Raw genomic sequence first — 72,089 nt, forward strand, 5'->3', positions numbered from 1 at the left:
GACATGAGCACAGGCCAGCGGGAGATGTCCTGGATTGCTGACACCCATGCTAGCACTATAGGGCACTCTGGTGTTAATGCCCATGCCTGTGTTACCCATCAGTCAGTGTGGAATTCACAGACGGATCTCTGCTACTGGTCAGGGAGTTTTCCATGGGATTGAAAACATCAATGAATCTTCTTATGTGAGTATTTTAGGAATGACACCAGGATTTGGAGATAAAACAATTGCCGTTCAGGGATTTGGTAATGTGGGCCTGTACTCTATGAGATATTTGCATCGTTTTGGTGCTAAATGTGTTGCTGTTGGTGAGTCAGATGGCAGCATATGAAATCCAGGTGGTATTGACCCAAAGGAGCTGGAAGACTCCAAATTGCAACATGAAACAATTCTGGGCTTCCCCAAAGCAAAAACTTACAAAAGGAGAGTCTTTGGAGGTTGACTGTGACATCCCTGCTGCCAGCGAATAGCAGCTGACCAAGTCCAGTGCACCAAGAGTCAAAGCCAAGATCATTGCTGAAGGTGCCAAAGGACCAACAACTCCAGAATCTGATAATATTTTCCTAGAGAGGAACATCATGGTTATTCCAGATCTCTACTTGAATGCTGGAGTAGTGACAGTATCTTACTTTGAGTAGCTAAAGAATCCAAATCATGTCAGCTATGGCTGTTTGACCTTCAAATATGAAAGGGATTCTAACTACCACTTGCTCATGTCTGTTCAAGAGGGTTTGGAAAGGAAATTTGGAAAATATGGTGGAACTATTCCCATTGTACCCACAGCAGAGTTCCAAGACAGGATATCTGACAAAGACATTGTGCACTCTGACTTAGCTACACCATGGAGCACTCTGCCAGGCAAAGCATGCACATAGCCATGAAGTGTAACCTGGAATTGGACCTGAGAACAGCTGCTTATGTCAACACCATCGAGAAAGTCTTCAAGGTGTACAATGAAGCTGGTATGACCTTCACATAGACCAGACTGTGGCTGACTTCTTCACTACCCTCTTCATCTCTTCCTCTGCAGACCTATCAAAAGTTTACATGTAACCACAGAAATCTCTTTCTCATGACTTAATAGATAATAGACACCATTCTCAACAAGCCAATCCAAATCAGCCCCTTAAGGAAAAATAAATAATAAGGTTAGGGAATCATATATAAGCTAATAAGTAATAGTAGAAATTAGCTATGCCAGAAATTCATTTGGGCATTTTGCCTTTAAATAAAAGATTGTTTTCCATCTTCTTATGCTCTCTTTCTCCATGGCTGCTTCCCAGCACATTCAGCTATGGCCCTAGAAAGGCATCTGTTGTCCAAGACCAGTCAATTACTTGCCCCTTCAGCTCTGAACAAGTCTATCAGGTGCTTTGACACATTTGAGAAGCAGGTAAATGGCATTTTCAGTGGTAGCATGGTCCTCAAGTGAGTTATTGGTATTTTACATCAGCAAAACAATTCAATTTTACAGGTTACAAGCAACAACAACAAGAAAAACTGTATGTATTTCTTCTTTTAGAATAAAGTAAGTACATGCTGCTGTAAGAAAATTGCTTTAATCACTTAACAAGCCTAACCTTGACTCAAGCAGTGAATGCCTATAAACATAATAAGTGAAAAAAACTAGTATTTTTATAACATAAAACAATATCAATTATAGCTTGTCAATTGCGTACTGTCAGTTCACAAACTATCAAAGTAATGCTCAAAGTTATCCAAGTTAGGCTTCAACAGTACATGAACTGTGAACTTCCAGATGTTCAAGCTGGTTTTAGAAAAGGCAGAAGAACCAGAGATAAAATTGCCATTATCCGTTGGATCATCAAAAAAGTGAGAGAGTTCGAGAAAAACATCTACTTCTGTTTTATTGTCTATGCCAAAGCCTTTGACTGTGTGGATCACAATAAACTGTGCAAAATTCTTAAAGAGATGGGAATACCAGACCACCTGACCTGCCTCATGAGAAATCTGTATGCAGGTCAAGAAGCAACAGTTATAAATGGGCATGAAACAACAGACTGATTCCAAATCGGGGAAGGAGTGTGTCAAGGCTGGATATTGTCACCCTGCTTATTTAATTTATATACAGAGTAAATCATGAGAAACACTGGGCTGTCTGAAGCACAAGCTGGAGTCAAGACTGCCAGGAGAAATATCAATAATCTCAGATATGCAGATGACCACCCTTATGGCAGAAAGCAAAGAAGAACTAAACTGCCTGTTGATGAAAGTGAAAGAGGTGAGTGAAAAAGTTGGCTTAAAGCTCAACATTCAGAAAACTAAGATCATGGCATCTGTTCCATCATTTCATGGCAAATAGATGGGGAAACAATGGAAACAGTGGCAGACTTTATTCTGGGGGGCTCCAAAATCACTGCAGATGGTGACTGCAGTCATGAAATAGGAAGACATTTGCTCCTTGGAAAAAAAGTTATGACCAACATAGACAGCATATTAGAAAGCAGAGATATTACTTTGCCTACAAAGGCCCATCTAGTCAAACCTCTGGTTTTTCCAGTAGTCATGTATGGAGGTGAGAGTTGAACCATAAAGGAAGCTGAATGCCAAAGAACTGATGCTTTTGAGCTGTGGTGTTGGAGAAGACTCTTGAGAGTCCCTTGGACTGCAAGGAGATCAAACCAATCAATCCTAAAAGAAATCCATCCTGAATATTCATTGGAAGGACTGATGCTGAAGCTGATGCTTCAAACCTTTGGCCACCTAATGTAAAAAACTAACTCATTAGAAAAGACCCTGATGCTGGGAAAGATTGAAGGCAGGAGAAGGGGATGACAGAGGATGAGATTGTTGGATTGCATCACCGACTCGATGGACAAGAGTTTGAGCAGGCTCTGGAAGCTGGTGATGGACAGGGAAGCCTGGCATGCTGCAGTCTATGTGGTCGCAAATAGTCAGAGAAAACTAAATGACTGAACTGAGCTGAACACAGGAGTGACACCTGGGTAGCCAAGCTAGCAGATAAACATAAGAAAGAAGTTTTGAACAGGAGTATCAGAGTCACCACCCTGTGAGGAAAACAGACTTCACAGAATTACTTCAAAGAATAAAATAAACAAATGACTAATCAAGCAATAGCAACAACACTCCTCTAATGGGAGCTAGGAGGTATTGTTATCCATGTTGCTTCCATATGTTATCTAAAATATCTATTACCCAACAAAAAATTATGAAGCATGAAAATGAAATAGAAAAGTATAACCCTACACAGGGACGTGGGGAAGAAGTTAATAGAAATTGACCCCAATAAGCCTAGACATTGTAGACAAAGACAAATATCACCTGTCATAAATATGTTCCCAAAATTACAGGAAACAATGTTTAAAGAAGTAAAATATGAGAACAAAGTCTCAATAGAGAATATAAATAAAGACTCAGAAAATATTAAAAGGAAACAAATAGAAACTCTTCAGTTGAAAAACTGAAATGAAAAGTTCACTAGAGGGGCTCAACAGCATATATAAGCAGACAGAAGAATCAGTTAGCTTGGTAGAGTAATACAGATTTGAATACAGATAAAGAAAAAAGTATCAAGAAGAATGAAAAGATATCACTGTCAAACTTCTGAAAACTAAAGGCAAAGAGAGAAGAAAAAAGCGACAAAATTAAAAATGAGTTGTTATGTACAGGGAACCTAATAAGTTTTACAGCTGGCATCTCATCAGAGACAATAGAGACCAAATGCAGTGGCATGGTATATTCAAAGTACTATAAAAAAAATGTCAACTAAGAATATTATATCAAGCAAAATTGCATTCTAAAATAAAGACAAAATAGAGACATCCCAGATAGACAAAAACTTAGAAAAGTTTTGCCAGCAGACCTAGCTTAAAAAAATACTGAGGGGAATTTTTCAGGCTCAATGCAAGTGACACCAGTCATCTATTCAAATCTACGCAAATATACAAGAAACAACAGTAAATGTAAGTATGTAGGTAGTTATACAAGATGGCATGACTGCCTATTTACCCCACTGTCTTCTCTTAAATTATTTAAAAATTGCCCAAAACAATATGTATAAAATTGTTTTAGAAGATCAAGAACATATAAATGGGTTGCCATGTTCTCCTCTAGGGGAGCTTCTCACCCAAGGATCAAACCTGCATCTCTTATGTCTCCTGCATTAGCAGATGGGTTCTTTACCACCAGCACAACCTGAGAAGTCCCAAATAAGAGGGTTAGTATAACAAACTCTATAAGCATACTTGTTCTCCTTTCTTGACAAAGCTTATTCAAACTTATATAAAGAAATTATGTAAAGTAATAATTATAGCAAGATATTGGCTTTGTAACATGTATATGCACAAAAATAATGGACTTCCCTGGTGGCTCAGCAGTAAAGAACCCACCGGCCAAGCTGGAGTGAGATCACTGGGTCAGGAAGATCCCCTGGGGGAGGAAATGGCTACTCACTCCAGTATTCTTGCCTGGGAAATCCCATGGACAGCAGAGCCTGGCAGCTCCAGTCCATGGGGTCTCAAAGAGTTGGACATGACTGAGTGACTAAACAACAATGATAACATAAAAATGACAGCAAATAGAGTTATATTCTATGAAAGTTTCACTATTTTGCTGGAACTTAATAAGCATTTTAAATACGTTTTGATAAGTTGATGTTCACATTGTGAGTTCTAGAGAAATCACTAGTAAATAATTTTTAAATATACTACTAAAACTCTTAAACAGATTAAAGTGACATGCTAAAACTGTATACATGAAACCAAACAAGGCAATAAAGATGGAAAAAAGATGTAAGATATACAGATAAAAATGACAGATATGAATTCAATAATAACATTAAGTATGAATATTTTAAATAATGATGGAAGTGTGAAGTTTACCACTGTTATTTAAAACTAGTCTAATTATATAATATCATAACATATTTAAAAGTAATGTTAACACCCTCTGACATAAATCACATCAAGATCCTCTATGACTCACCTCACAGAGTAATGGAAATGAAAACAAAAATAAACAAAAGGGTCCTATTTAAACTTAAAACGTTTTGCACAATGAAGCAATAAGCAAGGTGAAAAGACAGCCTTCAGAATGGGAGAAAATAATAGCAAATGAAACAACTGACAAAGACTTACTCTCCAAAATACACAAGCAGCTCATGCAGCTCAATACCTGAAAAATTAACAACCCAATCAAAAAGTGGCCAAAGAACTAAACAGACATTTCTCCAAAGAAGACACAAACAGATGGCTAATAGACACATGAAAAGATGTTCAACATCACTCATTACTCAGTTCAGTTCAGTTGCTCAGTCGTGTCCCACTCTTTGCGACCCCATGAATCACAGCACGCCAGGCCTCCCTGTCCATCACAAACTCCCAGAGCTTACTCAAACTCATGCCCATTGAGTCGTTGATGCCATCCAGCCATCTCATCCTCTGTCGTCCCCTTCTCCTCCTGTCCCCAATCCCTCCCAGCATCAGTGTCTTGTCCAATGAGTCAACTCTTCACATGAGGTGGCCAAAGTATTGGAGCTTCAGCTTCAGCATCAGTCCTTCCAATGAACACCCAGGATTTATCTCCTTGAGGATGGACTGGTTGGATCTCCTTGCAGTCCAAGGGACTCTCAAGAGTCTTCTCCAACACCACAGTTCAAAAACATCAATTTTTCGGCGCTCAGCTGTCTTCACAGTCCAACTCTCACATTAATACATGACAACTGGAAAAACCATAGCCTTGACTAGATGGACCTTTGTTGGTAAAGTAATGTCTCTGCTTTTTAATATGCTATCTAGGTTGGTCATAACTTTCCTTCCAAGGAGTAAGCGTCTTTTAATTTCATGGCTGCAGTCACAATCTGCAGTGATTTTGCAGCCCAAAAAATAAAGTCTGACACTGTTTCCACTGTCTCCCCATCTATTTCCCATGAGGTGATGGGACCAGATGCCATGATCTTAGTTTTCTGAATGTTGAGCTTTTAGCCAACTTTTTCACTCTCCTCTTTCACTTTCATCAAGAGAATCTTTAGTTCTTCACTTTCTGCCATAACGGTGGTGTCATCTGCATATCATCATCAAAATCAATTTCCCAACTTGAATTAAAAACCTATCAAATAGCTGACGGGCTTGGATGTTCATCCCTTTGTATCCAATGTATTTTTAAAACGTCTTCTTGCTAAAATGCTACTCTACAGTATTTTGCTTTAAAATTAATATTAAAAATGCAATGTAAATGCACTCTGTTAAAAAGACAGAATAAAAATTATTACAAATAACTACATCAGAAACTTCATTTGTCAGCTATTAAAATGAAGAAATAAGACTCCTAAAATGACCAAAATATTTAATTGCTATTTTATTTCCTAACTTTATTATTTGATGTTATTTGAGTATGATAGACTTACAATGTATTAACTAAAATTAACAAGTTTATATGTTTTTAGAAACGTTTCAAGAAATACAATCATGTAATATATGGTCACACAAGCTTTATTCAGCATTCACATTAAGTTGTGCTAATTTAAACATCAGATAAGTACAACTAGGAAAAACAAACCACACTTACAAAGACTTAACACATAATAGCTGGTATAATTTTTAATTTCGCTGTATATATTATCAGAGTTTTCATAGGATTTCTAAAATTTTGTTTTACAGGTACCCTCCAGTCCATTCTAAAGGAGATCAGTCCTGGGTGTTCATTGGAAGGACTGATGCTGAAGCTGAAACCCCAATACTTTGGCCACCTCATGCGAAGAGTTGACTCATTGGAAAATATCCTAATTCTGGGAAGGATTGGGAGCAGAAGGAGAAGGGGACGACAGAGGATGAGATGGCTGGATGGCACCACTGGCTCGATGGACATGAGTATGGGTAAATTACGGGAGTTGGTGGTGGACAGGGAGGCCTGGCGTGCTGTGATTCACGGGGTCGCAAAGAGTCAGACATGACTGAACGACTGAACTGAACTGAGTATAATCAGATTCCTTTCATCAGTTGCTTCTAAGAGACTGGGTCAAGGTCTAGGGGCACAAAGGAAGAACTCTTCCAGAGATGGTCTGAGAAGGAGCCTGACAAAATTTTTCTGTCAACTTACACATTACAGGACATTACAGGGCAAAACTTACATACCTCCCTGGTGTAAATCACCTACGCCAGACAACAGCTGAAGAGCTGAACTTCTGAAAATCAAGCGGACATAATAAGGCCAACAGCTAAGATGAGTGTATAGATCCTTCTGTGAGATTTCTTTAGCATCTGAATTTATATAAAATTGCCCTGGTCAGACAGAATTCATCTCATCTTGGAGGATGAATATTCCAAGTCTGTGAACTGTGCCACTGGAAAGTGAAAAGCTCCTCCCTGTACTGAACTGGTTCCTAAGAACTAAGAGTGCTCTTAGAGGTGAGAGAAAAAGAGACATGGGTTCTCAACAAATTTCACTGAGAATAGTAGAACTCTTTCCAGTGTGGGATAGACTAGTATCAGTTCAGTCAGTTCAGCTCAGTCATTCAGTCGTGTCCGACTCTTTGCGACCCCATGAATTGCAGCTCGCCAGGCCTCCCTGTCCATCACCAACTGCTAGAGTTTAAACAAACCCATCTCCATCGAGTCGGTGATGCCATCCAACCATCTCATCCTGTAATCCTCTTCTCCTGCCCCCAATCCTTCCCAGAATTAGGATATTTTCCAATGAGTCAACACTTCACATGAGGTGGCCAAAGTATTGGAGTTTCAACTTCAACATCAGTCCTACCAATGAACATCCAGGATGATCTCCTTTAGGATGGACTGGTTGGATGTCCTTGAAGTCCAAGGGACTCTCAAGGTCTTCTCCAACACCACAGTTGGAAAGCATCAATTCTTCGGTGTTCAGCTTTCTTCACCATCCAACTCTCACATCCATACGTGATTACTGGAAAAACCATTGCCTTGACTAGATGGACCTTTGTTGGCAAAGTAATGTCTCTGCTTTTAAATATGCTATCTAGGTTGGTCATAACTTTCCTTCCAAGGAATAAGTGTCTTTTAATTTCATGGCTGCAATCATCATCTGCAGTGATTTTTGAGCCCCCAAAAATAAAGTCAGATACTGTTTCCACTGTTTCTTTGTCTATTTCCCATGAAGTGATGGGACCAGATGCCACGATCTTAGTTTTCTGAATGTTGAGCTTTAAGCCAACTTTTTCACTCACCTCTTTCACTTCCATCAACAGGCATTTTAGTTCCTCTTCACCTTCTGCCATAAGGGTGGTGTCATCTGCATATCTGAGGTTATTGATATTTCTCCCTGCAATCTTAATTCCAGCTTGTGCTTCTTCCATCCCATCATTTATCATGATGTACTCTGTATAGAAGTTAAATAAGCAGGGTGACAATATACAGACTTGACATACTCCTTTTCCTAATTGGAACCAGTCTGTTGCTCCATATCCAGTTCTAACTGTTGCTTCCTGTCCTACATACAGGTTTCTCAAGAGGCAGGTCAGGTGGTCTGGTATGCCCATCTCCTTCAGACTTTTCCACAGTTTATTGTGATCCACACAGTAGAAGGCTTTGACATACTCAATAAAGCAAAAATAGATGTTTTTCTGGAACTCTCATGCTTTTTCGATGATCCAGCAGATATTGGCAATTTGATTTCTTGTTCCTCTGTCTTTTCTAAAACCAGTTTGAACATCTGGAAGTTCTCGGTCTACATATTGCTGAAGCCTGGCTTGGAGAATTTTGAGCATTACTTTACTAGTGTCTGAGATGAGTACAGTTGTGCGGTAGTTTGATCATTCTTTGGTATTGCCGTTCTTAGGGATTGAAATGAAAACGGACCTTACCCAGTCCTGTAGCCACTGCTGAGTTTTCCAAATTTGTTGGCATATTGAGTGCAGCACTTTCACAGCATCATCTTTCAGGATTTGAAATAACTCAACTGGAATTCCATCACATTCATTAGCTTTGTTCGTAGTGATGCTTCCTAAGGCCCACTTGACTTCACATTCCAGGATGTCTGGCTCTAGGTGAGTGATCACACCATTGTGATTATCTGGGCCATGAAGATCTTTTTTGTACAGTTCTTCTGTGTATTCTTGCCACCTCTTAATATCTTCTGTTTCTGTTAGGTCCATACCATTTCTGTCCTTTACTGAGCCCATTTTTGCATGAAATGTTCCCTTGGTATCTCTGATTTCTTGAAGAGGTCTCTAGTCTTTCCCATTCTGTTTTTTTCCTCTATTTCTTTGCATTTATCACTGAGGAAGGCTTTCTTATCTCTCCTTGCTATTCTTTGGAACTCTGCATTCAAATGGGAATATCTTTCCTTTTCTCCTTTGCTTTTTGCCTCTCTTCTTTTCACAGATATGTGGAAGGCCTCCTCAGACAACCATTTTGCCTTTCTGCAGTTCACTTATTATTAGAGAAATGCAAATCAAAACCACAGTGTGGTATCATCTCACACCAGTCAGAATGGCTGCCATCAAAAACCCCAGAAACAATAAATACTGGAGAGGGTGTGTAAAAAAAGGAATTCTCTTACACTGATGGTGGGAATGCAAACTGGTACAGCCACTATGGTGAACAGTGTGGAGATTCCTTTAAAAACTTAAAATAGAACTGCCATACGACCCAGGAATCCCACTGCTGGACATACACCCAAGGAAACCCGAGTTGTAGGAGACACATGTACCCCAATGTTCACTGTAGCACTGTTTACAATAGGTAGTACATGGAAGCAACCTAGATGTCCATCAGCAAATGAATGGATAAGGAAGTTGTGGTACATATACACAACAGAATATTACTCAGCTATAAAAAGGAATGCATTTGAGTCAGTCCTAGTGAGGTGAATGAAACCAGAGCCTATTATACAGAGTGAAGTAAGTCAGATAGAAAAACACCAATATTGCGTATTAAAGCATATACATGGAATTTAGAAAGATGGTAACAATTATCCTATATGCAAGACCACAAAGAGACACAGATATAAAGAAGAGAGTTTTAGACCCTGTGGGAGAAAGCAAGGGTGGGATGATTTGAGGGAATAGCATTAAAACATGTATATTACCATATGTAAAATGCATATTTTACAGTGCAAGTTTGATACACGAAGCAGGGCAATCAAAGCTGGTGCTCTGGAACAACCCAGAGGGATAGGGTGAGGAGGGAGTTGGGAGGGGTTTCAGAATGGGGGGAACACATGTACACCTGCAACTAATTCATGTTGATATATGGAAAAACTACCACAATATTGTAAAGTAATTAGCCTCCAATTAAAATAAATAAATTGATTTTAAAAATAACTAATGGTAAAACTTGACTCACTTACCATTATTTAAAATTGTCATACTTAATGTTATTATTGATATACTGAAATTCAAATAATGGTGAGAGAGTCAAGGGGCTTCCCTGGTGGCTCAGATGGTAAAGAATCTGCCTGCAATGTGGGAGACCTGGGTTCAATCCCTGGGTTGGGAAGATCTCCTGGAGGAGGGCATGGCAATCCACTCCAGTATGCTTGCCTGGAGAATCCTATGTACAGAAAAGCCTGGAAGGCTGAAGTCTATGGGGTTGCAAACAGTCAGGCATGACTGAGCACAGCCCAGCACAGGAGATTCAAGAGACTTGAGGATCGATTAAATTAAAAAAAAAAAAAATATGACCTTGAGATTTCAGTAGCATATGCAAGCTTTACTGGGTGATATTTGATCTGTTTGTATGTGACGGAAGTACTACAAAGGAGAGGACTATCAGAATCTATGTGCAGTGGCCTAAAAAAAGGTAGCAAAATGAACCCTTAGAGGAGAGGAAAATCACTATCCATGAATGTGGAATATCACTTCATTTATTAGCTCTTTGATTTCATCACAGTTTTGCATTTTTTCATATAGATCTAGTACATATTTTGTTAAGTTTATACCTAAGTATTTGATTTTTAGGGTGATCATGTAAATTGTAATATTATCTTAATTTCAAATCCCACTTGTTCATTTCCAGTATACAGTAAAGTGACAGACTTTTGTATATTGATCTATCCTGCAGGAAGAATCCCTGGAGTAGGAAATGGCAACCCACTCCAGTATTCTTGCCTGGGAAATCCCATGGACAGAGGAGCCTGGCTGGCCACAGTCCATGGGGTCGCAGAGAGTCAGATACAACTGAGTGACTAAGCACACAAGACTTTTGGTATGATGCACAAAAGCAATAGTGAGAGGGAGCATCCTTGCCTTGTTCCTGACCAATAGCAGAAGTTTCAAGTTTTTTACCACTAAGTATGATGTTAGCTTGCAGGATTTAAATAGCTGTTCTTTATCAAGTTGAGGAGGATCCTCTCTGATCCTAGTTTACTGTGATTTATTTAAATCAAGATTCAATATTAGATTATATGAAATGCTTTTTTGCATCTATTAATATCATATGATTTTTATTCTTTAGCTTTTGACATGATGAATTACATTAGTTGATTTTTGAATATTGAACCAGACTTGCACACGTGGAATAAATCCCACTGATCACGGCACATAATTCCTTTTATATTTTTATTTAATTTTCTAATATTTTATTGTAGATTTTTGCATCTATGTTTATGAGAGCTATTGTTCAGTATTTTTATTTTTTAATAGTATCTTTGTTTAGTTTTGGCATTAAAATAATGCTGGCCTCACAGATTGAACTAGAAAGTATTCTCTCTGATTCTATCTTCTGAAAGAGATTGTTGAGAAATTGTGTATTTTTTTCCTTAAATGTTTGGTAAATTTCACCAGAGAACCCATCTGAGCCCAGTGCTTTCTCTTTTGGCAGGTAGTTATTTATTCAATTTCTTTAATAGACACAGGCCTATTATGATTATCTATTTCTTCTCTCTGAAAGATTATATCTTTCTTGGAATTCCTAAATTTCATTTAGGTTATCAAATTTGTAGGCACGGAGTTCAAAGTGTTATTTATTTTATAATCCTTTTAATGCCCATGGGGATCTCAAGTGATATTCTTTCATTTCTGATATTGGTAATATGTGCCTTGTCTCTCTTTTTTCTTAGCCTGGCTAGAAGCTTATTGATTTATTGATCTTTTCAAAGAGCCAGTTCGAGATTTTGTTAATTTTCTCTTGATTTTCTGTTTTTAATTTCATTGACATCTGCTCTAATCTTTGTTGTTTATTCTGCTCACTATGGATTTTGTTTGTGGGTTTTTACTTGTTTCCTAAGCTAGAAGTTTTGATGATGGATTTTAGATATTTTTTTCTCATACATTAATTCAAAGCAATTAATTTCCCTCTAAGCATTGCTTCACTGAATGTCATAAATTTTGATTAAGTTGTTTTCATTTTAATTTAGTTCAAAATAATTTAAATTTCTCTTGAGATTTCTTCTTTGACCCATGCCTTACTTAGACATGTTTTGCTTAATGTCTAAATATCTGGGGGTTTCCAAGTTATCTTTCTGTTATTGGTTACTAATTTAATTTCATTGTGTTCTGAGAGCAGACATTGCATGATTTCTATTAAAAAAAAAAAAAGTAAAGTTTTCATTTATAGCCCAGAATGTGGTGTATTTTGGTGACTGTTCCATGTGAGCTTGAGAAGAACTGCTGTTGTTAGATTAAGTAGTCTATATAGGCATACTTCAATATCCTTTCTGGTGGCTCAGAGGTAAAAAATCCACCTACAATGAGGGAGACCTGGGTTTGATCCCTGGGTTGGGAAGATCCCCTTGAGAAGGGAATGGCTACTCATTCCAGTATTCTGGCCTGGAGAATTCCATGGAAAGAGGAGCTTGTCAGGCTACAGTCCATGGAGTTTCAAAGAGTTGGACACGACTGAGCGACTTTCACTTCCTTTCAGTATCTGCATGAAATTAGTTCTAGGACCCCTAACTAAAGCCATGGATGATCAAGTTCCTTACATAAAATGGTGTAGAATTTGCATTTAACCTATGCACATCCTCCCATATACTTTAAATAATCTCCAGATTATTTATACCTAATATAATGCAAATGCTGTGTGTGTGTGATATCAATCGTGTCCGACTCTTTGAGATCCTGTGGACTGTAGCCCACCAGGCTCCCCTGTCCATGGGATTCTCCAGGCCAGAATACTGGACTGAGTAGCTATTTTCTACTTTAGGGTATCTTCCCAACCCAGAGATCGAACCCAGATGTCTAGCTTCTCCTGCATTGGCAGGTGAACTCTTTACCACTAGCACTGCCTGGGAAGCCCAAATGCTATATAAATAGTTGTAAATCCAGTGTAACGCTATGTAAATAGTTGCTGGCACACAGCAAATTCAAGTATTTCTTTTTGGAACATTCTGAAGTTTGCAAAAAAATATTTTCAATTCTTGATTGGTTGAATTAGATGCACAACTCATTGATATGAAGGGCTGACTGTACATGTCAATTATATGCAGTTGATTAATTGTGCCCTTGGGCTCATTTTGCTGATTATCTGCCTGATGGATCTATCCATTTTTTATAGAGTGATATTGAAGTCTCCAACTATTATAGTGGATTCATCTATTTCTTCATGCTGTTTTATTTTTGCCTTACTTAATTTAATACTCTGTTGTTAGGCACATACCCATTAAGGAATATTATATCCTCTTGGAATAGTTATGCTTTTATCATTATGCTATTCTCCAGTTTACCCCTAAAGATTTCCATATTCTGAAGTATCTTCTGTCTGAAATTAATATAGATACTCTGGTTTATTTGATTTAGTATTAGGATGGCAATTTCTTTCTATCCCTTTAATAAACAAGTGTCTTTATATTTAAAGTGAGTTTCTTAAAGACAGCTTAGACTTGCATCTTATATTTTTCATCTACTCCAGCAATCTCTGTATTTTAATTGATGTATTTAGACCAATGATGTTAAAGTAATTCTTTTTTTTAATTTATTTTTTATTGAAGGGTAATATTGTTTTCTGTCAAACCTCAACATGAATCAGTCATCAGTATACATATATCCCCTCCCTTTTGAACCTCCCTCCCATCTCCTGCCCATCCCACCCTTCTAGGTTGATACAGAGTCCCTGTTTGAGTTTCCTGAGCCATACAGTAAATTACCATTGTTTAAATTACCATTGTCTATCTCTTTTACATATGGTAATGCAAGTTTCCGTGTTACTCTTTCCATACATCTCGCTCTCTCCCCATGTCCATAAGTCTATTCTCAATGTCTGTTTCTCCATTGTTGCCCTGCACATAAATTCTTCAGTACCATCTTTCTAGATCCCATATATATGTGTTAGTATACGATATTTATCTTTCTCTTTCTGACTCACTTCACTCTGTATAATAGGTTCTAAGTTCATCCACCTCATCAGAACTGACTCAAATGCATTCCTTTTTATGGATGAGTAACATCCATTATGTATATGTACCACAACTTCTTTATCCATTCATCTGTCAATGGACATCTAGGTTGCTTCCATGTTCTAGCTATTATAAATAGTACTGCAATGAACAATGGGATAAATGTGTATTTTTCAATTTTGTATTCTCAGGGTATATGACTAGGGGTGAGATTTCTGGGTCATACGGTGGTCTTATTCCTAGTTTTTTTTCAAGGAATCCCTGTACCATCTTCCATAGTGGCTGTATCAAATTACATTCCCGCCAAAAGTACAAGAGTGTTCCCTTTTCTCCACACCTTCTCCAGCATTGATCGCTTGTAGACTTTTTGATGATGGCCATTCTGACCAGAGAGAGGCGATATCTCATTGAACTTTTGATTTGCCTTTCTCTAATAAAGAGCAATGCTGAACATTTTTTCATGTGTTTGTTATCATCTGTATGTCTTCTTTGGAGAAATGTCTATTTAGGTCTTTTCCCCAATTTTTGATTGGGTTGTTTGTTTTTCTGGCATTGAGCTGTATGAACTGCTTGTGTATTTTAGAAATTAAGTCTTTGTCAGTGGTTTCATTTGCTACTATTTTCTCCCATTCTGAGGACTGTCTTCTTGCCTTGCTTATAGTTTCCTTTCCTATGAAAAGCTTTTACATTTAATCAGTTTCCACCTGTTTACTTTTGTTTTTATTTCTATTAATTTAGGAGGTGGATCAGAGAGGATCTTGTGTTGATTTATGTCATTCAGTGTTCTGCCAATGTTTTCCTCTAAGAATTTTATAGGTTTTGGTCTTATATTTAGGTCTTTAATCCATTTTGACTTTATCTTTGTCTATAGTGTTAGGAAGCATTCTAATTTCTTTCTTTTACTTGTAGTTGTCCAGTTTTCCCAGCACCATTTATTGAAGAGGCTGTCTTTGCCCCAATGTATATTCTTGCCTCCTTGTCAAAAATAAGGTACCAATAGGTGCATGGGTTTATTTCTGGGCTTTCTGTCTTGTTCCATTGGTCTATATTTCTGTTTTTGTTCCAGTACCATACTGTCTTGATGACTGTAGCTTTGTAGTATAACCTGAATTCAGGAAGGTTGATTCCTCCAGCTCCATTCTTCTTTCTCAGGACTGCTTTGGCTATTTGGAGTCTTTTGGGTTTTCATATGAATTGTGATTTTTTTTGTTCTAGTTTTGTGAAAAATGCCATTGGTAATTTGATAGGGATCACATTGAATCTGTAGATTGCATTTGGTAGTATAGTCATTTTCACAATATTGATTCTTCCTACCCAGGAACATGGAATATCTCTCCATCTGTTTATGTCATCTTTGATTTCTTTCATTAGTGTCTTATAATTTTCTGTGTACAGTTCTTTTGTCTCCTTAGGTAAGTTTATTCCTAGATATTTAATTCTTTTTGTTGTAATGGTGAATGTGATTGATTCCTTAATTGCTCTTTCTGATTTTTCATTGTTAGTATATAGAAATGAAAGTGGTTTCTGTGTATTGATTTTGTATCCTGCAACTTTGCTAAATTCACTGATTAGCTCTAGCAACTTTCTGATACTATCTTTAGGGTTTTCTGTGTACAATATCATGTCATCTGCAAACAGTGAGAGATGTACTTCTTCTTTTCTGATCTGGATTCCTTTTATTTCTTTTTCTTCTCTGATTGCTGTATTTATCAGAACTATGTTGAATAATAGTGGTGAATGTGGACACCTTTGTCTTGTTCCTGATCTTAGGGGGATGTTTTCAGGTTTTCACCATTGAGAATAATGTTTGCTGTAGGCTTACCATATATGGCCTTTACTATGCTGAGTTATGTTCCTTCTATGCCCATTTTTTCAAGAGTTTTAATCATAGATGGTTGCAGAATTTTTTCAAAGGCTTTTTCTGCATCTATTGAGATGATAATATGATTTTATCTTTCAATTTGTTAATATAGTCTATTGCATTGATTGATTTGCTTATCCTGAAGAATCCTTGCATTCCTGGAATAAACCTAACTTGATCATGGTGTATGAGCTTTTTGATGTGTCACTGAATTCTGTTTGCTAAAATATTGTTGAGGATTTTTACATCTATATCAGCAATGATATTGGCCTGTACTTTTCTTTTGTGTGTGTTGTTTTTATCTGTTTTGGTATCAGGGTGATGGTGGACTCATAGAATGAGTTTGGAAGTGTTCCTTCCTCTGCAATTTTTTGAAAGAGTTTTAGAAGGATATGCATTGGCTGTGGTTTTCAGGCTCTCTGCCCCACTGATGAAGAATGGTAAGAGGCTTAGGAAGCTTCCTGATGGGAGAGACTGACTGAGGGGAAAACTGGGTTTTGTTCTGATGGGCAAGGCCATGCTCAGTAAAGCTTTAATCCAATTTTCTGTTGATGGGTGGACATGTGTTCCCTCCCCATTACTTACCTGGGGCCAAACTATTGTGGAGGTAATGAAGATAATGGTGACCTCCTTCAAAAGGTCCCGTGCACACACCCTCAGAGCCCCCAACCCTGCAGCAAGACAGCACCAACCCACACCTCTGCCAGAGACTCCTGGACACTCATGGGAAAGTCTGAATCAGTCTCTTCTAGGGTCACTACTCCTTTTTCCTGGGTCCTGGTGCCCACAACATTCTGTTTGTGCCCTCCAAGAGTCTGTTTCACCAGTCCTGGGTAATTTCTGGTGACTCTATGGTGGGCTTAACAGCGACCTTCTCCAAGAGGGCTTATGCCATACACAGGTCTGCTGCACCCAGAGACCCTGCCCTTGTGGCACTCCAATGCTGACACAAACAGAGTTCTGTCTCAGTCTCTGTGGGGTCTCTGGGTCCTGGTGCACAAAAGGTTTGTTAGAGCCCTCAGCATCTCTGGTGGGTATGGATTTTGATTGTAAATGGAATTTTGCCCCTCCTACCACTTGCTGGGGCTTCTCCTTTGCCCTTGGACGTGGGGTATCTCCTTACAGCCTCTCCAGCGCCATGCAGCAGCTGGGCCAGCACCATACCTGAAACAGTATGTGAACCGTGAACATCCAGATGTTCAAGCTGGATTTAGAAAAGGCAGAGGAACCAGAGATCAAATTGCCAGCATCCATTGGATCATCAAAAAGCAAGAGAGTTCCAGAAAAACATCTATTCCTGCTTTATCGACTATGGCAAAGCCTTTGAATGTGCAGATCATAAAAAACTGGGAAAATCTTAAAGAGATGGGAATACCAGACCACCTGACCTGCCTCCTGAGAAATCTGTATGAAGGTCAAGAAGCAACAGTTAGAACTGGACATGGAACAACACAGTGGTTCCAAATCGGGAAAGGAGTACATCAAGGCTTTATATTGTCACCCTGCTTATTTAACTTGTATGCAGAGTACATCATGAGAAATGCTGAGCTGGATGAAGCACAAGCTAGAATCAAGATTGCCAGTAGACATATCAATAACCTCAGATATACAAACGGCACCACCCTTATGGCAGAAAGTGAAGCAGAACTAAAGAGCCTCTTGATGAAAGTAAAAGAGGAGATTGAAAAAGTTGGCTTAAAACTCAACATTCCAAAAACTAATATCATGATATTTGGGCCTGTCACTTCATGCCAAATAGATAGGGATACAATGGAGAGAGTGACAGACTTTATATTTTGGGCTTCAGAATCACTGCAGATGGTGATTGCAGCCATGAACTTAAAAGATGCTTGCTCCTTGAAAGGAAAGTTATTACCAAACTAGACAGCATATTAACAAGCAGAGACATTATGTTGCCAACAAAAGTCCTTCTAGTCAAGGCTATGGTTTTTCCAGTAGTCATGTATGGATGTGAGAGTTGGACTGTAAAGAAAGCTGAGTGCCAAAGAATTGATGCTTTTGAACTGTGGTGTTGGAGAAGACTCTTGAGAGTCCCTTGGACTGCAAGATCAAACCAGTCAATCCAAAGGAAATCAGTCCTGAATATTCATTGGAAGGATTGATGCTGAAGCTGAAGCTCCAATACTTTGGCCTCCTGATGTGAAGAACTGACTCACTGGAAAAGACCCTGATGCTAAGAAAGATTGAAGGCAGGAGAAGGGGATGACAGAGTATGAGATGGTTGGATGGTATCACCGACTCAATTGACATGACTTTGAGTAAACTCCTGGAGTTGGTGATGGACAGGGAAGCCTGGTGTGCTACAGTCCATGTGGTCACAAAGAGTCGGACACAACTGAGTGACTGAACTGAGGCGTTAGCTCTTCTCCAAATGTTTGATGGAATTCTCCTGTGAAGCCATCTGGCCCTGGGCTTTTGTTTTTTGGGAGATTTTTGATCACAGCTTCAGTTTCAGTGCTTGTAATTGGGTTGTTCATAATTTCTATTTCTTCCTGGTTCAGTCTTGAAAGATTGAACATTTCTAAGAATCTTTCCACTTCTTCCAGGCTATCCATTTTATTGCCATATAGTTGTTCATAATAGTCTCTTATAATCCTTTGTATTTCTGCATTGTCTGTTGTATCCTCTCCTTTTTCTTTTCTAATTTTGCTGATTTGATTCTTCTTTTTTTCTTGATGAGTCTGGCTAATGGCTTGTCAATTTTCTTTATATTCTCTAAGGACCAGCTTTTAGTTTTATTAATCTTTATTATTGTTTCTTTTATTTCTTTTCATTTATATCTGATCGGATCTTCATGATGTCTTTCCTTCTACTAATTTTGAGGGTTTTTTTTTGTTCTTCTTTTTCCAGTTGTTTGACATGTAAATTCAGGTTGTCTACTCGATGTTTTTCTTGTTTCTTGAGGTAGGATTGTATTGCTATAAACTTCCCTCTTAGAACTGCCTTTGCTGCATCCCATAGGTTTAGAGTTCTCGTGTTTTCATTGTCATTTGTTTTTAGATTTTTTTTTTATTTCCCTTTGGATTTCTTCAGCAACGTGTTGGCTACTTGTTTAATAGCCATGTAGTTTATTCTCCATGTGTTTGTGTTTCTTACAGACTTTTTTTCTTGTAATTGATATCTATTCTCATAGCGTTATGGTCTGACAAGACGCTTGACATGACTTCAATTCTCTTAAATTTACTGAGGTTTGATTTGTGACCCAAGTTGTGGTCTATCTTGAAGAATATTCTTTGTGCACTTGAGAAGAAGGTGTATTCTTCTGCACTTGGATGGAATGTCCTGACGATATCAATGAGAACCATCTCATCTAATGTATCATTTAACACTTGTGTTTCCTTAACTTTCTATTTTGATGATCTGTCCATTGGGGTGAGTGTGGTGTTAAAGTCTCCTATTATTATTGTGTTACTGTCAATTTTTCCTTTTATGTCTGTTAGTGTTTGTCTTATGTATTGAGGTGCTCCTATGTTGGATGCATAGATATTTTACAATTGTTATATCTTCCTTTTGTGTTGATCCCTTGAACATTATGTAGTGTCCTTTCTTATCTCTTGTAATCTTCTTTATTTTAAGGTCTGTTTGTGTGATATGATGATTGCTAATCCAGCTTTCTTTTGCTTCCCATTTGCATGGAACATCTTTTTCCATCCTCTCGCTTTCAGTCTGTATGTGTCTTGAGATCTGAAGTGGATTTCTTGTAGACAGCATATAAATGGGTCTTGTTTTTGTATCCTTTCATCCATCTGTGTCTTTTGGTTGGACCATTTAATCCGTTTACATTTAAAGTAATTACTGACATATATGTTCCTATTGCCATTTTCTTAATTGTTTGGGGTTGATTTTTTTATATCTTTTTTTCTTCTGTTATATTTCTTGACTGTAGAAGTCCATTTAACATTTGTTGTAAAGCTGGTTTGGTGGTACTGAATTCTGTTAACTTTTGCTTGTTTCAAAACCTTTTTATTTCTGCATCAGTTTTGAATGAAATCCTTGCCAGGTACTGTAATTTTGGTTGTAGATTTTTCCCTTTCAATACTTTAAATATATATGCCATTCCCCTTTGGCCTGCAGAGTTTCTGCTGAAAGATCAGCTGTTAAGTGCATGGGATTTCCCCTGTATATTACTTGTTGCTTCTCCCTTGCTGCTTTTAATATTCTTTCTTTGTGTTTATTCTTTGTTAGTTTGATTAATATGTGTGTTGGCATGTTTCTCCTCGGGTTTATCCTGTATGGGACTCTTTGTGCCTCTTAGGCTTGATTCACTATTTCCTTTCCCATTTTGGGGAAATTTTCAACTATAATCTCTTCAAAACTTTTCTTCATATCCTTTCTTTTTCTCGTCTTCTTCTGGGACTCCTATTATTCGAATGTTGGTGTGTTTGATATTGTCCCAGAGAGGTCTCTGAGACCATCCTCTGTTCTTTTCATTAGTTTTACTTTATTATGCTCTTCAGAAGTTATTTCCACCATTTTATCTTCCAGTTCACTGATTCGTTCTTCTGCTTCAGATATTCTGCTATTGCTTCCTTATAGAGGTATTTTTAATTTCAGTAATTGTGTCATTTGTGTCTTTATTTTTATTCTTTAATTCTTCTAGGTCATTTTTAATTGATTCTTGCATTTTCTCCATTTTGTTTTCAAGGTTTTGATCATCCTTACTGTCATTTTTCTGAATTTTTTCTCAGGGATTTTGCCTATTTCCTCCATTTACTTGGGTTTCTGTGTTTCTAGTTTGTTCCTTCATTCGCGTAGCATTTCTCTGCCTTTTCGTTTCTTTTTTAACTTATTGTGTTTGAGGTCTCCTTTTCCCAGACTTCAAGGTTGAATTCTTTCTTCCTTTTTGTTTCTGCCCTCCTAAGGTTGGTCCAGTGGTTTATGTAAGCTTCCTCTAGGGTGACATTTGTGATGAGTTTCTGTTTGTTTGTTTTTCCTATGATGGGCAAGGCTGAGTGATGTGGTAATCCTGTCTGCTGATGATCGGGTTTGTATTTTTGTGTTGATTGTTGTTTAGATGAGGCATCCTGCACAGAGTGCTCCTGGTGGTTGGGTGATGCTGGGTCTTGATTTCCAGTGGTTTATTTTGTGTGAGTTCTCACTGTTTGATACTCCCTAGGGTTGGTTCTCTGGTAGTCTAGGGTCTTGGAGTCAGTGCTCCCACTCCAAAGGCTCAGGGCTTGATCTCCCTGCATCTCTCAACCTGCACTCCAAATGAGGGAAACTCAACAGTAGGTGTGGGTTTGGGGGTGTCAGAGCCCGTGCCAGGGCTGGGCTCACAATGTTGATCAGCCAAGGGAGCCCCCAGGCCAGCAGGAGACTTCAGAGCAAAAACTAAAGTGATTCTCAATATACTTGGATTAATAGCAGATTTGTTGCTATCTTTATTGATTGCCTGTCTTCTTTCTCTGTTCCTATTTGTTTTCCACACTTTTGTACCTTTTGTACCATTAACGGAATTTTCTTTGTGATTGCATTTTCTCTCCTTGCTAAGCATATCAATTATACTTAAAAAAAATTTTTAGTGATTTTCTTTCAGTTGCAATATCCATTTGCAAATAACAAAAATTTGCTTCTAAATTATGCTATAATACTTCAAAGGTGGTGAAAGTACAAAGTATTCCTATTTCCTCCATCTTGTTCTTTGTATTATTGTTATCATTCATTTCACTCATACATAGGAATACTCAATCATATATATGTGTGTGTATATAAAATCAAATACATTGTTGCTGTTGTTATTTTGGATAAATCATTATCTGTTAGATCAATAAAGAATTAAAAGTAAATGTTTTTGTTTTATCTTAATTTATTCCTTCTTTGTGGGTCTTCCTTTCTTATGTAGATCCAAGTTTTGTACCTATATTGTTTTCTTTCTCTCTGAGTAACTTCTTTTAATATTTCTTTCAAAGCAGGTATTTTGTCAGTGTGTGCATGTGTGCTGTCACTTCAGTGTGTCCAACTCCTTGTGACCCTATGAACTGTATCCTCTGTCCATGGGACTCTCCAGGCAAGAATACTGGAGTGAGTTGCCATGCCCTTCTCCAGGGGGTCTTCCCAACCTAAGGATTGAATCCACATCTCCTGAATCTCCTGCATTGCCATGTGAGTTCTTACCACTAGCACCATCTGAGAAGTCTCATTTTGTCAATAAATTCCCTCATTTGTTTCTCTAAGAAAGTTTTTGTTTATCTGAGAAATTTTCTCACTGAATATAGGTTTCTAAGTTGGTAATGTTTTATCTCAACTCTTTTAATATTCCACTCCACTCCCTTCTTGCTTCCATGGTTTCTGAAAAGTTCATTGTAATTCTTATATTTTCTCCTCTACAAGGAAGGTATTTTTACCGTGTTGATTCTTTCAGTATTTTCTATCTTTGGTTTTTATTTTTTTGAAATTTGTATATGATATGCCTAATTATATATGATTTTTGGAGTTTATCCTGTGGGACTTTCTCTAAGCTTCCTATATCTGTGGTTTGGTGTCTGACATTAATTTCGGGAAAATTCTCAGTCATAATTGTTTTGAATATTTATTTTGTTCCTTTGCTTTTTTCTTCTGGTATTTCCATTATGCATATGTTACACCTTTAGTAGTTATCCCACAAACCCTGGACATTTTTTTTTTCAGTCTTTATTTTCATTGCCGTTCAGTTTGGGAGTTCTTTTTCTTTTTTTCTTTTTTTTTTTTTTTTTTTTTAATTTTTATTAGTTGGAGGCTAGTTACTTTACATCATTACAGTAGTTTTTGTTATACATTGATATGAATTAGCCATGGATTTTCATGTATTCCCCATCCCAGTCCCCCCTCCCACCTCCCTCTCCACCCGATCCCTCTGGGTCTTCCCAGTGCACCAGGCCCGAGCACTTGTCTCATGTACCCAACCTGAGCTGGTTATCCGTTTCACCCTAGATAATATACATGTTTCAATGCTGTTCTCCTGAAACATCCCACCCTCTCCTTCTCCCAGAGTCCACAAGTCTGTTCCATACGTCTGAGTCTCTTTTTCTGTTTTGCATATAGGGTTATCGTTACCATCTTTCTAAAGTCCATATATATGTGTTAGTATACTGTAATGGTCTTTATCTTTCTGGCTTACTTCGCTCTGTATAATGGGCTCCAGTTTCATCCATCTCATTAGAACTGATTCAAATGAATTCTTTTTAATGGCTGAGTAGTATTCCATGGTGTATATGTACCACAGCTTCCTCATCCATTCGTCTGCTGATGGGCATCTGGGTTGCTTCCATGTCCTGGCTATTATAAACAGTGCTGCGATGAACATTGGGGTGCATGTGGCTCTTTCAGATCTGGTTTCCTTGGTGTGTATGCCCAGAAGTGGGATTGCTGGGTCATATGGCAGTTCTATTTCCAGATTTTTAAGAAATCTCCACACTGTTTTCCATAGTGGCTGTACTAATTTGCATTCCCACCAACAGTGTAAGAGAGTTCCCTTTTCTCCACACCCTCTCCAGCATTTATTGCTTGTAGATTTTTGGATAGCAGCCATCCTGACTGGCGTGTAATGGTACCTCATTGTGGTTTTGATTTGCATTTCTCTGATAATGAGTGATGTTGAGCATCTTTTCATGTGTTTGTTAGCCATCTGTATGTCTTCCTTGGAGAAATGTCTGTTGAGTTCTTTGGCCCATTTTTTTATTGGGTCATTTATTTTTCTGGAGTTGAGCTGGAGGAGTTGCTTGTATATTTTTGAGATTAATCCTTTGTCTGTTGCTTCATTTGCTATTATTTTCTCCCAATATGAGGGCTGTCTTTTCACCTTGCTTATAGTTTCCTTTGTTGTGCAAAAGCTTTTAAGTTTCATTAGGTCCCATTTGTTTATTTTTGCTTTTATTTCTGAAATTCTGGGATGTGGGTCATAGAGGATCCTGCTGTGATTTATGTCGGAGAGTGTTTTGCCTATGTTCTCCTCTAGGAGTCTTATAGTTTCTGGTCTTACATTTAGATCTTTAATCCATTTTGAGTTTATTTTTGTGTATGGTGTTAGAAAGTGTTCTAGTTTCATTCTTTTACAGGTGGTTGACCAGTTTTCCCAGCACCACTTGTTAAAGAGGTTATCTTTTTTCCATTGTATATCCTTGCCTCCTTTGTCGAAGATAAGGAATCCAGATAGGAAAAGAAGAACTGAAACTCTCGCTGTTTGCAGATGACATGATCCTCTACATAGAAAACCCTAAAGACTCTACCAGAAAATTACTAGAGCTAATCAACGAATACAGTCAAGTTGCAGGATATAAAATTAACACACAGAAATCTCTTGCATTCCTATACACTAACAATGAGAAAACAGAAAGAGAAATTAAGGAAACAATACCATTCACCATTGCAACAAAAAGAATAAAATACTTAGGAGTATATCTACCTAAAGAAACAAAAGACCTATACATAGAAAACTATAAAACACTGATGAAAGAAATCAAAGAGGACACAAGCAGATGGAGAAATATACCATGTTCATGGATTGTAAGAATCAATATTGTCAAAATGGCTATACTACCCAAAGTAATCTATAGATTCAATGCAATCCCTATCAAACTACCAACAGTATTTTTCACAGAACTAGAACAAATAATTTCACAATTTGTATGGAAATACAAAAAACCTCGAATAGCCCAAGTAATCCTGAGAAAGAAGAATGGAACTGGAGGAATCAATCTGCCTGACTTCAGACTCTACTACAAAGCCACAGTCATCAAGACAGTATGGTACTGGCACAAAGACAGAAATATAGATCAAGGGAGTTCTTTTATTAAAACATCCTCAAGTTCAGATTTTTCCTCAGCTGTGTTCAGTCTACTAATATGCCCATCAAAGACATTCTTCATATCTGTTACAGTGTTTTTGATATATAGCATTTCTTTTTGATTCTTAGAATTCCATGTTTCTGTTTAGATTTTTCAACTGTTCTTATATGCTCTTTACTCTTATACATTATAGCCCTTAGCATAATAATCATGTTTTTTTTCCTCTTCTTTTTTATTGATGTACAGTTGACTGACAACATTATATTAGTTTCAAGTGCCCCTGAACTGTGAAATTTACCACTGTTCTCAGTCCTTCATTCCCACCATTAGGTAGGACAGGATGGGGGCTGGATTTGGGTGTTTCCTTTCTCCCGTGTAATAGGCTAAGATACCTAGAGTTAAGTTTTCCAAAACTGAACTTCTTTCCTGATAGAAGCCCAGCAAATTATGCTCTGGTAAAATAGTCTCTACTTGGGGCATGCCATGTTAAGAAGAAAGCTCTATCATATTTCAAAATGATTCGTTTTCCCCTCTTACAGCCAGAAATATGAGGGAATTTTTCTCCTGTATTCACTGTAAGGACCTGGAAGAACTCCTCTAGATAAATCTAACAAAACTTTATAGGCCCTTCTATGACTGGGTCTTCTTAGAGTTTAACTCTCAGAGCTGTCCACACTAAGCCTCTAGCCATTTGTCAATTGCAGTTCAGGTTTTCCTACCCTGGCGTTGGTTCCCATAGAAGTTCCTGCTCATGGATTTCTGCTCTATAAATTATGATTCTCTGTATCTGCCTGTTTGTCTCTCCAATTGTGGTACATTTGTTTGCCCTGTGACCTCATTTTTTGGTGAACATGAAAAGAGTTGTTTTTTCAGTTTGTTCAACTTTTTACTTGTTGCTAGGATTGAGTGGTGACTTTTAAGCTTCTTGCATTCTGAACCAGAAATAGGGAGTCTCTAGTTTATCTAATTAATTTCTAAGAATAGGATAAAATTAATTTTTTAGGGATAGTTTTAGATAAACAGAAAAGTTTCAAAGATAGTACAGAGAGTTTCTATTAATATAAACCCCAGGCCTAATTTCTCCTGTTATTAGCCTCTTACACTGGTATGGTATATTTGCCACAACTAACAAGCCATTGTTGATGAACTATTACTATATAAAATCTATACTTTGTGCAGATGCCCGTAGATTTATCTGTCTTCTTTCTGTTCCAGAAACTGCCATCCAGGAAACCACATCATGTTTAGTCATTATATCTCTTTAAGCTCTTTGGCTGTGAGAGTTTCTCAGACTTTCCTTGTTTTTGATTAACTTGATAGTTGTAAAAAGTACTCATCGTGTATTTTGTATAAAACATCTCAATTTTAATTTGCCTGTTGTTGTTCGCAGTGTTAGACTGGAGTGATTTTTTTTTTTTTTTTGAGTGGAGAAATAATACCACCCAGGTAAAGTGATATTTTTATCACATTACCTCAGGGATACATAATAACAACATGATTTATTACTGATGATTTTAAGCATAGTATCCTGCCCTAATTAGTGTTCTTCAGGTTTCTTAAAAACATTTGCTTTTTTTCCCACTTTTATACTCTATTCTTTGTTTATTTTAAAAGAATCTAGGAATTTATTGGTGACTGATATCTGTCATTTATCTTCTCATCTATGTGCCTATACTCTCTTCTCTAGAAAACAGTCACAAACAAGATGCACATGCAATGGGAAGAGAATGATTAAGCTCTACTTCTTGGAAGGAAAAATTATTTGAAACTTTTCTGTGAGGAACTGTTCCCACTATTCCCACATTTATTTTTTTTCAATCATTTATATCAATATAAACTTGTAAGATTTATTTTATTATTTGCATTATAATCAGATATTATAGTATGTCCTATGTTGTACAGATTGTTCCAGCTTCAGTTAGTAGGACATATTTTAGGTTGACTCCTGTGTCCCTTTGATATTCCTTTATACTTTTATTTTCTGAACACTAGTCTACTTTCTGAACACTACCTTACTTTCTGATCCTACAAGATGTTCCAGGCTCATTTTCATTGAATATATTTCCTACCCCAGCTCTAATAATTTTTCTAGGTGCCTTGATTTTCTTTTATTGCAGGGATGGTACCTCCTAACTTAGATATGGTGTTGCTGTGCTCAATGCTACTGGGGTAATTTTTCTAAGTCCTCTCAGTTGACGGATTTGGGAAATACATGTGTGTATACTAACACTTGCTTACCCACACCTATCTATAATTATTTATGTATCTCTCCATCTGTATCTGCAGTAAGCTATATACATAATCATGCTGATATCTTTGATCACGGTGCAATAGTATATGATTCATTCTGGCCTTTCTCCCCTTGCTTATCTTCCCTCTCCAACCATAAAGTACCTAGCTCCTTTCATGAGCTTTCTACTTACTTATTAGTTTCAATTCCAATGTTCATGTAAAGTAGTTTCAAAATTTTTAACCTGTACTTCTGTGAGAAACAACTTTAGCAACTAGAGTACGACGTTTATGTATAACTCTTTTTGTATTTAGCCTTTAAGTTTCTAGTCAAATCACTAGTTTCAAAATTTAAGTAGGTCAGCTTTTTCCCCATCCCTCTCAGTGAAGTCATGCTGTTTTGAGACAGTTAGATTCTGCATTTCATCCTGGATCCCTGACCTGCTGCTTTTTATCTTTTTCTTTCTTTTTTGCATTTACTGAAGTTTACTCTGTGATGTACAGTACTTTGTGGCTTGACAAATACTAGTATTATGTATCTATTACATCAGTACCTCACGGAAAACTTCCATCACCCTAATGAATCTCCTGTGCATTCCCTTGTAATTGACCACTCCCCTTCCAAACCCCTGGAAACCATGTTTGTCTTCTGTCTCTATATTTTTACCTTTTCCAGAATGTCATATGAATGGAATCATTTGATATGTAGCCTTTTAGATCTGACTTTTCACACTTAATAAACTGCATTTGTTTTATTCATGTTATTGTATGAATTAATACTTGATTCCTTTTTATTTTTACCGAGTAATATGCTCTTTATAATTGTTCCACAATTTGCTTTTCTATTCACCTATTAAAGTAAAAAACAGGCATCTAGGTGGCTTCCTGTTTTTGGTGGTCATGAATAAAGCTGCTATAAACATTCATGTACAGGTTTTTGTATGAATATAAGTATCCTGTTCACTTGTGTAAATACTTAGGGGTGTAACTGATGATTTTACTTCATGAGTTACTACCAGAATGCACTCAAAGTGGCTGTCCCACTTCTCATTCCCACCCACAATGGATGAGAATTTCTCTTACTCCACAATTTTGTGAGTGTTTGGTATTATCGGTTGTATTTTTTTAATTTGCATTTATCTATGACATATGAAATTGAGCATATTTTCATATATTTATTTGTCATTAGATATCTTTGTTTAAATCTTTCATTCATTGTCTTATTTATTCCCCTTATTATTGAGTTTTAAGAGTTCTTTGTATATTCTGGACACAAATTTGATTGTTTTCATCAGATACATAATATGAAAATATTTTCTCCTAGTCTTTCCCTCCTTGGTCTTGTGATTCTCTTAACAACGTATTTTTCAAATCAAAGCTTTTAGATTTGGTAAAGTCCAATATGATGAGGTTTTTCCTTCATAGGTCACACTTTTGCTGTGTCTAAAAGCTCATTGCCAAACAGAGGACCATGTAGATTTTATCTTAGAAGCTTTATATTCTTTTATTTTTATAATTATGTCTTTGATTCACTTTGAGTTAACTTTTCAAAAGATATAAGATATAGTTGTAGGAATTGTTTTTCCACATGGTCCTCCAATTTATTAACACCACTTGTTAAAAAGATTGTTCTTTTCCCACTGAGTTTCTTTGCATCTATTTAAAAAATCAGTTTATTTGTGTTACTGTTTCTGGAATCTTTATTTTATTCAATTGATCTACGTGTATCCTTTCATGAATACCACAATGTCTTGATTACTATAGCTTTATAGCAAGTCTTGAAATTAAGTAAGGTGAATTACCCAACTTTTTCTTACTTATTAGAATATTTTTTTTTACTATCCCACTGCTTTTGACTTCCCATGTAAATTTTAGAATCAGCTTGTCATTACCTACAAAAAAAAAAAAGCTTGTGGAGATTTCTATTGAGATTGTGTGGAACCTATTGAGAAATTGGAGAGAAATAACATGTTAACAATCTGGAATCTTCCATCCCATCTACATGGTATATTTTTCCACTTATTTAGATCTTATTTGACGTTTTATCAGTGTTTTATACTTTTCTACATATAGATCATACCTATATACATATGTGTGTAGTATATATATATATACATATATATATATAGTATATGTATGTATATACTATAGTATATATGTAATATATGTGTGTATATATATGGGTGAATGGTAAGAAATTTGAGGATTGCAATCAGCTGTTTTAAATGAATAACTGGGAGTCTAGCTTCAGGTATTATGTAACCCTTTCTTATACCTTCTGGAGGAAACCAAACCCTCCAGAAAGGGACCAGAATATCTCAGCCCACCCGGAGTCTTAACCATCCTCTGGCCTTAGAATCAAGTATTCACTCTCTGGTGAACTAAGGAAATTCTACTCCTAGGGAGACCAGTGAAACAGGCACTGTGCTTCAGTCCTCTCCCTACTTCTAATATTTTGTCTTCTCCTTATCTTAAGGTGCCTCCTTTTGGAGAAGTGGTGGTGTTGGTTTAGTCACTAAGTCATGTTTGACTGTTGTGACCCCATGAACTGTAACCCACCAGGCTCCTCTGTCCATGGGATTTTCCAACAAGAATACTGGAATGGCTTGCCACTTCCTTCTCCAGGGGATCTTCCTGATCCAGGGATCAAACTCAGGTCTCCTGCACTGTAGGCAGATTCTTTACTGAATGGGGTATCAGGGAAGCAGTACTCAATAATATTGTGATATGTTATCCTTACTGATATTTTAAAATATTATTACAGAAGAATTATTCAAAAACAAATTACTTTGTTGAAATTTCTGGCAATGTCATATCAGTATAGAAAAATACTTTGGGTCTAGGAGATTTCCCAATATCTATTAAATCAAAACACAAAAAAGTCATTATTCTTTCTACTCATAAAGTGATTCTAGGGTCTAAGTCAATGTACATATCAAAATATGAAAATAGACAATTATTACTTAGTGAGTACTTGCTATGTGCCAGACACTGGGTTAAGCATTTTATGTACCTTGTCTCTCCTAATCAGTATTACATTGTAAGGAGGTAAGTATAGTCATCCTAATGGTACAGATAAGGAAACAGAAGCTTCAGTTCAGTTCAGTTCAGTTCAGTCACTCAGTCGTGTCCAACTCTTTGCAACCCCATGAATCGCAGCATGCCAGGCCTCCCTGTCCATCACCAACTTGTGGAATTTACTCAAACTCTTGTCCATCGATTTGGTGATACCATCCAACCATCCCATCCTCTGTCGTCGCCTTCCCCTCCTGCCCCCAATCCCTCCCAGCATCAGGGTCTTTTCCAATAAGTCAACTCTTCTCATGAGGTGGCCAAAGTATTGGAGTTTCAGTTTCAACATCAGTCCTTCCAGTGAACAACCAGGATCTCTTTTAGGATGGACTAGTTGGATCTCCTTGCAGTCCAAGGGACTCTGAAGAGTCTTCTCCAACACCACAACTCAAAAGCATCAGTTTTTCAGCGCTCAGCTTTCTTCACAGTCTAACTCTCACATCCGTACATAGTCTTGACTAGACGGACTTTTGTTGGCAAAGTAATGTCTCTGCTTTTTAAAATGCTATCTAGGTTGGTCATAACTTTCCTTCCAAGGAGTAAGCGTCTTTTAATTTCATGGCTGCAATCACCATCTGCAGTGATTTTGAAGCCCCAAAAAATAAAGTCTGACACTGTTTCCGTATCTATTTCCCATGAAGTGATGGGACCAGATGCCATGATCTTAGTTTTCTGAATGTTAAGCTTTAAGTCAACTTTTTCACTCTCCTCTTTCACTTTCATCAAGAGGCTTTTTAGTTCCTCTTCACTTTCTGCCATAAGGGTGGTGTCATCTGCATATTTGAGGTAAAGCTTAAATTTGTTAAATAACTTGAAATGTCAAAGAGTTAGCAAATGACATAAACTTCAGAGTGTCTAATTTCTAAATTATTATGTTCATCATTATTTTATTGTTTTATGCTTTATTCACTAGAAAGCTAGACAAAATAAGCAAATATGAATTTTATAGATAATTTCATAAAGAAAGCATATCTTCTGATTCTGAAACAATCTTTCTTAAGAATTAGTTTTAGATGTAAATGAAATGTCCAGTGTTCAACAAAGTAAAATTAGATATAATTAAACTATCACTAATAAGATTAACTGATGGAAAATGTTTTGGCTTTTGAAATTCTTTTCCTCAAAACTCCCTCACTTGAAATAATTTCTAAAATCATGTTCAATTTCCTTTTAGTCTAGATTGTAATAGCTTTATACCCTTTGTCTTATATCCTCATCTTTTCTCATCAGCCTTCTAAAAGCATTATGCCTGACAGCCATTATTAGTATCCCTGCTTGATTATATAATTATTGGCATTATTAATTTCAGCAATATAAAATTCAGCAGGAAAAAACTGAGAACTAATCAAGATGGAATGCTCAGATCACAGCATGTGAAGACCTGGAGTAAATATTCATTTGGAGATTGGAGATTTAAGGTGTGTAACTTTCATTAATATTTTATAATATACTTTCTCATTCTCCAAGTGTTGAAATTGGCACTTATAACATAGTGTGATCTAACAGGGTATCAAAAAGCATCAGCCAATTTAATTTATGCCATGCCAGTTCTACTATGCTCAGCAAATAACAAAGTGACCTTCTGTGTATGACAAAATGGTGGAGGTTGAAACTTCCTTTGTGTTCTAACTCTGCATAAGAAAAGTATTGTGTAATATTAGAGCTACTCGACAACATACAAATATAATGGGGACCAGGTAGAGCACTAGTTTTACTTATTTATTCAATGCACATTGGGTCAGAAATAAGAGTGGAGGCCAGAGGCAACATTTTAATGATGCTAGTCCAATGCCTTGAATTTTAATAGCACCTTTCTGATGAGAAGCTTGAGGCTTCACTCATCTTCCAAGAATTCAAATAAGTGTGACCTGGTACATGTCTTAAAGACTAAGAAAGTATGGAATTTTAGTTGGGTATTTATTGAAACAAACAAATTAAATCCCAAACCATGACCCTCTTTTATATATTCTTTTTCTTATTGGCACTACTGAGAAGCAGAGTTGGCCTTACGTGAGCAAAATAATGATGTGAATAGATGATATAGAAATTTTTTTAAAAAAATTTTTTTACACAACCACTTGTTCTGGATATCTTCCATTCATCCTTTGCATCCATCCTCTACCCTGCCTTGTGTTCCAGGAGACTTACCTACAAGAATCATATAAACAGAGCCCCCTTGTCTTCTAGCTTTGCACTGGGTTTGATTGATGGGGAGTGCTCATAGAAGACTAACAGGTGTGAAGAGAATGAAGGTGGCAAACTTACCCTCTTGTCTTTCACCCTGTAATTCCATGGGCTAGGCGTACCCTTGATTAAGGTCACAGCTCCTATCAGGATTCTTTCCCCACACAGTTCCTTCTCTCTCTGTTCTTCTCCTTTGCCCTTTCAGATCTAAGGAGGTAACTGACCTTTTCACTCCTAACTCAATGTTACAAATCCTAGAATCCTGCACCATCTCTTTGGATTTTTGTATGACATGCTTATTACTTTGCAAATAGGTTCTTTATTAAAATCCCTGAAATGATTTAATTAGAGATTAGTTCAAGATTATCAGTGCTATTTTCCACCAGCATTCTGGTGATACATTATCTTCTAATAGTGTCTGACATTCTGTCATTAGAAATTTATTCTTTTAGCTTTCATCATATAACCAGAAAAGCGCTGTTTGGGTTTTCAATTCTATTATTAATTACTTACATATCCACAGAAAACATAAATGTTTTCTGACTTAACAACTCACCATGCCTCTCATCATTCAAGGAAGGCCTATAAAATAATTTATCAATAGATTATTGATAGGAAATATATGTTACAAATTTTTATATTTTATATTGTTGAAGACAGTTTAGTATAGTGATTAAAGTCATGTCACCAGAAATTTTATTTATTAGAGCATAGTTGATTTTCAATGTTTTGTTAGTTTCAGGTGTACAGCAAATTGAATCAGTTACACATACACAACATATCCACTATTTTTTTAGAGTCTTTTCTATATAAGCCATTACAGAGTATTGAGGAGAGTTCCCTATGCTACAAGTATATAAATAGTGTGTATATGTATACATGTACTATTTTATGTAGTAGTGTGTATATGTCAATTCCAATCTCCCAATCTATCCTTCCTCCCTTCCCCCAATGGTAATCTTAAGATTGTTTTCTACATAGGTGACTCTATTTCTGTTTTTTAGAAAAGTTCATTTGTGCCAATTTTTAGATTTCACATTTAAGTGATTTCATATGATATTTGTCTTTCTCTGATGTCACTCACTCAGTATGACAATGTCTACATCCATCCATGTTGCTGCAAATGGCATATTTCATTCTTTCTTTGTAACTGAATAGTATTATATTGCATACATGTATCACATATTTATTCATGTGTCTATTAACGGGCACTTATTAATAGGTTGCTTCCTTATCTTGGCTATTGTAAATAGTGGTGCAATGAACATTAGGGTGAATGCATTCTTTGGAAGTATGTTATTTTTCTGGGTATATGACAAGGAGTGGGATTTCTGGATTATATGGTAGTTCTATTTTTAGTTTTTTAGGAACCTCCATACTATTCTCCATAGTGTTTTCACCAATTTACATGACCACCAACAGTATAGAAAGGTTCCTTTTTCTCCACACCCTCTGTAGCATTTATTGCTTGTAGATTTTTTAATGATGGCCATTCTGACTAGTGTGAGGTTATACCTCATTGTAGTCTTGATTTACATTTATCTAACAATTAATGATCAAGTATCCTTTCATGTGATTTTTGGTCATCTATCTTCGATGGACAAATGTCTATTTAGATCTTCTGCTCATTTTTTTGATTGGATTTTTTTAAATTGATCTGCATGAGCTGTTTGTATATTTTGGAGATTAATCCCATGTCACTTCATTTGCAAATATTTTCTCCCATTCTGTGGGTTGTCTTTCCATTTTGTTTATGGTTTCCTTTGTTGTGCAAAAGATTTTAAGTTTAGTTAGGTCTCATTTGTTTATTTTTACTTTCATTACTCTAGAAGGTGGATCAAAAAATATATTCCTTTCATTTATACAAGAAAACATTCCACCCTATGCTTTATTCTAAGAATTTTATTGTATCCAGCCTTACATTTAGGTCTTAAATAAACCTTAGTTTATTTTTGTCTGTGGTGTTAGGGAGTATTCTAATTTCATCCTTTTACATGCAGCTATTTAGTTTTCCCAGGATACATTAATGAAGAAACTGTCTTTTCTTTATTGTATATTCTTGCCTCTTTTGCCACAGATTTGTTGGCTACATCTCCTGCTGGACCATGTCCAGTTTACCTTGACTCATGGACCTAACATTCCAGGTTCCTATGCAATATTGTTCTTTGTAGCATCGGACTTGACTTTACCACCAGACATATCCACAACTGAGTATCGTTTCTGCTTTGGCCCAGACTCTTCATTCTTTCTGGAACTATTTTTCCACTCTTCCTCAGTAGTACATTGGACACCTACCAACCTGGAGGGCTCAACTTCTGGTGTCATATCTTTTTTTTCCTTTTACTGTTCGTGGGTTTCTCAAGGCAAAAATACAAGAATGGTTTGCCATTTCCTTCTCCAGTGGACCACGCTTTATCAGAATGTTAAAGCTTTTGACTATGTGGATCACAAATCTGTGTAAAATTCTTAAAGAGATGGGAATTCCAGACCACATTATCTGTCTCTTGAGAAAGCTGTATTAAGGTCAAGAAGCAACAGAACCAGACACGGAACAATAGACTGGTTCAAAATTGGGAAAGGAGTATGTCAAGGCTGTATATTGGCACCCTGATTATTTAACTTATATGTAGAGTACATCATGTATGGTGTCAGGCCAGATGAGCCACACACTGGAATCAAAAGTGCCAGGAGAAATATCAACAACCTCAGATATGCAGATGATACCACTCTAATGACAGAAAGCAAAGAGGAGCTAAAGAGTCCCTTGATGAGAGTGAAAGAGGAGAGTGAAAACTCTGACTTAAAACTCGATATTGAAACAACTAAGATCATGGCATCTGGTCCCATTAATTCATAGCAAATAAATGAGAAAAAAGTGGTGAATTTTATTTTCTTGGGCTCCAAAATCACTGCAAATAGTGATTGCAACCAGGAAATTAAGACATTTGCTCCCTGGAAGGAAAGCTATGACAAAACTAGACAGTGTTTTAAAAAGGAGAGACATCAGTTTGCCAACAAAGCTCTGTGTAGTCAAAGCTATGTTTTTTTTCAGTAGTCATGATGTACAGATGTGAGAGTTCGTCTATTAAGAAGGTTGAATGCTGAGGAACTGATGCTTTGGGATTATGGTGCTGGAGAAAACTCTTGAGAGTCACTTAGACAGCAAGAAGTTCAACCCAATCAATCCTAATGGAAATCAACCCTGAATAGTCATCGTGGAAGGATTGTTACTGAAGCTGAAGCTCCAATACTTTGGCCGCCTGATGTAAAGATATGACTCATTGAAAAGACCCTGATGTTGGGAAAAATTGAGGACAGGAGGAGAAGGGGTGACAGAGGATGAGATGGTTGGATCACTAACTCAGTGGACATGAGTTTGAGCGAACTCTAGGAGATAGTGAAGTACAGAGAAGTCCATGAGGTCACAAAGAGTTGGACATGATTTTTTGACTGAAAAACAACAGATGACCACAGGTGCATGGGTTTATCTCTGGGCTTTCTATCCTGTTTAATTGGTCTATATTTCTGTTTATGTGCCAGTACAAAACTGATTCAATTTCTGTATTTTTGTGATATAATCTGAAGTCAGGGAGCCTGATTCCTTTAGCTCCATTTTTCTTTCTTCAGATTGTTTTGGCTATTTGGGGTCTTTTGTGCTTCCATACAAATTGCAAAACTTTCTGTTCTAGTTCTGTGAAAAGTGATTTTCATAATTTGATAGGATTGCATTGAATCTATAGATTGCCTTGGTAGTCTAGTCATTTTCAAAATATTGACAATCTAAGAACACCATATGTTTTCACTCTGTTTGCATCATCATCAATTTCTTTCATCATTATCTTATAGTTTCAGAATACAAACCTTTTGTCTCCTTGGATAGGTTTATACCTAGGCATTTGATTCATATTGATGCAATGGTAAATGGGATTATTTCCTTTATTTCTTGTTCTGATCTTTTGTTGTTAGTGTATAGAAATGCAATAGAACAATATATTAATATTGTATCCTGCAACTTTATTGAATTCACAGATGTACGCTAGTAGTTTTCTGATGGTATCTTTAGGATTGTCTATGTATAGCATCATGTCATCTGCAATGACCATATTGCTTCTTCTTTTCCAGTTTAGACTTATTTCTTTCTTTTTCTTCTTTTTTTTTTTTTTTTTGTCTTATTGCCATGGCTAAGACTTCCAAAGCTATTTTGCAAAAAAAAAAAATAAGTGGTGAGAGTGGACATCCTTGTCTTGCTCTTAATATTAGAGGAAAGGATTTCAGTTTTTCACCATTGAGAATGGTGCTTGCTGTGGGCTTGTCATATATGACTTTTATTACATTGAGGTAGGTTCCCTCTAAGCTCACTTTTAGGAGAGTTTTTACTATAAATGAGTGTGGGATTTTGCCAAAAGTTTATCCAGCATCTATTGAGATAATCTCATAAATTTTAATATTTAGTTTGTTAATGTGGTGCACCTCATTGATTGATTTGTGTGTATTGAAAAATCCTTGCCTTTCTTGGATAAGTACCATTTGATCATGTATATTATCCTTTTAATGTGTTGTTGGATTCAGTTTGCTGTTATTTTGTTAAGGATTATTATGTTTATGTTTATCAGAGATATTGGCCTATAATTTTCTTTTTTTGTGGTATGTTTGTCTGCTTTTGATATCAGTGTGATGGAGGCCTTGTAGATTGAGCTTAGGAGTGTTCTTTTCTTTGCCATTTTTGGAAGAGTTTCAGAAAGATAGGCAATAACTCTTCTCTAAATGTTTGGTTGAATTCCCTTGTGAAGCCATCTGATCCTAAACGTTTGTTGGAAGTTTTTTAACCACAGTTTCAATTTCAGTACTTGTCATTGGTCTGTTCATATTTTCTGTTTCTTCTTGTTTCAGTCTTGGAAGGTAATATATTTCTAACAGTTTGTCCATTTCTTCAAGTTTTTCCAATTTATTGGCATATAGTTTCTTGTAGTACTTTCTTATGATCCTTTTTATTTCAGTGGTGTCAGTTGTAATGTTTTCTTTTTCATTTCTAATTTTATTGATTTGAGCTTTCCTTTTTTTTTTTTCATGATGAGTCTGACTAAAAGTTTATCAATTTTGCTTACCTTTTAAAAGAACCAGCTTCACTGATCTTTTCTATTGTTTTTTCTTCATCTCCTTGTCATTTATTTCTGCTCTGATCTTTATGATTTCTTTCCTTCCACAAACTTTGGGTTTTGTTTGTTCTTTCTCTAGTTGCTTTAGGTGTAAAATGAGGTTGTTTGCCACCAGAATTTTAACTGTGATTCTGTTGATTGCTAATCATGTAACTTTGGATACTATTCTCACCATCATAAGTCTTAGTTCCATCATCTGGAAAAGAAGAATAATAACAGTACCTCATAGAGTTCTTTTTTTTTTTTTTCATTTATTTTCATTAGCTAGAGGCTAATTACTTTACAATATTGTAGTGGCTTTTGCCATACATTGACATGAATCAGCCACAGATTGACATGTATTCCCCATCCCAATCCCTCCTCCCACCTCCCTCTCTACCCGATCCCTCTGGGTCTTCCCAGTGCACCAGGCCCAAGCACTTGTCTCATGCATCCAACCTAGGCTAGTGATCTATTTCACCATAGATAATATACATGTTTTGATGCTGTTCTCTCGAAACATCCCACCCTCACCTTCTCCCACAGAGTCCAAAAGTCTGTTCTATACATCTGTGTCTCTTTTTCTGTTTTGCATATAGGGTTACCATTACCATCTTTCTAAATTTCATATATATGTGTTAGTATACTGTAATGGTCTTTATCTTTCTGGCTTACTTCACTTTGTATAATGGGCTCCAGTTTCATCCATCTCATTAGAACTGATTCAAATGAATTCTTTTTAATGGCTGAGTAATATTCCATGGTGTATATGTACCACAGCTTCCTTATCCATTAGTCTGTTGATGGGCGTCTAGATTGCTTCCATGTCCTGGCTATTATAAACAGTGCTGCGATGAACACTGGGGTGCACGTGTCTCTTTCAGGTCTGGTTTCCTCAGTGTGTATGCCCAGAAGAGGGATTGCTGGGTCATACGGCAGTTCTATTTCCAGTTTTTTAAAGAAATCTCCACACTGTTCTCCATAGTGGGCTGTACTAGTCTGCATTCCCACCAACAGTATAAGAGGGTTCCCTTTTCTCCACACCTTCTCCAGCACTTATTGCTTGTAAACTTTTGGATAGCAGCCATCCTGACTGGCATGTAATGGTACCTCATTGTGGTTTTGATTTACATTTCTCTGATAATGAGTGATGTTGAGCATTTTTTCATGTGTTTGTTAGCCATGTGTATGTCTTCTTTGGAGAAATATCTGTTTATTTCTTTGGCCCATTTTTTTATTGGGTCATTTATTTTTCTGGAACTGAGCTGCAGGATTTGCTTGTATATTTTTGAGATTAATCCTTTGTTGCTTCGTTTGCTATTATTTTCTCCAACTCTGAAGGCTGTCTTTTCAACTTGCAACTTCCTTTGTTGTGCAAAAGCTTTTAAGTTTAATTAGGTCCCATTTGTTTATTTTTGCTTTTATTTCCAATATTCTGGGAGGTGGGTCATAGAAGATCCTGCTGTGGTTTATGTCAGAGAGTGTTTTGCCTATGTTCTCCGCTAGGAGTTTTATAGTTTCTGGGCTTACATTTAAATCTTTAATCCAGCTTGAGTTTATTTTTATGTATGGTGTTAGAAAGTGTTCTAGTTTCATTCTTTTACAGGTGGTTGACCAGTTTTCCCAGCACCACTTGTTAAAGAGGTTGTCTTTTTTCCATCGTATATTTTTGCCTCCTTTGTCGAAGATAAGGTGTCCATAGGTTCATGGATTTATGTCTGGACTTTCTATTCTGTTCCATTGATCTATATTTCTGTCTTTGTGCCAGTACCATACTGTCTTGATGACTGTGGCATTGTAGTATAGTCTGAAGTCAGGCAGGTTGATTCCTCCAGTTCCATTCTTCTTTCTCAAGGTTACTTTGGCTATTCGAGGTTTTTTGTATTTCCATAAAAATTGTGAAATTATTTGTTCTAGTTCTGTGAAAAATACCGTTGGTAGCTTAATAAGGATTGCAGTGAATCTATAGGGGGTAGTATAGCCATTTTGACAATATTGATTCTTCCAATCCATGAGCACGATATATTTGTCCATCTGTTTGTGTCCTCTTTGATTTCTTTCATCAGTGTTTTATAGTTTTCTATGTAGAGGTCTTTTGTTTCTTTAGGTAGATATAGTCCTAAGTATTTTATTCTTTTTGTTGCAATGGTGAATGGTATTGTTTCCTTAATTTCTCTTTCTCTTTTCTCATTGTTAGTGTATAGGCATGCAAGGGATTTCTGTGTGTTGATTTTATATCCTGCAACTTTACTATATTCATTGATTAGCTCTAGTAATTTTCTGGTAGAGTCTTTAGGGTTTTCTATGTAGAGGATCATGTCATCTGCAAACAGCAAGAGTTTCACTTCTTTTCCTATCTGGATTCCTTTTACTTATTTTTCTGCTCTGATTGCTGTGGCCGAAACTTCCAAAGCTATGTTGAATAGTAGTGGTGAGAGTGGGCACCCTTGTCTTGTTCCTGATTTCAGGGGAAATGCTTTCAATTTTTCACCATTGAGGGTAATGCTTGCTGTGGGTTTGTCATATATAGCTTTTATTATGTTGAGGTATGTTCCTTCTATTCCTGCTTTCTGGAGAGTTTTAATCATAAATGGGTGTTGAATTTTGTCAAAGTCTTTTTCTGCATCTATTGAGATAATCATATGGTTTTTATCTTTCAATTTGTTAATGTGGTGTATTACATTGATTGATTTGTGGATATTAAAGAATCCTTGCATTCCTGGGATAAAGCCCACTTGGACATGGTGTATGATTTTTTTAATATGTTGTTGGATTCTGTTTGCTAGAATTTTGTTAAGGATTTTTGCATCTATGTTCATCAGTGATATTGGCCTGTAGTTTTATTTTTTGTGGCCTCTTTGTCTGGTTTTGGAATTAGGGTGATGGTGGCCTCATAGAATGAGTTTGGAAGTTTGCCTTCCTCTGCAATTTTCTGGAAGAGTTTGAGTAAAATAGGTGTTAGCTCTTCTCTAAATTTTTGGTAGAATTCAGCTGTTAATCCATCTGGTCCTGGGCTTTTGTTTGCTGGAAGATTTCTGATTACAGTTTCGATTTCTGTGCTTGTGATGGGTCTGTTAAGATCTTCTATTTCTTCCTGGTTCGGTTTTGGAAAGTTCTGCTTTTCTAAGAATTTGTCCATTTCTTCCAAGTTGTCCATTTTATTGGCATAGAGCTGCTGGTAGTAGTCTCTTATGATCCTTTTTATTTTAGTGTTGTCTGTTGTGATCTCTCCATTTTCATTTCTTATTTTGTTAATTTGGTTCTTCTCCCTTTGTTTCTTCTTTTTTTTTTTCTAGATTAAATGCTTTTATTTTTACATATAAGTTATACTTTTTTGTATATATCTTTCATCAGGACTCTGCCACATTTACACCATGTTCTTCCAGTGAGAGGGTAAAATTGTGCGTGAATCTTATTCAAAGAACATGGTACTGTAACAGACCAAAAAAAACATGGAACTTAGGAGAGTAGAGAGTTTTGCCACAAACACATTTAAACTTCTTCCCAGTAAAAAAAAATCTGTTGTTGCTTCAGAGATTATTTTATGAATTAAAAGGTCTTATAGGACAATCCAGATGAAGAGTCAGCAAGTATTTTAAGTAAATTCCAATGACTTGAACTTCATGTCCAAACTAGATATTCAGTGTTTTTTGTTTATTGCAAATATGATGTCTTTAACCTGAGGTACAGAGCTGTCTTCTAGAATCTTTCCATAAGGCATAGGCACATCGGCACCAGTGACACGAACTGCAGGAGCATCCAGGAAATTGAAGGCGGGGCCTTCCATGATCCTGGCACAGATTTCAGCTCCTACTCCGAATTGTGGCCATCCTCCTTCCACGGTAACAAGGTGATTGGTCTTCATGACACTGGCTTCTATTGTTTCAATGTCCATTGGCCTGATGGTTTGCAAATTTATCACCTCACATTCAATTCCCTCTTTAGACAGCACTGTTGCAGCTTCTAAGCGGTAGCCCACAGGTCTTGAATGAGCAACTATAGTTATGTGTGTTCCTTGCCTTTATATTTTGGCTTTTCCAGTAGGGATCAGAAAATCTTTTGACTGAGCTTCTGAAGGAAGTTCAAAAGGTACTCCATACATCAATTCATTCTCCAGCACCACCACTGGGTTGTTATCCCGAATGGCTGATTTAATAAGCCCTTTTGCATCCTCTGAACTCCAGGGTCTGACCACCTTTAAACCTGGGCAATGCCCATACCAGGCAGCAAAACACTGTGAGTGCTGGGCAGCTACACCTGCTGAGGCTCCATTGGACCCCCTGAAGACTATGGGCACAGACTGAAGGCCCCCTGACATGTAGTACGTATTAGCAGCTGAGTTTATAACCTGGTTGATGGCTTGCATAGAGAAATTGAAGGTCATGAATTCACAAATGGGCCATAACCCAGCGATAGCTGCACCTACAGCAATTCCTGCAAAACCCATCTCAGATATGGGAGTATCTATGATCCTCTTATCTCCATATTTCTTCCACAGGCCTCGACTAACCTTATATGCCCCATCATACTGGGCAACTTCTTCCCCAAGGAGAAATACCTTCTCATCTCTTTCCAGCTCCTCATCCATGCCTTGATTTATAGCCTCACGAACTGTCACCTGCAGTGCAGCCGGCGCGGTCCAGTGGAACCGCCTCCTCAGCAGCCCGGAGACCTACTCAAGGGGTCTGCGTACCAACACAGCAATCACCGCCATTTTGACCGTGTCCTCTCTCCCTTTCTTTCTTAATGAGTCTTGTTAATGGTTTGTCAATTTCCTCATAGAGTTCTTATGATGGTTGAATAAAGTAGTCATCCAAAGTACTTAACATAGTACATGATAACATAAATAGGTGCTAGCCATTATTAACACCTAGGATATTTATTAATCTATGAATCCATCCATTTAATGAATCTTGAGTTCCTACTATGTGTTAAGCACTACGCTGTGCCTGGGGTTAAAAGCTGAAGAAAACAACAAACAATCCCTACTTATATGTAACTTAAGGTCTAGCTCTAGAGGCAAAAATTCAAGGACAAATAAAGGAAATCACAAATCACAGTCACAGGTAAATATAATAAACACCATGTAGGAGAACTGCATGGTATCATATGATTAAATCACAGAAGTGTCATATTTCTGGAGAAGACTATATTCCAATTAGAGAAAGAGGATAAAAGATTTTAAAAATGCAAAAGCAAGTACAGATACCATGGAGGGAAAAGAATAATGAATATGAATGAACAGGAAAGCCCAGCTGGTTATAGCAGAGAGAAAAATCAAGGTTGAAATGTAGTTAAGGATTAGACAATATAGGGCCTTGAACAAAATATTTAAAAATTTGCTGTTGTCTTAATGGAAATAGGAAGTTATGGAAGGTTTTAAGTGTGTGTGTGTATGTGTGTGTGTGTGTGTGTGTGTGTGTGTGCAAAGCTCACTGTATTTTGGAAAAAAATCGTTAACTTCATTGTGAGGATGTAAGGTAGATGAAGACAGACCAATTAGGAGGTTATTATAGTAGTTCAGGGAACAGATGATGTTCACTTGGATTAGAGTGATGGCAGTGAAGATTGAAAATAGTGGATGAATTTAAATAGTAAAATCAGCAAGACTTGATGATGGATTGAATATATAGAGTGAAATTTCCTAGAAAGTCACCAATTTTTTGATTTGTAGAACTTGGCGAACAATTGTGCGGTTCACTGAACCAAGTTGGCAGTAGAGATACCATATATTCTGTTTTGGATATGTTCTATGTGAGTTCATTTTTAATTAAAAAAGATATGTCACATTTTTATATTTTTTATATTTTTTTTCAAATGAAGTATAGTTGGTTTACAGTGTTATTAGTTTCTAGTGTATAATAAAATGATTCAGATATATGTATGTATGCATATACATATATACTATTTTCAGATTCTTTTCCCTTATAGGTTATTACAAAATATTGAGTATAGATCTATGTTTTATATAGTAGGTCCTTGTTGGTCTTACATTTTATATATAGTAGTGTGTATATGTCAATCCCAAACTCTTGATTTATCCCCTCTTTACTCTTTTGTAAACACAAATTTGTTTTCTCTGTCTGTGAGTCTATTTCTATTTTGTATATAAATTAATCGGTGTCATTTTTTTTAAAGATTCCACATATAAGTGATAGCATATGGTATTTGTCTTGTATGATTTGTTTCATTTAGTATGATAAACTCTAGGTCATCAATATTGCTGCAAATGACATTATTTCCATCTTTATATGGCTGAGTAATATTCCATTGTATGTATGTTCCACATATTCTTTATCCATTCATCTGTCTGTTGGCATTTAGGTTGCTTCCATGTCTTGGCTATTGTTATAGTGCTGCAATGAACACTGGGATGAATGTATTTTTGAATTATGGTTTTCTATGGATGTATGCCTAGGAATGGGATTGATGGAACATATAATATGCTCCAGAATACACAGAAGAACTGTACAAAAAAGGTTGTAATGAACTGGATTACTATGATGGTGTGGTCAGTCACCCAGAGCCAGACATTCTGGAATCCAAAGTCAAATGGGCCTTAGGAAGCAATGCTGTTAATAAAGCTAGTGGATGTGATGGAATTCCAGTAGAGCTATCCAAAACTCTAAAGGATGATGTCATCAAGGTGTTGCATTCTATATGTCAGGTGTTTTGTCTGTCTTTTATCTTCATCAATGTCTTATGATTTAGTTATTATTCATATTTTAAATAAGAGAACACTGAGATTTGTAAAGATGAAGTGCACATTGCCTTTGTTTTAGGTATCTGCAGTCTTTGGTGTATTATGCATCAAATTTAACAGTGTTTGTTCATATCAATTTTTACTGATTACTGTCCATAGTGCTAGTTTTATGCCTGATTCATGTCTTTGGGCTATATTTTTTCAATGTCACATTTGTGGCATAGGAATATGAAAGAGACTCACATCCTAGTCCTAAAGTTCAACTTCTCCAGTTGTACGAAGCATCCAACCCATCCAGTTGCTATGACACCCTAAAGATGCTGCTATCATTTTGTACATGGATTTCATGATTTTGATATGAATTTCCAGGACTCTCTTTTCCTCTTCTCTTTGAACTTATATGTCACCTTTCCATCACACCTGTCACTTAGGGTCACTGATATTATTATTTGTGTATTCAGACTTTTACAAATGGCTGAGGTTCTTTCTGCTTCACAAAATTCTGGTCTTCTGACTGAAATGAGGTGAAGGAAAGCTAAACAACATACTTGTTTCAAGATATATCCTACAACACTATTAAACTGAAAACTTATAAATAAAATCTAGGCATATATATATATATATATATATATATATATATATATATATAGTTAAATTTATGTATATTTTACCAATGTAGCATACATCTTAAATGCATGATCTTAGAAGTTAAACAGAAATGACTTGAATCCAAGTTCTGCCACTTAGTAGGTAGGTTTGTGTTTCTGGGTAACTTATCTAACTTTTCTGCACACTTTCTGCATTTCCAAGGTTGGGATACACCATATTTGCCTAATAAGACAATTTGAGGGATTAAATGAGATCATAGACATAAAAGGTGTTGAACACAATGTCCAACATACACTAAATGCTCAACCATTAGAATATTCCCAAATAACTTTCTCAAGGTGCATGATGAGCAAGCCATATATAAAAATTAACTCAAATGGACCAAAGATATAAAAGTAAGAGTGAAAACTTATAAAACTCTTAGAAGAAAAGACAGGGAAGCTTCATGAATTTGGATTTGGCAATTATTTCTTGGATATGGCATTAAAATACAAGCAACAAAAGAAAAAATAGATAATTGACTTCATCAAAATTTAAAAGCTTGGTGCATCAAAGGACATTATTAACACAGTGAGAAGGAAACCCAAGAGTGGCAGAAAACATTTAAAAATTGTATATCTAATGAGAGATTAATGTCTACAATATATAAATAAATCCTACAACTCAACAACAGAATAGAAAACATCATGCTTAAAAAATGGACAAAGAACTTGAAACGATATACAAATGGCCAATAAGTAAATGAAAAGCTGCTGAGCATCACTAATCATTAGGGGAGTTAAAATCAACCACTATTATATGCTACTTTAAATTCATTTAGAGAACTACTACCAAACAACCACACGTACAACCACTACCACAACAACAAAAGCAGAAAATCATGTGTTGGCAATATGGAGGATTGGAGAAATGGTGCAGAGAAATGGATATGGATGATATGGAGAAATGATAACTCTTATGCATTGCTGGTGGGAATGTAAAATTGTACAATTGCTATGGAAAATGGTATGATAGTTTCTCAAAAATTAAACATAGAATTATTATATAATCCAGTAATTCCACTTCTAAGTCTATGTTGTTGTTGTTCAGTGACTAAGCCACGTCCAACTCTTTGCAACCCCATGGACTGCAGCACACCAGGCCTCCCTATCCCTAAGTCTATACCTTAAAAGAATTGAAAGCAGGTACTCTGATATTTGTACAATCACATTCATAGCAGCACTATTCATAATAGCTAAAAGGTGAAAACAACCAAGTGTTCTTGAACAGATGAATGTATGAATAAAATGTATTATATATGTATAGTGGAATATTATTCATTTCTAAAAAGGAATGAAATTTTGATATGTGCTACAACATGAATGAACTATGAAGATATTAGTCTAAGTGGAATAAACCAGTCACAAAAGGACAAATGCTGTACCTTATATGAAATGTCTAGAGCAGTCAAATTTAGAAATAGAAGGTAGAATGGTGATGGTTAGGTGTTAGGGGGATGGGAGGCTGCTTGCTGCACACTTAAAAGCAGTCAAATTGGTAAATTGTATGTTATGTATTTATATTTGTTGTTGTTGTTTAGTCACTAAGCCATGCCTGACCCTTTTGCAACCCCATGGACTGTAGCCAGCCAGATTCCTCTGTCCATGGACTTTCCCAGGCAAGAATTCTGGAGTGGGTCCATTCCCTTCCCCAGAGGATCTTCCCAACCCAGGGATTGAACCTGCATCTCTTGCACTGACAGGCAGATTCTTTACCATCTGAGCTGCCCAGGAAGCATTATATATATTTAGCCACAATTGAAAAAGAAAAAGAAAAGAGAGAGAGAGAGAATGCTTACTAACTCTCAAGGCTCTCAGGCAGAAATACCCTCCTCTCCACTTAGAGAACAGGAAGTTCATCTGACAACTCAAGATGCATTAGCCATATCTACAAAATAACCCTTACAAACATGTTATAAACTCAAGTATGTGTTCTAATAGGTTAAAGATAGGTTTATGATTACTTAGGAAATTCCCATTCCACTTACTGGTGTTCTCAGCACTCAAGTTTCAGCCTTTCATTATGACATATTTTTCCCTGGAGTATTTTGGCCTTTAGGTGCCCTTTAGGTTAATATCATTGATCATTTAGAAAACCTGGGAATTAGCTAAGCCTGTGCTTTGTTTTTAACACATGAACATTTAAGATTAGCCCTAGGCAGGATTGTTAAGCAGGAGAGGTTTCCCTCTAATCTTTTTTTCTTTTTTAATCTGTTTTCCACCATCCAGAAACCTCACTTACAACAGTTAATCCAAGTTATAGGACTTACTTTCTTTCCCAATCAATACAGATTTATCTTCTGCTCCATTTTGGAAATCAAACCTCATACAAGGCAAATTATTGTTTGATAATGGCTTAAAATATTTCCCATGTTTTATATGGTTTGCACTTTGACATTAGCTTTCAGTGCTTCACCCCAAATAGATTATGTGAAATTTTCAAGACATCATGGCAAAGTTAAAGAAAATTATGAGGGGTAATTGGAAGATGAATCTTCCTCTGTGCAACTCAAAATATAAGAAGGCTGATGTCTATTAAGCCTAAATATGAGTCTGACCTTATATAAAAAGTTTTTTTTTTTCCTCATAAACACTGGGGAAAGACAGGTCTAAAAATTGGCCAGTGTGTGACCTGATATATTTATTTAACATCCTCTAATGCAGTTAATTCTGAGTATTTTTTCCCAATTATTTTTATTAGTTGGAGGCTAATTACTTTAAATATTGTAGTGGTTTTTGCCATACATTGACATGAATCAGCCATGGATTTACATATGTTCCTCATCCTGAACCCCCCTCCCACCTCCCTCCCCACCCCATCCCTCTAGGTTATCCCAGTGCACCAGCCCTGAGCACTTGTCTCATGCATCCAACCTGGACTGGCGATCTGTTTCACACTTGACAATATACATATTTTGATGCTATTCTTTCAGATCATCCCACCCTCGCCTTCTCCCATAGAGTCCAAAAGTCTGTTCTGTACATCTGTGTCTCTTTTTCTATCTTGCATATAGGGCTATCGTTACCATCTTTCTAAATTCCATATATATGTGTTAGTATACTGTATTGGTGTTTATCTTTCTGGCTTACTTCACTCTGTATAATAGGCTCCAGTTTTTTGTAATGATTTCTTGAGAGCAACACACCCTGACACACACAGTTTCCTCTTTGATCAGGAAATAATAGAATGGCAAGTCATTCAGTGGCTCATTGGTAACAAAGGACACAGCAGACGTCATTTCAGGAGGGGAAAGATGCCTTAAAAATAAGTAAGTGAAGGGAGATGGTATTTCTAGGTAACATCACAGGAGACTCATTTCCCAATTTGAACAGGGGGAACTACCAGGCTGAAAAAGAGATTGGTCTTCACCTGTAGGCATGACACAGAGTATAGAAACAGGTACTGGGTATTAGCATCATGTTGTGCTCATAATTTATTTTTTTTTTAATTTACTTTCAGCTGTGCAGTTTTATCTAATGCTTCTCCTGTGGCCATGTTGTTTTTCACTCTGGCATGTTCCTTTTTTTAAAAAAAAAGTACAGAAACAATGAAATTCAGAGAGCAAAATACCCTCAGCTTAGCTGTCTTTAACAAAACAAGAGACTTTGTGTTGCTTTAGGGACAGCAGAAATAGAAGTTATATTTCAGTAAAACTCTAAAGGAATAAAATTCATTAAGGGGCAATTATTTCATGTTTGCAATTTCATGATTCACCTCCTCAAAAAGAGACATTTCTATTCATGAAAATGTTAGTCGCTCAGTTGTGTCCAATTCTGGGACCCCATGGACTGTAGCCCACCAGGCATTCATGGAATTCTCCAGGCAAGAATATTGGAGTGGGTTGCCATTCCTTTTTCCAGGGGATCTTTCCGACTCAAGGGTCGGACCCGAGTCTTCCGCATTGCAGGCGGATTCTTTACCATGTGAGCCACTAGAGATGCATGGAACATCAGTAAATGGACAGTAGAGAATCATTCCTATATTGTTGCAAAGAGAAACTTATTTTCCTTCCTTTATATTCTTCCACTTCTTCTCTTAGCTGTTTTTCAATATCTACTAGTCCCTGGTGGTTTTAATTTCTAATTGCTTCCTACACTAACTGCGAGATCTAGATCTATACCTCTCACAGTTCATTTTGCATAATCTCTTCAACTCAATAGTAAATTCAGTTGAAAAATAACACATAAAATGGCACTGATAGTATAGCATATGGGCCACCATTGGAAAGGGAAAAATGATAGCATACATAATAAACACCTCTAATATTCAAATGGGCTATACTTATAATTTTTGTCTTTCTAAAAGTCACATGAGAATACATTTCTTTGAAAGGGAAAGGAAGATAAACTATGAAAAATGATACGTATCCTACATCAGACATAAAATGGAAACTGTCACATTTTCCTCTTTCATTTTTTTTTTTTTGAGTTAAGTATTTCTGAAAACCTCTTATTTTTGAGTTTGTTCTTTTTCTAGGCCAGAGGGGATTCAATGTTTACCTCTAGAAAAGCTACAGTTTGTACTGTGAACATCAGTATTTAAAAACCAATTTGTTCTCAAATTAATTTTCTTTTAAAAGCTATATTATTTAAATATAGATTGTAACCTAATTGCCCTGGGGCCAGGAAACAGGCAATTTCTACCCTAGTCATTTTGTAGGGGACAGATATTACTTCTGGAAACATACTCTTTAGTGATCATTTCATTCAATAAATATCATAGTTTTGAGATTCAGTCTGAGAATTCTTGAGAGGAAAGAAGATGTAACTTTCCTCATTACTTTCTATGATGTTTTCTTCCCTTTAGACCCTAACCTTAACCTGTAAAATTGTCACTTCATAATGAGTGAACTTTTGCCATAACCCATGTGCCCCTTGCTTCTCCTTGAATTTCTAAAGCCTAGGGGCATAAAAAGCATATGCTGTGATTTCATACCAAAAATGTAGCAAAGATAAATTATAAATCAAGTAGTTAAAGCAAATTCAAGCAATCTGTTCAGAAGTTATGATATGAAAAACCACTACTGAAGGAAATGGGGGCGGGGAAGAAAGCAAGATTTTCAACATACAGTGAAACCATATTATGAATCCCATTCTTGTTTATGATAAAAATTTCATTGGAACATTGTTGTATTGTACAGACTTGCAAGAAATACTTACTTTAATAAGATTCATATGGTACTATAATCATCAAACCCTGTAGAGGATCGAGTACAGACCTACATTACATGGATGTTACTAAACTTTAAAATGTTCTAAAATTACAGGATAAACCATATTTCCTTGATTTTTTCACATTTTAGTATTCCCAAAATCAAGATGCCCCTTAAAATTGATGGTATATCAGAGTTTAGCAAGATGAATCTTTTTCTTTCTTGGTGTAAATATATATGCAACTTTTAATTGGTGGAATTCTAGATTTGATAAATATGATATTGCCTTGTATTGTTACTGTATTTAAATTAATATGTACTTTATTTTTTACTTTTGATTATTGAAGTTTCCAAGAATGGGAAGTTTCTGCCTTAAGAACTTCCTAAATCCTGAAATAATAATGTTATTTTAATATCTTTCCTTGTGAATAGTCATGATTTAATCTCATGCTACTTTGGTGCAATTCTCTTTCTTATAAACTAAAATACTGTAAGGGTTTTCATGCAACATCTTCAGTCTGAGATATTTATTGACTAGATTGACAGAAGCATCAATTATAATACTTTTGATTTCTTATGTATAGTTCTTTTGATAGTTTCATTTTTTTTGCTAAAACAACTCCTCTATTGTCTATTACAGAAAGCTTCTTTAGCACCACACCAGTGCTAGTATTTTAATTTGCCAGTGGCAAACAAATCCAAATTATATCATGAAGAACATTTTAAATTTGGTCCTAAATTTTATTTTGGCAGAGAAAAATAAATAAATAAATGTAATAAAATGGCAATGATAAAATAAACAAATATAATAAAATGGCAATAATAAAAAAAATAAGAGTTTTATTGTATTTCATTTGTCATAAAAATGTCATTTGGAAATATGGATTAACATTTACCATAAAAATGTAGACAATAAGTAATAATATATTAATATATGTTTATAGAAGTTTTTACTTTTTATATTGTCAAAAGTCAATAAGTAATATGCTTATGAATGTTACTAATATGCAACAAAGCCAATGGAAGTATTCATATATTATTAATACTATATATATTAATAAAGTAAGAAACAAACAAACAAAAAAAATGTAGACAATAATTAAAATGATTTATCAGATAATATCTATCTCTTGAAACATACAAATTAAGACTGTATTATACTCAATGCTGTGTTAAGTCGTTCAGTTGTATACGACTCTTTGCAATCCCATGGATTGTAACCGACCAGGCTCCTCTGTCCATGGAAATTCTCCAGGCAAGAATACTGGAGTGGGTTACCATGCCCTCCTCTAGGGATCTTCCCAATCCAGAGATCGAACCTAGGTCTCCCACATTGCAGGCACATCCTTTACTGTCTGAGCCACCAGGGAAACCCATTATACTGAATATTATATTATAATTTGTAATATAAAGTACTGTTTCTAATAATTAACTGTGGCTTCACTCAAACTTCAAAATATTTGGGTTGCTAATTTACCATGGGCATAGGCCTTGTAATCAATATAAACCAAGCAAGTAATGTGGAATCAAAACCTAAATTTAACTAAATTTATGACAAATTAACATAATAGGATCTTTTCTGTGGGCTTGGATTATCTATCTTTGCATCCTATACTAAGCAAATTCATCACTAAATGATTATTCAAGCAATGTATTATATAATAAGCACCTAGAAGTATCTTTTTATGAATTTCTGTATTCCCTCGGCACCTAGCAAAGTGCTTTGAATACAATAGCATTTTATTAAAGTACTGTGAAATAAACTGCAAAAGTAGAAAAGCATGTTGCCTAGATCTATAACTAAAGTATTTGGATGAGGAATTATATATTTGTTTGTTTTCTATATAATGTAATATTTGCATATACAAACATAATAATTCCAGACCTGAGGAGCATTTGTAATAAGTGCTTGATACATTTATAATACTAGCTATGATTATAGATGAGAAACTCACCTCTTAAATACTCAGTATCATCATCTATAAAATCAGGAGATGAGACTAAAAAGCCCACATGTAGACAAAATACTATACAAATATAAGTTAAAACATTAATAAAAAATAAATTCAGCACTTTGAAGTTGCATGACATTAGTGTGCACCATTCCTCTGTGTGGACTTCCCATGTGGGTGATAGTGGTAAAGAACCTGACTGCCAATGCAGGAGACATAAGAGACATGGGTTCGATCCCTGGGAGGGGAAGATACACCAGAGGAGGGCATGACAACCCATTCCAGTATTCTTGCCTGGAGAATCCCATGGTCAGAGGAGACTGGTGGGCTACAGGTTCGCAACAGGGTCACAAAGAGTCAGACACGACTGAAACTACTCAGCATGCACATTCTTCTGTGTAATAAAAAAGGCTGATATCATTTCTGATGTTTCACTTCTGACAACTTTCAAGTCCCACCATTCTTCTTTCCTACATCTGTCCTTCTGTCCTACATCTGAGCAAGCTGAGAATAGTGGATTGCTCTCTCCTTTTTGGTGCCAGCAGGAAGTTAAAACCTCACAAACCCCGAATTGCTTGTAAGAACCCTAACCCGTACCTCGACCTCTAATCACATAAAAACCCCAAGCCAATCTCCTTTCCCTGGACTCTCATGCCATTTTTAGGCCAGCTTGGTAACCACACTGCTCTCTCTAGAATACTTCACTATGTAAGTAAGAAACTTTCAAAATACCTTCTTGAAATCACAGAAAAAATAATTTATGCAGAGTCACACATTATTTAGTAAAAGAGAAAACACTAGAACCCAAAATTTCAAGTTCTTGGTTCAATGCTATTTTCACTATGCAATTTTGTTTTGTGACTTCCTATCAACTCCAAAACTACTTGGCCTTAGATTTTGCAGGGAGTGTCTTTCTCTTCACCTATAAAAAGTTATTCAGTATAGAGTACAAATTTCATAGCATCCTGAGCAGCCACGTCCACTGACCTAACAATAACCTGAAACTCTAAGCAATTTCCTGCAAATTCACTCAAACTTCTTAAAAGGATCACTTTATAATTAGAAATCTCTGAGTATAGTGTATTAAATTAGTTTTAATTACTTTAATTATTTTAATTATTTACTTTAATTATTGCCTATTGTATGTATTATCTCTTTGCTCAAAGCATAACTTTCATAAATGTACCAATAGTGCTGGGCACACATAGTTGATCAATTAATATTCATTTGTTCATTACTACATGTGCACTGTCAAGTGATCACCACACCACATTATTAGAGGAAGAGAATGTAAACAATTTGTCTTCAATCATTATATTCAGAATTTTTCTACAACCCCAGTTTCATATTAAATATAAAACATAGAAAAAAAAGTTGGTACTATGAATGTATTTTAAGTCCTTTAACTGATTTTGATTCAGCGTTGTTTCAAACTACTTATTTTTCTTTAATTAGTGCAAATGTTCTAGTTTCATTCTTATGGATGTTTTTCTAATGAGTTGTTGGTCATTGACTAGCACATTATGCTTAATTTATCTAAGCAATGAATACTATTTTATAGGAGATAAAAACAAGAGAAACAACAAAGGGAAATACAAAAAGGAGTTTCTATAGTCCTTGTCTAAAATCTCCCTTTGGAGAGAATTATATAATTGACATATTTCAAAATTTTATCAAGTTCATGTGATCTAATGTAATTTTCCCCTTATGTTGCGTTATCTTTATAAAAGATTCTGCTTGAATCCCTGTCTTCCAATATTCATGGATTTAATGAAACAGGATTTTAATGTTCTAGAATATAGGGAGAGGAACTGGAGGAAGATAATTTAGAGAAGAAAATTGGCAATGGGGTTGCTATCTGTCTTCTCTAACTCTGCTCCACTTTCACGACTTCTTTGATTCCATTATCACTTGTGGGAAAGTTGGCACTGTTGAGCACAGTTAGTGGGTCAGGACTAATTCACCTCACTCATACTCCCTAGGTCAGAGTTGCCTACAAATTTGCTTCTCCTAAATATATCCCAAGCCCTGGAAATGGCATGGGAACAGAGGGAACTAGACCAAGACCCCAGAGCAGGTAAGTGTATACTTAGTAGGACAGGCTTCACAGGCTGCAATTTAATGAGAGTAGCAGTTGGAAGGAAGAAATGAATACAGTTTCTGACTCTGTTTCCTTTGCTGATCTGGACTGGTGCCTGCTGCCAGAACCCAGGATGTGATGCTGTGAACAAGAGTTTGTGGAGGACTCAAGCATGTGGCTGAGAAATGAGACACCTGAAAGATGACTGGGTATAGATATGAGGCTGCACTGTCTCCATCATTATGCAGCAGAGAAAGCATAGCTGGCATTTAGCATCTTACAAGATCCATGACACCCTTATGTTGGGTCTCCATTTCCAAACACTCTCCGATAATCCATAGGTACAGATTATTATGTAGCAATGTAAACTACACATTTTACTGTAAAAACATTTTCATGAATAACTAGTAAGTTATTCAAACAGATTTTGCAGCAATTAGAGTATAGATCTCTAGGGATTCATATATTTAAACACAACATATCAGGTATCAGTTCATAATAATCTGTTCGACCATTGATCCAATGTGTTGCAGCATTAAAATATAGTTACACATAACTTATCGCCATGTAGAACAACTGCGGAGATAGGGAGACAGAGGAAGAGACAGAACAAAGCAATGAAAATATAACATTTCATCAGTTTAGTTTAGTTCAATACACCATCATGTCCCACTCTTTGAGACCCCATGAACTAATAAAAATATAACGTTTCATCAGTTTAGTTTAGTTCAATATACCATCGTGTCCCACTCTTTGAGACCCCATGAACTGCAGCATGCCTGGCTTCCCTGTCCATCACCAACTCCCAGAGCTTGCTCAAACTCATGTCATGTTTCATACTTTAACCCTCCCCCTCCCAAGCATTGATACAGCATTTGTAAGTTTACCAGGTGAAAGCAGGTCATCTTTTTTTTTTTTTTCCATTTTCACCAAAGTAACTGATTACCAGTAGTTGGCATGAAATTTCTTCCCAAATGAGACCTTTGTTTGGTGAAAGAAAGAACAATAATAGAGGGAGGAGCCAAGATGGCGGAGGAATAGGACGGGGAGAACACTTTCTCCCCTACAAATTCATCGAAAGAACATTTGAACGCTGAGCAAATTTCACGAAACAACTTCTGATCGCTAGCAGAGGACATCAGGCGCCCAGAAAAGCAGCCCATTGTCGTCAAAGGGAGGTAGGAGAAAATATAAAAGATAAAAAGGGAGACAAAAGAGCTACGGACGGTGACCCGTCCCGGGAAGGGAGTCTTAATAGAGGAAGTTTCCAATCACCAGGAAACCCTCGCACTGGCGGGACTGGGGGAAGTTTTCGGCAATCTAACTGGGAGGAAAAATTAAATAAGGCCCACAGATTACGTGCCTAAAAGCAACTCCCAGCAGAAAAGTACCCCAGACGCCCGCACCCGCCAGCAACAAGCGGGGGCAGAACGGAGAGGAGCGGGCGGCATTGCTTAGGGTAAGGACCGGCCTGAAGACCCTGAGAGCAATCGGAGGGAGCTTTTTTTAAACGGTGGGACAAAATTAACCGATCGGAACACACTGCCTGCAGTTCGCAAAACAAAGGGACTGAGAAAGTCCAGGAAAGAGCCGGCCCGTCCCCGCTGGAGGTAGGAGGCAGGGGGGAGGGGAAAAGGGCAAACTCAGCCCCTGAGAAGCCACCCCCTCCCACACTGCAAACAGGCTCCTGGCTCCTATCTAAAGACTTCCCGAGACCCGACTGGCGGCGCGCGCTGAGGCCGCGGAGGGGAAAAGCGCGCCGAACCCGGAGAGAGGGCGCGCAAGCCCCTGGCTGCCTGGGCCGCTCGACACGGAGGGAAAAGGCGCGCTGCACCCTGGCTGCCTGAACCGCTCAGGCCGGGAAAGGCACAAAACGCAGACGCAACTGAATCCACGCTTCTGCGGAGTACCCGAAATCTGCAACCGCACTCAACGCAGGGCCTGCTCCATATATAGCAGCTGGGAGCCTGAGCGGTGTAGACGGAGAAAGCACAGACACCCGTGAGCGGGGCAAACCCAGGGTGGCCGGTGAGTGCTATCCACACAGAGCGGTATCTGTCTGCAGCGCCCCGCCCTCCCCGTAGCAGGGCTAAACTGAACTAGCGAACCTAAATAAGAGATCACCTCTGCCCGCCTGTGTCAGGGCAGAAATTAGACACCTAAGAGAAGCCAAAATAAACAAAGGGAACCGCTTCAGAAAGGACAGGTGCAACAGATTAAAATCCCTGAAGGTAACATCGACTACACCGGAAGGAGCCTATAGATATCTAGAAGTGTAAGCTGGAAAGAGGAGCTATCTGAAATTGAACTGAACCTACACTGACCGCAACAACTCCAGAGGAATTCCTAGACATATATGTATTTTTTTTTAATTTATTAAAAAAAAAAAAAGGAAAAGAAAAAAATTTTTTTTCTTTTTTTTTTTTTTTTTTTGTTTTGTTTTTTTTTTTTTGTTTTATTTTTTCTCTTCTATTTTCTTTTAAAATTCCCTATTACTCCCCCATTACTCCTCAACTTTCATTTTCATATATTTATACGATTTTTTTAATTAGGAAAGAAAAAAAAATTTTTTTTTCTTTCCTTCATTTTTTATCTTTTATTTTTTCTCTTTTATTTTCTTTTAAAATTCCCTATTACTCCCCCATTACTCCTGATCTTTCATTTTCATATATTTTTACATTTTTTTTAATTAGGAAAAAAAAAATTTTCTTTCCTTTTTTTTTTTTTAATTTTTTATTTTTTCTCTTTTATTTTCTTTTAAAATTCCCCATTACTCCCCCATTACTCCTCATCTTTCATTTTCATATATTTTTACTTTTTTTTAATTAGGGAAAAAATTTTTTTTTTCTTTTTCTTGTTTTTCTCTTCTATTTCCTTTTAAAGTCCTCTAACACTCCTCTATTATTCCTTAATTTTCATTTTCATTTCACTATAACCTTGCCAAAAAAGAGAGAGAGAGAGAGAGAAACCCTATTTTTAAACCAAACTTCATACACATTTCTAATTTTTTTGTGTGTTTTTGTTTTTGTTTTTAGATATTGTATTTCAATGAGTCTAACCTCTACACTAGATTTTTAATCTTTGTTTTTCAGTATGTGATATAAATTTTGGACATTTAAGAATCCAATATTCAGTTCCCATTTCTATTCAGGAGTGTGGTGATTACTCTCCCACTTTTAACTCTCTGTTTTCTACCTCAGAACACCTCTATTTCCTCCTTTCCCCTTCTCTTCCCAATCCAATTCTGTGATCTTTGTGGGTGTCTGGGCAACAGAGAACACTTTGGGAACAGATAACTACGTAGATCTGTCTCTCTCCTCTTGAGTCCCCTTTTTCTCCTCCTGCTCACCTCTATCTCCTTCCTCCCTCTCCTATTCTTCATGTAACTCTGTGAATCTCTCTGGTTGTCTCTCACAGTGGAGAATCTTTTCACCATTAACCTAGAAGTTTTATTATCAGAGCTGTATAGTTGGAGAAGTCCTGAGACTATTGGAAGAATAAAACTGAAACCCAGAGGCAGGAGACTTAAGCCCAAAACCTGAGAAAACCAGATAACTCCTGACTACATGGAACATTAAGGGATAAGAGACCATCCAAAAGCCTCCATACCTACACTAAAACCAACCACAACCCAAGAGCCAATAAGCTCTAGTACAAGACATACCACGCAAATTCTTTAGCAACGCAGGAACATAGACCTGAGTGTCAACACACAGGCTGTCCAAAGTCACACCTAACACAAAGACCCATCGCAAAACTCATTACTGGACAATCCACTGCACTCCAGAGAGAAGAAATCCAATCCCACACACCAGAACGCTGACACAAGCTTCCCTAACCAGGAAACCCTGACAAACCAATCGTCCAACCCCACCCACTGGGTGAAACCTCCACAATAAAAAGGAACGACAGACCACAAGAATATAGAAAGCCCACTCCAGACACAGCAATCTAAACAAGATGAAAAGGCAGAGAAATACCCAACAGGTAAAGGAACATGGAAAAAGCCCACCAAGTCAAACAAAAGAGGAAGAAATAGGGAATCTACCTGAAAAAGAATTTAGAATAATGATAATAAAAATGATCCAAAATCTTGAAAACAAAATGGAGTTACAAATAAATAGCCTGGAGACAAAGATTGAGAAGATGCAAGAAAGGTTTAACAAGGACCTAGAAGAAATAAAAAAAAGTCAATTAAAAATTAACAATGAAATAAATGAGATCAAAAACACTCTGGAGGGAACCATGAGTAGAATAACAGAGACAGAAGATAGGATAAGTGAGTTAGAAGATAAAATGGTGGAAATAAATGAAGCAGAGAGGAAAAAAGAAAAAAGAATCAAAAGAAATGAGGACAACCTCAGGGACCTCTGGGACAATGTGAAACGCCCCAACATTCGAATCATAGGAGTCCCAGAAGAAGAAGACAAAAAGAAAGGCCATGAGAAGATACTCGAGGAGATAATAGCTGAAAACTTCCCTAAAATGGGGAAGGAAATAGCCAACCAAGTCCAAGAAACCCAGAGAGTCCCAAACAGGATAAACCCAAGGCGAAACACCCCAAGACACATATTAATCAAATTAACAAAGATCAAACACAAAGAACAAATATTAAAAGCAGCAAGGGAGAAACAAATAACACACAAAGGGATTCCCATAAGGATAACAGCTGATCTATCAATAGAAACCCTTCAGGCCAGAAGGGAATGGCAGGACATACTTAAAGTAATGAAAGAGAATAACCTACAACCTAGATTACTCTACCCAGCAAGGATCTCATTCAGATATGAAGGAGAACTCAAAAGCTTTACAGACAAGCAAAAGCTGAGAGAATTCAGCACCACCAAACCAGCTCTTCAACAAATACTAAAAGATCTTCTCTAGACAGGAAACACAGAAAGGTGGTGTAAACGTGAACCCCAAACAACAAAATAAATGGCAACGGGACCATACCTATCAATAATTACCTTAAATGTAAATGGGTTGAATGCCCCAACCAAAAGACAAAGGCTGGCTGAATGGATACAAAAGCAAGACCCCTATATATGCTGTCTACAAGAGACCCACCTCAAAGCAAGGGACACATACAGATTAAAAGTGAAGGGCTGGAAAAAAATATTCCACGCAAACGGAGACCAAAAGAAAGCAGGAGTCGCAATACTCATATCAGATAAAATAGACTTTCAAATTAAGTCTGTGAAAAGAGACAAAGATGGACACTACATAATGATCAAAGGATCAATCCAAGAAGAAGATATAACAATTATAAATATATATGCACCCAACATAGGAGCACCGCAATATGTAAGGCAAACACTAACGAGTATGAAAGAGGAAATTAATAGTAACACATTAATAGTAGGAGACTAATACCCCACTCACAACTATGGATAGATCAACTAAACAGAAAATAAACAAGGAAAAACAAACTTTAAAGGACACAATGGACCAGCTAGACCTTATTGACATCTATAGGACGTTTCACCCCAAAACAATCAACTTCACCTTTTTCTCAAGTGCACACGGAACCTTCTCCAGAATAGATCACATCATAGGCCATAAATCTAGTCTTGGTAAATTCAAAAAAATTGAAACAATTCCAGTCATCTTTTCTGACCACAGTGCAGTAAGACTGGATCTCAATTACAGGAAAAAAATTATTAAAAATTCAAACATATGGAGGCTAAACAACACGCTTCTGAATAACCAACAAATCATAGAAGAAATCAAAAAAGAAATCAAAACATGCATAGAAATGAATGAAAATGAAAACACAACAACCCAAAACCTATGGGACACTGTAAAAGCAGTGCTAAGGGGAAGATTCATAGCATTACAGGCCTACCTCAAGATACAAGAAAAAAGTCAAATAAATAACCTAACTCTACACCTAAAGCAACTAGAGAAGGAAGAAATGAAGAACCCCAGGGTAAGTAGAAGGAAAGAAATCTTAAAAATTAGGGCAGAAATTAATGCAAAAGAAACTAAAGAGACCATAGCAAAAATCAACAAAGCTAAAAGCTGGTTTTTTGAAAAAATAAACAAAATTGACAAACCATTAGCTAGACTCATTAAGAAACAAAGGGAGAAGAACCAAATTAACAAAATTAGAAATGAAAATGGAGAGATCACAACAGACAACACTGAAATACAAAGGATCATAAGAGACTACTACCAGCAGCTCTATGCCAATAAAATGGACAACTTGGAAGAAATGGACAAGTTCTTAGAGAAGTATAACTTTCCAAAACTGAACCAGGAAGAAATAGAAGATCTTAACAAACCCATCACAAGCAAGGAAATCGAAACTGTAATCAGAAATCTTCCAGCAAACAAAAGCCCAGGACCAAATGGCTTCACAGCTGAATTCTAACAAAAATTTAGGGAAGAGCTAACACCTATCTTACTCAAACTCTTCCAGAAAATTGCAGAAGAAGGTAAACTTCCAAACTCATTCTATGAGGCCACCATCACCCTAATTCCAAAACCAGACAAAGATGCCACAAAAAAAGAGAACTACAGGCCAATATCACTGATGAACATAGACGCAAAAATCCTTAACAAAATTCTAGAAAGAACAATAATACAGTCAAGAAATCTCCCACCATACAGTCCCAAATAATTGGGTGCCAGAGTTTATTTTTGTTGGTATGTGCCAGTTCTGTAAACTAATCAACGTGTGATCTAGATATATTTTCTATACTGCCACTAAAATGTTATCTAAAATAGCATAGTTTATACTTTTAATGTCCAATCAAAAAAAAACCCTTCTATCTTATAAAGTGAGCATGTAAACCAATCTTACAGGTTAAAATACAATTGCAATTGTATTGTCATAATTGTGATAAACAGATTTCTAGGTTCTACTTTCTAATCATTGTGATGTTCTGAAAATATAAATTATTTTAATTATAATATACAGATAACATGATAATGGAGAGACAGTTACCATAACCTATATAACTGTTTTTCAAAAATATCAGGACAAAACTGAAACTGCACTTAACATAGCAAAGCATTATCAATTAGTTTCTGCACATATTCACTATATTAAAGATTTGATGATAATACTACATATTAATGCATTTTGATAACTTATTAAATTCTCAGTACAACTTAATCTTATCACAAGCAATTAATTTTCTGACGGTTGAAATGTATTTGTTTCATCTGTTTGCTACTCTGGCTTTTAACTTCTTTTAAAATGTTCCCATGAAGTATTATTTTTCATGTAGTCTCTGTTTCAACTAATCACAGGCATTTCTTTAAATGCTAGATGTAAATCCACTTCAAAATTTGGAAGCAAAGCAGCTGAGCATGAAAAATTCATGTTCCAAAGATTCCTGTATCATTTTACTGACAGCCAGAACTACATCAAAATCCTTGGTATCCCCATTTCCCTTTACCAACCCCACGAAGAAAAAAAACAAACAAAAAAACCTCTTCTCTCCAGTTCTTCATGCAGAATCATACTCTTTGTACAAAAACAGTAATAAACTGACAAATATGTTGAAAGTGAAAGTGAAGCCACTCAGTAGTGTCTGACTCTTTGTGACCCCATGGACTGTAGCCTACCAGGCTTCTCCATGCATGGGATTTTCCAGGAAAGAACACTGGAGTGGGTTGCCATTTCCTTCCCCAGACAATTATGTTAGTGCTGTTGAATACTAGTGCCAAAATGCATTTACTTGTATGAAGAGCTTAAAAAGCATAATTGTTAAAAACAGAATCTCAGGAGACAGACCACTCGTGTTCAAATGACAAATTCTGCAACTTAATATCATTGTGAACAGAGACAATTTACTAAATATCTCTGTGCTTTTGTCTCTTCATCTGTGAAATGGTAGTGATTATAGGACCTACATTAGGGCATTATTGAGAAGATTAAATTAATGTATATGAAACATTTAGAACAGTACCTCGACAGCAAGTTTCATGCTATTATTTGCCATTGTCATTTTTCAAGCTGATAAGCTTACTCAATTTCCCAGAGGTTTCCCTGATAGGTTTTTGAGGAGCATTGCCATTTTGATGTGGAAGTATGTCAGTCTTGAAACTCAGGAGAATGGTCTATGGATGATTTTTGGTTTCCCTTTGCTCTTAGTTTCAAGAGAGAACTGTTGCACTTAGGTGTAAAATCCCTAAATGTTTTGGTTTCTACCTACTGGCCAGCCACATACTATACCATTGTCAAAACACAATGATCCTGTCTCATCCTCTCATAATCTTTTTTTCTGTTTTGTCTAATGGAGCTATGTACTTGACCTCTATATAGAATGTTCTTCCCTCACTTGTTCACTTAACTCCTGTCATTTCAGTGTCATTGCCTGGGCCAAATCCACCATTAACTGCTCTCAGAGGTCTGTGAAACCCTTTCTAGACTTTATCTGAGTTGTAACTTTGCAATATTTATGTCATTAGTTGATTTTTTTGGTCTCCACCACTTTATTTTTAAATACTATGAGGACAGGAGTTGTGCATGATTTTCTTGACACTGTATCTCTAGTTTCCCTGATAAACAATAGGAACTCAAGTATTTGTCGAGTTAATGAATAAATGGAAAAAAGGAATATTATGCATTGTGATGCATCTTCTTCATTTACACTAAATAGGAGGTAAAAGAATGAATCTCAAGATCTTGATGGCAATGAATACTTCCATGAAAAATGAAATTCTTAATCACTCTCCACTGGTAACTCATCTATAAGCAAACACTTATTTTATAGGCAAGACTAACTTTCATACAGTAATGTAGAAAGCTTTGAATCAGTGTGACAAAACAATTATTAGTACATCTCATTGGGCTCTTTCTTATAGAACATCTTGATGCTTTAGATCATTATAAGAAACTTCTCACTGATGAAAGAAATCAAAGAGGACAAAAATAGATGGAGAAATATACTGTGTTCATGGATTGGAAGAATAAATATTGTGAAAATGAGTATACTACCCAAAGCAATCTATAGATTTAATGCAATCCCTATCAAGCTACCAATGGTATTTTTCACATAACTAGAACAAATAATTTCTCAATTTGTATGGAATTACAAAAAACCTCAAATAGCCAAAACAATCTTGAGAAAGAAGAATGGAACTGGAGGACTCAACCTGCCTGAATTCAGACTATACTACAAAGCCAGTCCTCAAGACAGTATGGTACTGGCACAAAGACAGAAATATAGATCAATGGAACAAAATAGAAAGCCCAGAGATAAATCCACGTATGTATGGACACCTTATTTTCGACAAAGGAGGCAAGAATATACAATGGAAAAAAGACAACCTCTTTAACAAGTGGTGCTGAGAAAACTGGTCAACCACTTGTAAAAGAATGAAACTAGAACACTTTCTAACACTATACACAAAAAATAAACTCAAAATGGATTAAAGATCTAAATGTAAGACCAGAAACTATAAAACTTCTAGAGGAGAACATAGACAAAACACTCTCCGACATAAATCACAGTAAGATCCTCTATGACCCAGCTCCCAGAATATTGGAAATAAAAGCAAAGATACACAAATGGGGCCTAATGAAACTTAAAAGCTTTTGCACAACAAAGGAAACTATAAGCAAGGTGAAAAGACAGCCTTCAGATTGGGAGAAAATAATAGCAAATGAAGCAATGGGCAAAGGATTAATCTCAAAAATATACAAGCAACTCCTGCAGCTCAATTCCAGAAAAATAAACGACCCAATCAAAAAAAATGGGCTAAAGAACTAAACAGACATTTCTCCAAAGAAGACATACAGATGGCTAACAAACACATGAAAAGATGCTCAACATCGCTCATTATCAGAGAAATGCAAATCAAAACCACAATGAGGTGCCATTACACTCCAGTCAAAATGGCTACTATCCAAACATCTACAAGCAATAAATGCTGGAGAGGGTGTGGATAAAAGGAAACCCTCTTACACTGTTGGTGGGAATACAAACTAGTACAACCACTATAGAGAACAGTGTGAAGATTCTTTAAAAAACTGGAAATAGAACTGCCATATGACCCAGCAATCCTACTCCTGGGCATACACACCAAGGAAACCAGAACTGAAAGAGACACGTGTATCCCAACGTTCATTGCAGCACTGTTTATAGTAGCCAAGACATGGAAGCAACCTAGATGCCCATCAGCAGACAAATGGATAAGAAAGCTGTGGCACATATACAAAATGGAATATTACCCAGCCATTAAAAAGAATACATTTGAATCAGTTCTAATAAGATGGATGAAACTGGAGCCCATTATACAGAGTGAAGTAGGCCAGAAAGATAAACATCAATACAGTATACTAACGCATATATATGGAATTTAGAAAGATGGTAACGACAGCCCTATATGCAAGATAGAAAAAGAGACACAGATGTACAGAACAGACTTTTGGACTCTATGGGAGAAGGCGAGGGTGGGATGATCTGAGATAATAGCATTGAAACATGTATATTATCAAGTGTGAAACAGATTGCCAGTCCAGGTAGGATGCATGAGACAAGTGTTCAGGGCTGGTGCCCTGGGATGACCCAGAGGGATGGGATGGGGAGGGAGGTTGGTGGGGGTTTCAGGATGGGGAACACATGTAAATCCATGGCTGATTCATGTCAATGTATGGCAAAAACCACTACAATATTGTAAAGTAATTAGCCTCCAGCTAATAAAAATAAATGAGGGGGGGGAAAGAAAAGAAACTTCTCCCATGAGGTTAAAATAAAATTCTAAAAAACTTTCTGGAAAATTGTACTTAAACAGTTGAATTATTGAGCATAAATACACTGCAATATGAATGGGGGAAGTATATTTTTTTCTCCAAACAGTAGGTGAAAGAAAACAAAGAACAGAAAACAAACCTCTATATTTTTGTAAGTATCAGGAATATTATTATTTTCATACACACACTCAGTTGAGTTCAGTTCAGTTACTCAGTCTTGTCCGACTCTTTGCGACCCCATGAACCACAGCACGCCAGGCCTCCCTGTCCATCACCAACTCCCAGAGTCCACCCAAACCCATGTCCATTGTGTTGGTGATACCATCCAACCATCTAATCCTCTCGTCCCCTTCTCATGCCCTCAATCTTTCCCAGCATTGGGGCCTTTTCCAATGAGTCAGCTCTTCGCATCAGGTGGCCAAAGTATTGGAGTTTCAGACACACACTAATATATATAAAATAAATAACTAATAAGAATCTAATAAGAACTAATAAGAATCTGCTGTATAGCACAGGGAATTCAACTCAATACCCTGTAATGGCCTATATGGGAAAATAATCTAAAAAAGAGTGGAAATTATATATATTATATGTATATATTATATATATAATTATATATATATATGTATTATATATATTATATATATATATATAATTATGCAACAGTCCATAGGGTTGTAAAGTGTCAGACACGACTTAGCACAACTGAACAACAAAAACAAATACATGTAAAGGTGATGTACACAAACATCTATTAGGACCTAAAATAACTCAGAGAAAATTATACTTACTAAAGTAGTTTGGAAAGCTCTAAGAACAACATTAAAACAGTTGGCAAAAGCATAGTCCTTTTCACTTTTACATCATAAGTTCTTACAATTGTTTAAGACAGCAACGTGATTATACCTTTTAGATAGAGTTCTAGGGACTATGCTAGGATTGCATTTTTAACTCAATATTTAGAAACCTAACTTTAGACGTATGAGTATAGAAAGAGGTCATAATTTTAGGTGGAACAAACTGAATAGCAGCATAACAAGGCTAGCTAAAAGTAATTTGGGTTCTCCATGAAAGATTCCTCAGAAATAAAATCATCATTTATTGGCACTAAGTCTGTGTACTCCATGATAGAACCCTAAAGAACAGAATCATCCAATAGAGGAGCTGAAGAAGTAGTTAAAGTTATTTCTCTTTCAGATGCCATTTTAATATAACCACCAAGCCTCTGATCTAAGGCTTTACTAATCCTGGACAAAATAAAATATACTACAGCATTAAAAGTAACTGGTTTGGATTGATATATATTTTTCCTAACCAGTGAAGGGCCTTGGTGGATGGGGTGAAAGGCCTTCTCATGTGTCCACCTTGTAAAATTTGAGGGAGCTCACTCAATGGAAAAAGGAGGATAAGTCCTATAATTGAGTGGTGACACTAATGGCAAAAACTATCTGTAAATATTTGATCTAGGTCAGCTTCTGAATAATCATTTTGAACAAGTATAGCCTGGAGTAAGCAGTGACCTAGAGCCAGAGTAGGGAGACATGGCTTTTTACAACACCACTTGTCCAAAGGCATTTTTATAGCAACATGGTAGAATCAGTTAATAAGAAGCAACAATCCTAATTACAAAAGTAATTTTACAGTTAAGATTTAAGTCTGAGAAAATATGCTTTGTCTTTACTTATCCCCTACTTTGCAGTCTCTATATTCAGGAGAACAGAGTAACAGAAATGGAAGAACAACTTATCCACAAAATAATAATGTCTTAGTTAACAATTTTAACTGTAAATTCTCAGCATGTTAAATGGGAAATAAAGCTATTGACATTAAACAGGAAGAGTGAAGAGAAATAATTAGGTAGGATATTATTAAATTTGGGATTAATTTTAGCAACAGTATAAATATTCAGACTTCAATTGAAGAAAGTAGGGAAAACCACTAGTCCATGTAGGTATGACCTAAATCAAATCCCTTACGATTATATAGCAGAAGTGAGAAATAGATTAAAGGGACTACATCTGATAGACAGAGTGCCTGATGAACTATGGACGGAGGTTCATGACATTGTACAGTAAACATGAATCAAGACCATCCCCATGGAAAAGAAATGCAAAAAAGCAAAACGGCTGTCTGAGGAGGCCTTACAAATTGCTGTGAAAAGAGAAGCTATGGGCAAAGGAGAAAAGGAAAGATATAAACATCTGAAAGCAGAGTTCCAGAGAATAGCAAGGGGAGACAAAAAAGCTTTCCTCAGTGATCATTGCATAGAAATAGAGAAAAACAACAGAATGGGAAAGACTAGAGATCTCTTCAAGAAAAGTAGAGATACCAAGGGAATATTTCATGCAAAGATGGGCTCGATAAAGGACAGAAATGATATGGACCTAACAGAAACAGAAGATATTAAGAAGAGGTGGCAAGAATAAACAGAAGAACTGTACAAAAAATATCTTCACGGCCCAGATAATCATGATGGTGTGATCACTCACCTAGAGCCAGACATCCTGGAATGTGAAGTCAAGTGGGCCTTAGAAAGCATCACTATGAACAAAGCTAGTGGAGGTGGTGGAATTCCAATTGAGCTATTTCAAATCCTAAATGATGATGCTGTGAAAGTGCTGCACTCAATATGCCAGCAAATATGGAAAACTCTGCAGTGGCCACAGGATGGGAAATGGTCAGTTTTCATTCCAATCCCAAAGAAAGGCAATCCCAAAGAATGTTCAAACTACCACACAAATGTACTCATCTCACATGCTAGTAAAGTAATGCTCAAAATTCTCCAAGCCAGGCTTCAGCAATATGTGAACTGTGAACTTCCAGATGTTCAAGCTGGTTTTAGAAAAGACAGAGGAACCAGGGATCAAATTGCCAACATCTGTTGGATCATCGAGAAAACAAGAGAGTTCCAGAAAAAAATCTATTTCTGCTTTATTGACTATGGCAAAGCCTTTGACTGTGTGGATCACAATAAACTGTGGAAAATTCTTCAAGAGATGGGAATATCAGACCATCTGACCTGCCTTTTGAGAAACCTGTATGCAGGTCAGGAAGCAACAGTGAGAACTGGACATGGAACAACAGACTGGTTACAAATAGGAAAAGGAGTAAGTCAAAGCTGTATATTGTCACCCTGTGTATTTAACTTATATGCAGAGTACATAATGAGAAATGCTGGGCTGGAAGAAGCACAAGCTGGAATCAAGATTGCTAGGAGAAATATCAATAACCTCAGATATGCATACAATACCACCTGTATGGCAGAAAGTAAAGAGGAACTAAAAAGCCTCTTGATGAAAGTGAAGGAGGAGAGTGAAAAAGTTGGCTTAAAGCTCAACATTCAGAAAACTAAGATCATGGCATCTGGTCCCATCACCTCATGGGAAATAGATGGGGAGACAGTGGAAACAGTGTCAGACTTTATTTTTGGGGGCTCCAAAATGACTGCAGATGGCGACTGCAGCCATGAAATTAAAAGACGCTTACTCCTTGGAAGAAAGTTTTGACCAACCTAGATAGCATATTTAAAAGCAGAGACATTACTTTGCCAACAAAGGTCCATCTAGTCAAGGCAATGGTTTTTCCAGTAATCACATATGGATGTGAGAGTTGGATGGTGAAGAAAGCTGAACACCGAATAATTGATGCTTTCGAACTGTGGTGTTGGAGAAGACCTTGAGAGTCCCTTGGACTTCAAGGACATCCAACCAGTCCATCTTAAAGGAGATCATCCTGGATGTTCATTGGTAGGACTGATGTTGAAGTTGAAACTCCAATACTTTGGCCACCTCATGTGAAGTGTTGACTCATTGGAAAATATCCTAATTCTGGGAAGGATTGGGGGCAGGAGGAGAAGAAGATGACAGGATGAGATGGTTGGATGGCATCACCGACTCGATGGAGATGGGTTTGTTTAAACTCTAGCAGTTGGTGATGGACAGGGAGGCCTGGCGAGCTGCAGTTCATGGGGTTGCAAAGAGTCGGACACGACTGAATGACTGAGCTGAACTGACTGAACTGATACTAGTCTATCCCACACTGGAAAGAGTTCTACTATTCTCAGTGAAATTTGTTGAGAACCCATGTCTCTTTTTCTCTCACCTCTAAGAGCACTCTTAGTTCTTAGGAACCAGTTCAGTACAGGGAGGAGCTTTTCACTTTCCAGTGGCACAGTTCACAGACTTGGAATATTCATCCTCCAAGATGAGATGAATTCTGTCTGACCAGGGCAATTTTATATAAATTCAGATGCTAAAGAAATCTCACAGAAGGATCTATACACTCATCTTAGCTGGTGGCCTTATTATGTCCACTTGATTTTCAGAAGTTGAGCTGTTCAGCTGTTGTCTGGCATAGGTGATTGACACCAGTGAGGTATGTAAGTTTTGCCCTGTAATGTCCTGTAATGTGTAAGTTGACAGAAAAATTTTGTCAGGCTCCTTCTCAGACCATCTCTGGAAGAGTTTTTCCTTTGTGCCCCTAGACCTTGACCCAGTCTCTTAGAAGCAACTGATGAAAGGAATCTGATTATACTCAGTTCAGTTCAGTTGCTCGGTCATGTCTCACTCTTTGCGACCCCGTGAATCACAGCATGCCAGGCCTCCCTGTCCATCACAAACTCCCGTAATTTACCCAAACTCATGTCCATCGAGCCAGTGGTGCCATCCAGCCATCTCATCCTCTGTCGTCCCCTTCTCCTCCTGCCCCCAATCCTTCCCAGAATTAGGATATTTTCCAATGAGTCAACTCTTCGCATGAGGTGGCCAAAGTATTGGGGTTTCAGCTTCAGCATCAGTCCTTCCAATGAACACCCAGGACTGATCTCCTTTAGAATGGACTGGAGGGTACCTGTAAAACAAAATTTTAGAAATCCTATGAAAACTCTGATAATATATACAGCGAAATTAAAAATTATACCAGCTATTATATGTTAAGTCTTTGTGAGTGTGGTTTGTTTTTCCTAGTTGTACTTACCTGATGTTTAAATTAGCACAACTTAATGTGAATGCTGAATAAGCTTGTGTGACCATATATTACATGACTGTATTTCTTGAAACGTTTCTAAAAAACATATAAACTTGTTAATTTTAGTTAATACATTGTAAGTCTATCATACTCAAATAACATCAAATAATAAAGTTAGGATATAAAATAGCAATTAAATATTTTGGTCATTTTAGGAGTCTTATTTCTTCATTTTAATAGCTGACAAATGAAGTTTCTGATGTAGAGTTATTTGTAATCATTCATTTTTATTCCGTCTTTTTAACAGAGGGCATTTACATTGCATTTTTAATATTAATGTTAATGCAAAGTACTGTAGAGTAGCATTTTTGCAAGAAGATGTTTTAAAAATACATTGGATACAAAGGGATGAACATCCAAGCCTGTCAGCTATTTGATAGGTTTTTAATTCAAGTTGGGAAATTGATTTTGATGATGATATGCAGATGACACCACCGTTATGGCAGAAAGTGAAGAACTAAAGATTCTCTTGATGAAAGTGAAAGAGGAGAGTGAAAAAGTTGGCTAAAATCTCAACATTCAGAAAACTAAGATCATGGCATCTGGTCCCATCATTTCATGGCGAATAGATGGGGAAACAGTGGAAACAGTGGCTGACTTTATTATTCTGGGCTCCAAAATCACCGCAGATGGTGATTGCAGCCATTAAAAAATAAAAAGAAAAAAAACACTCCTTGGAAGGAAAGTTATGATCAACCTAGACAGCATATTAAAAAACAGACACATTACTTTGTCAACAAAGGTCCATCTAGTCAAGGCTGTGTTTTTTCCAGTGGTCATGTATGAATGTGAAAGTTGGAATATAAAGAAATCTGAGTGCCAAAGAGTTGATGTTTTTGAACTGTGGTGTTGGAGAAGACTCTTGAGAGTCCCTTGGACTGCAAGGAGATTCAACAGTCCATCTCAAAGAAGATCAGTCCTGGGTGTTCATTGGTAGGACTGATGCTGAAGCTGAAATTCCAATACTTTGGCCACCTGATGCAAAGAACTGACTGATTTGAAAAGACCCTGATGCTGGGAAACATTGAGGGCAGGAGGAGAAGGGGACGATGGAGGAAGATGGGTTGATGGCATCACTGACAAAATGGACATGGGTTTGGGTGGACTCCAGGAGTTGGTGATGGACAAGGAGGCCTGCCGTCCTGCAGTTCATAGGGTCGTGAAGAGTCAGACATTACTGAGAACTGAACTGAAATTAAATGAACTGTCGTAACGTAAAAGCTAAAATCATTTCTACTTGGATACGATTTTTTATTTTGAATTAACCTTTAAATTAGTGAGATATCTGTATGTTCTAAGCTAAGCTACTGTAAAAAACAAAAGCGGATACTAAATAAGAATATACTGAAGAGAAGAGAATTTGACAAACTTATAAAGCAATAGTTTAGAATGTATAAACACTTTATGTTTGAAATCTCTCCCAATTAAGGATTTTCAAAAATTATTTATTTTTTTGTTTTATTTTAATTTAAGATAACTACAGTGACAAGGCAAATATTTTGGTGTGTTTTCTGTGGCCATATTATATGGAGAAGGACTTGAAAATATCTCTTTGCCTTGTCAGAAGGTAGTATTACTGTAGACAAAAGTAAACGTAGATATGAGAGATAGATTAATAGATAGTTGATAAGTATGTAATTTGGGGTTTTATAGTTGGTGTTTACATATTATAATAATAGATACACTGTTCAATATAAATCATGAACTGATTGTAAACTTTTCTGATAAAAATTCACTTGGTCAAAGAAAAAACATGGTCTAGTTTTGGACATTGAATATAAGAGAGATCACAGACACTATTCTGGAATTAATCTCTTTCATATGAATCTGCATTAATTCATTTAGAAATTATACAATTATTAGAATATATTTATCCTAAATTTACTCTGTGAAAGCTAATTAAAATTAAATAGAAGGCTCAGGGTGCAAAAGAGAGGCTTTAGTTTGACAGATAGGGTACAAGACATAATAGCACTAAGCTTCATTAGAATTATTTATAGGACTTCTCTCTTAGCTCAGACGCTAAAGAATCTGCCTGTAATGCAGGGAGACCCAGGTTCAACCCTGGAGTCAGGCAAAATCCCCTGGAGAAGGGAATAGTTAGCCACTCCAGCTTTCTTACCTGGAAAATTCCATGGACTGAGGAGTTTCATTAGAATTATTTATAAAATATAAATTGTTAAATATTGTCCAGTCAGACACTGATGTTGTTGATCACTATACTGGATTTTTTATCTTGCATGTTTTTATATTAATGAGATCATGTTGGTCAGA

The 72,089-nt window shown here is 36.6% G+C and overlaps 2 pseudogenes; one reads left to right on the plus strand and one right to left on the minus strand.

Annotated features, from left to right (window-relative positions):
* LOC110141434 (glutamate dehydrogenase 1, mitochondrial-like) overlaps nucleotides 1–993 on the plus strand; it is a 1,658-nt pseudogene extending 665 nt beyond the window's left edge.
* Nucleotides 994–40,827: 39,834 nt separating this feature from the next.
* LOC110141433 (pyruvate dehydrogenase E1 component subunit beta, mitochondrial pseudogene) lies at nucleotides 40,828–42,261 on the minus strand (annotated as a pseudogene).
* Nucleotides 42,262–72,089: the final 29,828 nt, after the last annotated feature.

Source organism: Odocoileus virginianus, chromosome X (genome assembly GCF_023699985.2).
Source record: "Odocoileus virginianus isolate 20LAN1187 ecotype Illinois chromosome X, Ovbor_1.2, whole genome shotgun sequence".
NCBI lineage: Eukaryota > Metazoa > Chordata > Mammalia > Artiodactyla > Cervidae > Odocoileus > Odocoileus virginianus.